We start from the raw sequence: 70,349 nt of genomic DNA, 5'->3' as shown, positions 1-70,349 counted from the left end.
AGAGGTTTCCTCTTTACCTTCTTGTTTCCAAAACTTCCTGTTTTGCTTCTGCTCCAGTTCCGTCCTGAACCTGCCTCCAGATCTTTGCTTGTAATTATGTGTGTGTTATATACTATGCAACTCACTATGCAACCAGTGCCTTTTTTTTTTTTTTTTTTTGTCTGACTGGGGTACAGTTTAATGCAGATGTTTTAGGGGCTTCACCTCATAGCCCACTGATTTAGGAGACATGTCTGTGCTACACTTATCAACTTTCTTAAAGTGTGAAGAACTTCATAGCAGTGTTATTAAGATTAAGAGGGGCGTTTTAACCTGCACACCGACCGTGCCTCTTTCTCTCTCTCTCTCTCTCTCTCTCTCAGTTCCCTGTACCCAAACCTGAGCCTACTTCAGGGCGTAATGGGCTTGAGGAAGCCTGTGAAATTCTACAAGCCCAGATGAATATGCAGCCACTTGATTCAGGGACCAGGCTATTTTCACAGTAATTTTCCTGATGATCTGCAGATAGTTCAGCAGTGTGTCTGTTTTAAAAATTAAATCGTGTCAATCTAGATTCAGAGTGAAAATCGAGATGTGACGAGTAAATTACAGGGCCAGTGGGGTGCTTGTGGAGTAAAAAAGGAGGCATGGTTATGAAAACAAAAGCCTCTTTACTTCTGATGCGAAACACAAAAATACAGTCACATTAAATCATAAGTTAATCACGAGCTAATGCAGTGCTCTGACAGATTACTTAGAGTGCCGATATCGTTACAAAAAAAGAAACAGTTCATATGAATCATCCTCAGATCTCTGATCATAAAACAAAGAACAATTAGTCTTTGTTGAGATACTGTCTACTTTGGAGTGTGGCTCAATCCTAAACCCCTTTGAATGACTTATCTTTGACCATGATCTTACATCTCGAATAAAAAATATTGCTCCAAAGAAGATTCTGCTGAATCGGCTCCAGAATGCATTGTGCCCTGTTGTGGACAAATACAAGTGCAAATGTGCTCTACAAAAAGCTGAACTACCCAACATTTGTTAAAAAAAAAAAAAAAAAGGAAAAATAGAAAAAAAAAAGGTACAATTTGAAGCTATGAGCATCGAAGACTATCTATCCAGAAGTGGCCATGCATATGAAGATTAATTCCTTAAACACAGTAAGGCCTATCGCTTCACATATTCTAATACCTCTTGTACATCACGTAATGACATCATCATCATCATCTTTGCTTTGTGTGTGTGATTTCAATTCGGTGATTCAGTTCTCACACTGCAATCACACCTTGATCTCAGTCCTCTCACTAGCCTACGGAATAAATAAGGCATGCAACCTCCATAACAACAAACCTTTCTGCAACACACTGGTGTGATGCCACATTCCAGATCATCTCTGTAAGTGTGCTAACATCCTCGCCGTTGGATATTTGCTGTCTAAGTAGGGAAGCAGATAGAGCAGCACTCTAGACAGATCTCCAGGCAGTCGGAGGATTGGCAGCAGTCCTCCAGGATGGCACAGTCCAGCACGGCGGTGCAGGGGTCCCCGGAGCAAAATGCCAGGTCTCCGCACGCCTCGCCACAACAGCACAGAGCGTCACATTCCATTCCACAGGCCAAACACTGAGCCAGGGCTGAGCACATGGGCACCAGCTCACAGAACAGACAGGCCAGGACACAGTGAGCACAGCAGTCTGTATACACACACACACACACACACACACACACACACACACACACACACATTTTACAACGATTTGTCTAAGACCAACATCAAGCATTTTGAGAACACAGAATCCAGAGATGACTGTAAAACCACATACTGTACATGGCTCATATCCTGGATCTTATTAGCTCTCCGTGATCTTATCATGATATTTGCTCTTTGAAACAGCATTAACGTTGAAATGCCAACTGTGGGTGTTTCAGATCATCCGAATGTTATTTAGAGTCAAATGGGCCACCAGGTAGGGATGTGCTATCTAATGGAAATGTCTACCAGGCAGCATGAGGCACACAGATAACGCCACAGGCCCAGTGTAGCTGACAGATAAGATCAGTGCTTGTTTACTGTTAACTCTACGGGTGACGCCTCTCTCTCTCTAGGCATGTGCTCTGCGGCAGTTTAACATTCCTAATATAAACACAGACTCTGCTTAACATATGGGTTGAGAGTTAACTAAAGCTACACTGTGTGGCCAAAAGTTTGTGGACACCTGACCATTATACCTATATGGTTAGCCTTACCCAAACTCTTGCCACGAATTTGGAAGCACACAATTGTATAGGACGTCTTTGTATGCTGTAGCGTTACTATTTCCCTTCACCGGAACTAAGGGGTCCGAACATGTTCCAGCATGACATTACCCCTGTGTAGAACGCGAGCTCCATGAAGACACAGTTTCCCAAGTGTGGTGTGGAAGAACTCGAGTGGCCTGCACAGAGCCCTGACCTCAACCACACTGAACAACTTTGGGATGAACTAGAATGCTGACTGGCCTCCTCGAATCCTAGTGACATCAGTGCGGGATCTCACTAAAGCTCTTGTAGCTGAATGAACACAAATCCCCACAGCCATAATCCAAAATCTAGTGGAAAGCCTTCACAAGAGTGGAGGATATTATAACAGCAAATGGGTAGAAAATCTGAAATGGGATGTTCAATGTTCAAGCACATATGGGTGTCAGGTGTCCACATACTTTTTGCCGTATAGTGTATCTGTTGTATGCTGAGCTCTTTGTATCTATATCAGGGTTCTCCAAATCTAGTACAGGAAGGAATCACACACATGAGGTTTGAATGATTAATCTCAATGTACTGTCCTTTTTCGTCTATTTCGTCTGTTCTTACGTTCATGATTTAATTAATCAGGTAAACGATCAATCCCTTCATTGTCTGAGCCAAACAAACTGACAGGGTGACTTCAGGGCAACTGCACTGCCCTGTTACCCTACAGGGCTCCATTTGTTTAGAAAATTCAAATAAAAAAATCACTCTGTGTTTGTATGGAATAGTTACCATCACCAGCGACTTCCTGGATCTGACTGGCACTTGTTTTCAAACTCTGGTGGCTTTTAGGGGTGGAGGGAGGACGCTTTTTGTGGGGTTTGTTATGCCCGTTGGCCTTGGGTATGTGTGCAGAATCAGGTGCCCTTTGACCTGTGGAGGCAGTGGGTGGTGTGCAGACAGGTGGAGATCCATTAGGCACAGTGTCTGTAGAAGAGAGGCCATTGAGAGGGCTGGGAGTCTCTGAAATAGACAAAAATTTTATTACAGACATGTCACTTCCCCCATGATGACCTACTCAGCTCATTTGCAGCGTCTCACTGACTCTATTTAGGCAAGCAAAATGATTGTGATATTCACATAAAGGCGTGATGTCTATTAACTGACTGACCTGTTAACCTTCAGCCAATTTCTAAAATAATCAATCAAACAGAAAAATTTTTTTTAATATACTGCAATTTTTAATATACAACAACCTTTAAAACTGCACATAAATTTGTTTTGGATAACGTGTAATGTCCATATAAAGAGAGATATTTAACGGAGGGCTGGCGTACATATAAAGAGATCATTTTGGAATCTGCAACAGGAATGAATTTATTCGGATTGACAAAAAAAAAAATCTCTACGTGTAAACACAGAAATTCAAATGAAACCTCAGAAGGTGCTTCCAAATTCGCTGATGGCTAACGGTAAAATGACAGCATGAAAGTGTTTACCTTTGTCAAGTTTGTGCACGATCACTGGCACATGGTTGGGAAGCAGTAAAGCATTCTCATTCGTGATTACGATGTCTGTTAAAGAGTCATTGCTTCCCCCGTAACCTATTCCATTGGCACGTGGAAGCTTTGCTGAAAGAGGATCTGGAAGTCAAAGTCAAAAAATAGGACCGAACAATTTTCTTTTTTTTTTTTTTTTGTGGTGCTGGAATGAATACACAGTGATGTGCTGTGCAACTAAATCTAACATATAAAATCTAACTAAATCCTAAATCTGTGCAACATTCAGATTTAGGAACTATTTGTAAATCGACCAATTGCATATGAGATTTTTTTAGTTAAAAAATAGTATAAGCTCTGAAATTAAATTCTTTTTTTTTATTGTCAATTTGCAACTATACCCCATAATGAAAAACAATAAACACATTTTTGCAAAGCTTTGTAAATGTATTTTTAAAAAATTTTTTTAAAAAAAAGAAATATTTACACTAGTTTACAGACCCATTATGCAATACCATTAGCAGTGATTACAATCTTTAGACTTTTTGGCTGTTAAGTTTTCTTGTATATGATCTCCCATTTCTCTCTGCAGAACTTCTTAAGCGGAATTGGCCAGGTGACAAGCAGTGTCTAGTTTCCTCCAGATGTAATGCTTGGCATTCAGGCCAATAAGTTCAGTCTTTCTTTCATCATACTATAGAATTTGGTTTATCATGGCCTGAGATTATCATGAGTTTATCATGGCCTAATGGCCAAAACACATGCAAGCAGTTATGCACATTTTAATGACTAGTGGCTTCCATCTGCTCACACACCATAAAGGCCAAATTGGTGGAGAGCTGTAGAGGTACACTACCAGTCAAATGTTTAGACACACTCATTCTTTATTTTTACTCCCCCCCCCACACACACATTTTAGAATAATAATAAAGTCATCAAAACTCTGGAGTAACACAAATGGAACTATGGGAATTATGTTGTGTGAAAAAAATCCAAAATAAATCTAAAAAATTTAATATTGTAGCATCTTCAAAGTAGACGCCCTTTTTGCCTAGAATTTCCAGAAATGTATTCTTGGCATTTTCTTTGAACGATTTCTTGAGGAATTTCCCTGCGATGCTTTTTAAACAGTATTAAAGGAGTTCACACCGATGCCAGACTCTTATCGGCTGCTTTTCAGAATATTTCCCTCTGAGTCATTGTCAGAATGACCTTCAAGTTCTTGCTCACCTCCCTGATTAAAGCCCTTCTTCCTCTATGTGCACAGTTAGACTTGGTTCCAGCTCTATAAAGAGTCTCTGTTGTTGCAAACTGTGCTATTTGAGACCATAAATTTAAAAAAACTAAAAAATAATTCGGTAGTCTTTCCCAAATCTGTGCCCCCTTGAATATACTGTCTGTTTTGGTTTTTTACTCTGCCATGCAATTTCAGCTCTGGCCTTCTGCTTTTTTTTTTTTTTTTTGATTATGGAGGGTTTTTTCTTTTTTGCATTGACAGATTACTGGAAAAAAAAATTGAAGTCTATAACACAAAAAGGAAGATAGTCAAAACCATTACTGACCTGGCTGTTGTGTGATGTCTTGTTCCGCCACTCTGCTCTCGGGCTGGATGAGATGGTTCCTGTGGGTTCGATCCTTTCCGCTGTGCTGCTGGACATCCATGGCCTCTGTCTCCTTATGACGCATCTAACAATAACGCTGATTACACAGTGAGAATCAGGTGAAGACGATGTAACGGGAATACACTGGGCTGCGATATGCAAAGATGCTTTTCCTAACAAACTGCCAAATGTGCAATAATGTGCTGATCTTGATCAATCTCAGATTCTCTGGTGAGTTGAAATGAATCACTGAATCACAAAATTAACACGCCTCCTTACTAACTACAGAAGCTTGTCCCGATTCAAAAATGCTACCAAGTTTCTTGCAATACTTTTTTCATTATTTAACCCAGGATATTCATAAATACAGTGGAAAACTGAAAAGGTCTCATTCTTGCACTTTACACAGGAATGGATGGATCCTGTATTGACTTTCAATTAACCTAGTACATATGAAAGGCTTTACCTATGGACAACATGACATTAGCATACTTATCTTCCTCAGACTTGTTTAAAAATAAAACTAGATAAATAGATTTTTTTTTTTTCGAATGGATTCTCTGACAGGCCAAATAGTCAAATTTTTGTGTGTGACTAATTTGAACCACTGAACAGGTACATACTTCAGTACATCTTTCATCTGTTTTAATTAGACTTCATTCTTACGCTTACTCTCCATATTTGCATTCATTTTTTTATTGTGACTTGATGTGCTTTCTATATTATTAAAAGTGAAATAGTAAAGACAGACTAAGACGTTACACTAAACAAAGGATTATGGCATATATTCATTCAGTGGAGCATTAGTATGCTCTAAAAGTTTATAATCACAGAGCCCTTTGGAGTTTTTGTATACAGAGACAAACCCAATCCAGTAATTTTGGCATGTTTTGTTATTATTCAAACCCAAACCCTATTCGTCATTTATAGCAACTCTACTTTGCCTAAAATAGTACAGCAACCAGAGACCAACTCATTCATAACAGAGTCTGGGATTCACAAGGAGGAAAATTTCCCATATTTATAACCCATATAAAACCAAGTCAAGTTACCTCACACACACATTTACGTCTTACTAGCCTTGTGAGGCCCTTACACTGGGAAAATTATTAGCCTCAGTGATCTTAAATTTCTCCCAATCTCCCAAATTTCTCAGTCTGGGGATTAATAAAGTATTATCTTAATTTATTTTAACCTCAGTAACCAAAAGAAAACCTTTCGGCTTTTTTAGATTTTTAAATAAAAAACTGTTGTTGTTGTTTTTGTGGGGACCAGCCAGATGTCCCCATAAGGTCAACACAGTCAGATATTCCCATTCTTATGGGGACATTTGGTCCCCACCAACATATAAAAACATGCCCACACACATACAGAGAGAGAGAGAGAGAGAGAGAGAGAGAGAGAGAGAGAGAGAGTCATGCTCTTTATATTTCATGTAAGATTTAAGACAAAACAAAACAAGTACCTCAAAAAGTTGGTTTTCAGTGCTTCTCCAGCTTTGGATCACTGTGTGTACACTAGCAAACGTAACATTTTAAGAGAACCGCCTGGAAGTCGTCACATTTTGCCAAACAAACAAACAAACAAACAAACAAAACAGTCCTGTTTCAGTTAACGTTTTTTTTGTTATTCTGACATGACTGTGATCAACTCCAAGAATTAAACAAATAGAATATTTATATGAATGTGGTATCATTTATATATATATATATATATATATATATATATATATATATATATATATATATATATGAGACAGTACTTCTTGACAGTAAGGACCTGATTCAAAAGTGAAAAGAAAAGAAAAGAAAGATAAATGCATAAAATGAAATATTTATCTTACCCTGTCTTGAACAGAGCCAGTCTTACACTCTTAAATCTTCCAATATTTAATTGAAAGTGACGGTTAAATTCGTTACTGTTTAAATTCCCACACGCTCGCGCAGCTCTGTGGGAGCGCGAGCTCTGTGTTGCCAGATTCGTGTGAAAGTCTCATCGTGTCATAAGATGTTGGATGTTGAAACCATTGCACAGATGGGCGTGGCAAAGCTAGGTTCTGCCCACACGAGAGAATAATATTGATGTCAGTCAACCTTGTTAGTGGGTTGGGCAATGATAATACCGATGTCTGTCGGAATTTTGGGAAATGATTTGTTGTGAAGGTATTACATTTGAGTTGCATGACTAAGGAATAAAGTGGATTAAAAAAAAACCCAGACAAATGATCAGCGGTGAGTTACATTTCAACTAAAAGCAATGCACCAGGAGGCACTGTTAAAGCAATGCACTTGCTCTTTATTGACAACTCACATTTACAGCACAAACACAAGATTGGTGGTTAGCCACAGAACTGGTTCAATAAAGGAAAACTTATTAAGATGGGGATTAACAAATCCCACTGGGCTTTTAGCGGGTCAGCGAATGCTACAAACACAAACAACGCATACAGTAAAGTACAGCCACACACACAAATAGCACAAGCATACACTAACAACAACAATACATTAGGTGTGTTTGTTATTTGTATTGAAATTTCACATCTTTTTATGCAACTGGATTTAAAAAAAAGTAGATGTGTGGGATCCTGTGAGATCCAACGAAAAAGTCACAGGAGCAGAAAGTTTTTATTTTCATGTAGGAGTGAGCAGGTAATCAGATATGAAGGTCTCAGGACAAAGAAAGTTCACGTCCTTTAACATAAGAGCACATTGGATGTGCTCATTCATTACCACATTCATTCACTTAAATGCTTTATTCCTGCCTGGATTGCTGTAGTTGACTAATTTGTTTATATTTTGTGGAAGTAGAAACGACTGAGCTTGTTAGAAAATATCATAGGCAGGTACCTCTAATAAGAAATAAAACGTGTAATAACAGTGTCTAATCTCACTTAATATAGCTGGTGGAAGATTGTTAGAGAGCTGGTTAGTATTTGAGGAAGAACAAAAAAAAAACACAAAATGGAACAAAAAGTAGTTATCAACATATATTAGAGGATGAAAGACGAGATGTTTAATATGCCGAAGTGCAGAGAATAAATTAAATCATTAAGGATACAAGAAAGTTGCGAACAATCTCTGAGGTTGTCACAGACAATGTCTGTTCCGCTTCCATCTCCTTTAGACGTTCATTTTAGAGAGCATCGATAGTCAGTCCCAAACATTCTAACTATGCTTCCGTGTTAGTCTTTACTTTTTTAATTTAGGGAAGGTTTATATATCAGTAGCTATACTTGACTTGACGATTACATTGTCAAAGGTGTTTAGTTTACCTCAGTTTAAGCAAACTCCTGAAAATGTAGCTATTACAGTCTACTATTACAATAACAATATAATCCTGAGCTTGGGTTACTGTCTGTGTGGGTTTCCCCGGGGTTCTCTGGTTTCGTCCCAATTCACAAATCTTGCTAAATTGCCTCTAATTGTAAATGAGTTTGTGCATGTGTGTGTGTGTGTGTGTGTGTGTGTGTGGTGCCCTGTGATGGAGTAGCATCCCATTCTGGGTGTATTCCAGCCTCGTTCCCAGTATTCCAGGGATAGGCTCCAGATTTACCGTGACCTTGACCAGGATAAAGCAGTTACTGAAGATGGATGAATGAATGAATATAATAGCAATACCTGAAAGAGGTTCCCAATTGTATATTTCTCACTGGTCTTCCATGTGAAAGAATCAAAAGACATAAAGTGTCTAGTTAACCACTGATTAAAATCCTGGTTGTTTAGTTGCTGTGATTTTATCAAATATATTTTCCTAATTTAACAACCAAGACAAGTATGTGGACACCTGACCATCACACACATATTGGGTTCTTCCCCATAAATAAACATTATTAAAAAGTTGGGGGAAAGTGCTGATGTGAATTTGCTCCTCTCCTCATGCACAAATTTATGCCTATGTGAGTCATGGAAAACCAGAACAAATATTGTACATCTGCCCCAGGCGCATTTTCTGCTCAGACCAACTAAAAGTAGTCCTACATTTTGAAAAACCACAAAATCTGGCAACACAAGGCCATCGCACGTGCTGAAGTTCGCGCGCTCTTCCTTCCTCTCCAGCTGAATCCACATCCACTCCAACACAAAGGCTTTTATTATTTTATTATTATTTTAGTTCGGCTATTTTGTTATCAGACTAAGTTAGTTTAAAAATAATAAGTTGATAAGAATAGAATGATATGATAAAAAAAATACTTTTTTAAATTATTTTTTTTTAAAATGATTACTAGCTGTTGGGTTATTTTAGAAAGGTTTAATAAACCAGATCTGTAAACTCAAATTCCAAATGTTTAATTTCCATGTCATTCAATATAATTATGTGATTTAGATTTAGATAAAATAATTTTATTTTTTTGCAAATTCATATTACAATAGGATATCATAACTTGTGGTGTTTATGACTCACAACTGCACGTGCGTTATACGTTGCTAGGTAACATATGACAATAGATTGTCGACTAGTTTAGGATTTCCTAATTTAAAATAAAAGATGCTGTTAAATATTACTGCTAAGATCTATAAGTTAGGAGTTTCTTATGTGATATAAATTAGTGAAAAATCCTATCTTGCACTTGTCACATCTTCATTTTTCACTTAACGTTTGTTTATTAAGAAATTCCTTTGATACAGCAACAGAAGTGCAGTTGCTATGGCAGCTAATGCTTTATAACCATAGGTGGCATGTTTACATGGATTTTTCCCCCCCTTTTGTAATATAAAAAATACATGTATTTCTATATTTATAAGCACATAAACACTTTAAATAAACTATAAACACTAAAATTTATTTGTGTCTACCCAAGAATATAGGCCTATTTAGGCATTCTGGTCTAGTGTGTGTGTGTTATTTTTGTGACGACATTTTTGTCTTTTTCTCTTTAAAAATAATCATAATTCGTTGGGACTTTGAGTGGAATTATAACGGTATGGAAATACTTTTCCTCAACAAAAGTTCAGTTAATCGCTAGCACTCGTTTTTACTACGCTGCTTCTTTTTTTTTTTTTTTTTTTTACGAGGATTCATCTGCGCATGCGCGTTAATCCCGACACCGGAAGTTGAACTCCTGAGTCTCCTGGAAGAGAAAATGTCTGGTGTGGTGTTCGTCTACAGCTTTAAAACCTGACTTTATCATGATTAGACACGTTTTCCTGACAGGTTCTCCAGGTAGTTTACTAATCGGTCTAATGTGTACGACACTTTATTTTTGCATTTGTTTAGAAACCCTTTTTAAACACGTTATAAACACTATTTCATGTCAAATAGCTGTCACATTTCATGTTGTTAGCCGCTATATTTGCATTGCATTGCATTGTTTCAGAGCTTTATGTATATATATTGTAGGTATTCTCATTTTAATTGAATAGTTTGTCACTTCCAGGACAACAGTTTAATTTTTTCGATGATTCACTGTGTACTAGGCTTGTGTTCATCCAATTAAATGCTCTCTAGAAAGCATATGCCCCTCCTCCAGGGGGCGTGTCGTACTCTACACTAACAGCTCCTTAAGAGCAAATATGGTTGACTTGTGTGTTTTTGCCTGTGCTTCTTCCTGCACGCTGTTCCCTTTCCCAGATATCCCTTGGTGGGAAACAATTGGTTGGAGGTTATTCATTTGGAAGTGAGTGGAATTTGTTCAGATCAAAATTTAAGCTTACCTCTCAGATGCGTCAGATGCCTCTCTGGATCTTTGTCACCGTTGTCAACCTCTGAAAACACACGCCATCTCGTCTAGGATTATCATTCTATCCATTAAAGTCGTGGCATGGGTGAAGATGGCAGAGAGAAATCTCTTCGATACGCCGTCACTCTTTCACGACTTCCTCTTTCAGTAGGAATTAGGTCAACATACAGAATCACATCACCGCTCTCGAGCCTTTCATGAGGAATTACCTTAGCTGCAAACTAATGTATTTATAAATGATGTTTTTTTTTTCTTCTGTTTTCCTGCTCAGGAGTGGGTAAAACCACACTAGTCCAGAAATTGCAGGAGGCGATAAGCTCAACAGGTGTGTGCATCCATGGCTTCTGCACGGAGGAGGTCAGAGAAAGTGGGAGAAGGGTGGGATTTGATGTAGTCACCGTAAACGGCCAGAGAGGAATCCTGGCCAGAGTCGGGTATCTATATTTTATCGCTTTCTAAACGATCCACCTGTGCAACCTGGTGTTAGACCTGTGTAACACTCTTCACTAGCTTCATCTCTCTTTCATTTTAGTACTACAGCTCCATCTGGCAGACGTGAGTATACTGTCGGCCAGTATGTTGTCGATCTGCCCTCGTTCGAGAGTCTTGCGCTGCCGCTTTTCCGAAACGTAAGTAAATGTTCACTTAAAAAAATAAAATAAACCCAACTTAATCTTAATCCCTAATCTCTTTCTCATACACCTTCAGAAATAAAGGTACCAAATCGTATGCCTCAGTTTTCTGTATTTCTTGAGAGCAGCTTTTTCAAACTCAGACTCAGTTCCATACGAATTACATTTTCGATGCTTTAAAGCTTGTTTACAGCAGCATAAATCACTCTTTAGGATGAGTACAGAGTTACAGTGTGGGTCAACTGGCAATAGAAATTGAAATAACTGTAACTACTGATCACAGATTTGTTACTACGCCATGTTGTACCACTCTGTTACTGACACACTGAGCAAAATAAATCTCCAGTGCTGCTATTCTCAGTCCAGCAGTCCAGTCCAGCATAGTTGCAAGCAAACTGGCTTACAAGACCCTGATGTGTTTGCATTTGTCTTTCCTGTGCATCCTGAACTGTTACGATACTGTAGGAAGAATTTCTTAAAACAAAAGGTCCTACTGCAAAACTCACTGTGGTAATCAGATGTGTCTGATAAACTCATCTTGTACTACTAAATCATTATTCCTCTTTTCCTCCCATAGATTAACATTCAGTGTTGCACTTGGCTCAGATGAACTTGAAGTCAAAATGCATCTTCTGTCTCGTTCACCTAGTCCTTCCTGCGTTGTTCCTCACAGGCGAGCGACGGAAGCAGGAAGGTGTTCGTTATAGATGAGATTGGGAAGATGGAGCTCTTCAGTCAGGCGTTTATCCGAGCGGTGAGACAGGCTCTGGACAGCATGGACTGCACCATCTTGGGAACAATCCCTCTTCCTAAAGGAAGACCCCTGGGCTTAGTGGAAGAGATCAGAGCAAGGAAGGATGTCAAGGTCTTTATGGTAAGCATATGCAAAAAATATTGCGGTTTTTGTCTACTTAAATGAATATTCCAGTGGGGTTTTTTTTTCCCTCCTCAAGCTGAGGAGGTTTCATTTCATTTCATTTCATTGTCCTGAAGAAAATATAGCAAACAAAATAACGTATTTATTCTAAACTCACTGATTTATGTTTAAGGGTAGTTAATGGTAGTCTTCAAACCTATTTCTTATTACTTTTAAGAGAAGTATAATTATTTGATGCTGAAATATTTTGTTTACTCACATATGCTACGCCGATCAGCCGTAACATTAAAACCACTGACTGGTGACGTGAATAACGTTGATTATCTCGTTACAATGGCACCTGTCTGGGGGTGGGATATATTAGGCAGCAAGTATACAGCCAGTTCTCGAAGTTGATGTGTCGGAAGCAGGAAAAATGGGCAAGAGTAAGGATATGAGGGACTTTGACAAGGGCAGAATTTTGATGGCTGGACAAATGGGTCAGAGCATCTTCAAAACGGCAGGTCTTGTAGGGAGTTCCCGGTATGCAGTGGTTAGTACCTACTAAAAGTGGTCCAAGGAAGGACAACCGGTTACTAGGCGACAGGGTCATGGGCACCCAAGGCACGTTGATCCATACGGGAAGAAGGCAAGCCGGCGGAGGAAGCGTGGTGGTCTGGGTAATATTCTGCTGGGAAACCTGCCTTTCATGTGGATGTTACTTTGACATGTACCACCTATCTAAACACTGCTGCAGACCAAACTCAGACCAGATACCACAGCACACCTTCAGAGGTCGTGTGGAGTTTATGCCTCGACGGGTCAGAGCTGTTTTGATGGCTCAAGGGGGACCTACAATATTATGCAGGTGGTTTTAATGTTATGGCTGACCGGTTTATAGTATTTTATATATCACTAATAAAATGAGCCTATTTTATTAATGAATTCAGTTGACTGATACTCTGCATTTTTGTCTTTTCTTAACCTTACAGGTTACAAAAGAGAACAGAAATGTCATTTTGGATGAAATTGTTGCTGCACTAAAGGAATGTCTAAAATAAAGATCTCTGAGAAGACAAGAGGAACAGTGGCAGAAAACCGGAGCCGAACCTGCAAGACAAACCAGATGCAAAAGTTTTGGTTCTCTGGGACAGTTTCAGTATCAGTGCTGAGAGGATTCTTTCTCTGTTTTTGTTTTTAAGATCTTTAATGTTTCTGTAACTAGACCCTTTGTGTTGGGGGACATCTTTCATGCTAATGAACGCTTTGGAAAAGCCTGAACGTTTCAGTGTGACGTTTAAACTCCAGCTTTTCGTTCAGGAATCACACTGAATATAATCCGAGCTGGTGATAGAGACAGCTATGAAAGAGAGCCGCTGTACTGCTTTTCATGAAACTTTTCTAGAAGTTCTTGCTGTAATGAGTTGCTTTATTCTGCAGACGTCTTCAGAAGATGAAGATAACTGATGTGAATGTGTTTTTTTTTTCTTTCTTCTTTTTAGAGAGGAGAGTTTAATTTTTATGTACGGTTGCAATCTGGTTAACAAATAAAACTGCCTGTACTTGGCAATAATAATACTTTAATCTCTCTTTAAGCCAATAATGTTAAATAATTATCCATTTTAAATTCCATCCATCAGGTTTTACAGTTGTAGCTCTCTGCTTGTTCACTGAATGTTCAGTGATGTTGGGGGAAACGATCTAAGCAAACAGCTTGATTTATTTATTTTTTTAGTAACAGGGAATAAACTGTCCTTTAAAACACTGACAGAATGATGAAAACATGAATTCAATTTCAATTATTTGATTGTTTTATTAGGATTTTTCAAATAGTGCAGACTGGCAGTCAGAATTGCTTTTTGGTTATGTTGATTAACTGTGAGCCAAGTTTCGTACACGTGTACAAAATTACTAATATTAGTAGTAGTAGTAGTAGTGGTGGTGGTGGTGTTTTATTTTTAAATAAGTGAAGCCAATCAGTTTAAAAAAAAAAAAAAGGTTAAAAGCCTTAAAGGGAACAGCATTGGACAGACATTAAAATTACTTTAGAAATAAAAATAATAATAATAATACAATAAAGACACTAGTAAAAAAAAAAGAAGAAACCCCTGACTCTATAATAATAATACCGCTTAATTCATAGAGCCTCCAGTAGGTGGCGGTATTGGCGCTGATGCGTCATCAAGTTACACCAAGGAAAACAGAAGAAGTGGAAGCGGAAGTAGAATTTTTTCGTAGCGATCTGTTACGTAAATACAATGGAATAAGGCCTTTGTGAATCATATAATCCATAACGTCTTTTATTATTATTATTTTATATATATATATATATATATATATATATATATATATATATATAATGTAGTATTGCAGTTTTAGCTTGTTTTAAACTTTTAGTTGCTCAGTGGTTTATTTAGGATTTTAAACCTTTACTAAAATAGAAATGGTGAGTAGAGGTTTTGTTGTTGACCCGATTTGCAGCCATCGTAATTTTAAAAACAATGAGCCCGACTACTGCAACAATATGAAGGATAATTAATATTCTACTATTCATTTTGCACGGTTTCACACCTGAGATATTATTTAATGTGTGTATGAACCCTAGGTAGCCAAGCTATGAGTATTTACGGTGTACAGTATGTGTAGAGGTTCGAATATAAAGTACTTACAGAGCAACAGAAAACAACAACAACAACAAATCAGTATCAAACTATATTAGCTCTCATCCAAAGTTTAATTGCAGTTGTTAGGTGCAACTTTTAATCCAGTTCTAATCACAGCTATGCAATGCATTTTTGTTGTTGTTGTTGTTTAATAATCCTTTCTGGATCTTCCTCTAACCCTTGTCCCTTGTCTTTGACTTTCCTTCCACCAGGATAGTGAGACTTCAGAGTTTGAGCTGCATTCAGGACCGGAGATGAGCACGAACCAGGGCAACGCTCCAGTTTACTGCATCTGTCGCAAACCAGACATCAACTGCTTCATGATGTAAGATGTAATGTTTAAACTAAACACAGCTTGTCTAATCTCGAAAATCCAGTGTATGGACTTGGACGAAGCGATCCTGACAGTTTCATCTTCAGCATAACGCTGATATCGGTGTTCGGTGTTTGGGCAAGCGATGAGGAAAGTGGCTGTAAAGTGACGTGACACATCACTCAATGGGTCCTCGGTTCATGTACACAATCTGTGTTTTGTCAGGCAACATAATCATCATTATTATTATTTTTTTTAAAATGTTAAATGTCAATGCCGTTTTGGTGGAGAAATGGGATATATGTAATTAATGCATTGTTATTACTGTTATTATTAGTGACGTTTGTTCAAACAGGATAAATCGAGTCAGTGGATCAGATTTGAAATCTGATCCAATAATAATCCACCGTTTCGGGCCAGTACCGATACTCGGCATCAGCTTGGTAGAGCCCTAGTAGCTAGTTAAGTAGTTGTTATGATGCTCATAATGCACTATTTTGTGATTCACTCTTTTATCATACAGCGGTTGTGACAACTGCAATGAGTGGTTTCATGGCGACTGCATTAATATATCCGAGAAGATGGCAAAATCCATTAGGGTGTGGTACTGTGAAAAATGTCGCAGTGAGTATCTGTTGGTGGAGCTCATTTCAGACTTTTGCATCTTGGCGTAACCGAAAGGAGCTTGCTTCTTCTTCTTCTTCATCATCTTGTTATTGAAAAAAAAGGTTGTTTTTACTTAGCTAGGTTTATCCTCTGTCCTAGGTAACGACGACTCTTTAGAGACCAAATTTCGTTCCAAGAAAAGCCGGGAGAGAGAGTCAGACGGAGACGACATGGACATGGACGGGCAGTTTGAGAACGACACGCCTGATTTTAAGAACGATCGCAGACGTGGGTCACGGGTAATGCGACGACGTCTCACACCGGCCGTAAAGATGACCTGATTATTATTGTTTTTTTAAAAAAAATAAAACTTTAATTTTTTCGCAGATTAAGCGCTCGGCGCGCATGTGCGGGGAGTGTGAGCCCTGCATGCGGACAGAGGACTGCGCTCTGTGTGACTTCTGTAAGGACATGAAGAAGTTTGGTGGGCCCAACAAGATCAGGCAGAAGTGCAGGCTCCGGCAGTGTGAAGTGCGCGCCCGGGTGAGTGTGTGTCTCAAGTTTTTAAACAAACACGCACATACATACACACCTCAGGTTGACCTTAGTCAGACCTCAAACTTGTGGGGATGTCTCTATGGTTAAATTCGAGCAAACAGTTAAAAAAAAAGAAACAAAGATCATATTGTATATGGAAGCAGTTTAATAAGATATCTCAAACTGTACTAGCTAAGTGTGATGTCCTGTCACACAGTCAGTGCGTTTACACGGACAACAATAATCCGATATGAACCTGATTAAGACGATACTCTGATTAAGAAACTAGCATGTAAATAGCGATTATTGATTACCTTGATCCGGCTAAAGTCATACTCGAAGTAAACACAAATGGAATTAAGACGTGTGGAGTATTCCCGTTTTAGTCTCATTATCGACGTGCGTTACAGACATCTACACACCTTAATCACACTATTAACATCGTGTGGGAGTTTTCACCGCATTGTGCGACAGGACACGATCACACACGGCAGCGCTCAACCGTTTGACGGCAAACGAGAGCACGGCTGCGTCCCAAACCGCGTACTTACCTACTATATAGTAGGAAAAATACATGTATCTCTGCTAATATATAATAGGTAAGTACGCGGTTTGGGACGCAGCCCACGGCTTCAAGCAGTCGTCTATTTGCACGTACAGCACGACAAATAATTAACTGCACTTGAAGCTTTCATAAAATTAAAAATAAAAACACCCAAAACTGTATACGGTCCCATAACGAAGACGAACTGTATGTCTACACGTGAAATTCTGGAGGGAACGTCGGACGGCGTGGCGCGGTGACGTAATGACGTGTGCTGTTAATCACTCTATGTTCTATAACATGTAAAACCTGAACATGAAAGGAGTATTCTAAAAGCGACTCATGTAAACACCTTAATCAGAATATTGTCTTATTCAGAATAAGGTCAATAATTAGATTCCTGCTGTCCGTGTAAACGTAGTCATTGATCAGGTTGGTTAATAGATATGTACTGTAATGAAATGGACATAAGCCTAATTATTTCTCCTAAAATGTCTGTGAGGCTCCTGCACCACATTCATAATGAAATCTTTAAATACAAATTTCTTCCTTTTTTCACTTTTTTAAAATTCCTTTTAAAATCTATGACTTTACTTGCTGAGACACAAAATTCAGTTTGAGGAGAGTGTATTCCCACCCCACCCCACCCCCAGAACTATATATAGTAGAAAATGTCAAAAGGGGCGTTCCCAGGCTGCGATACATTTTATGACGTTGTCATTTTCCCTCCAGCTTAAAGACCTCAATGGTGCCCTTGCTGTCTGTTCTTGTAGTTTGGGAAGATTTATCGTGTGTTGCATGTGCTTTAGAAAATGCTGCGTGTGAAGGAAGAGGAGTTCTCCATGTCTAAAGGCCAAGAGCGGTTCCAGTCCGACTACCCCCTGTCAGACGAGTACAGCGAGAACGAGCTGGAGCTCTACCAGCAGTACTGCGCCGGCAAATACGCAGACCAGGTACGTCACGTCCACACATCAACACCACACACTGATGTCTAGGCACTCCGGTGGTTTAAAAATAACTCCTGACTCACTGTTGCTGTCTCTACAGCGTACTCGCTGATTAGCGATGCTCTGCAAACTCCTGATACCTACAGCTATCGAGGACTTGTATATGATTTCACCTAGAAGTTGTACAGATTTAGGAAATACGTGTGAATACGTTTTCTCCATCAGGGCTGGAACAGTGATGAAGACGACGGTCCGTATCTTGATTCCACCTTGCGAAAGAGAGCCGTGAAGGTCAAGCATGTGAAGAGGAGAGAGAAGCGGTCTGAGAAAAAGGTTATTTCTCTGCACAATTATAATTACAAGTTGCAAAAAGCCTAGAAGGAACCTGCTGACTCACAGAATGCAAAAAAAATAACCCTTTAACACTCGTTTCCAGTACAAGAGCTAAAGCCTGTAAAAAAAAAAAATTTCAATCAGTTATTATATAAGGAATAAAACTTGGGACAAGCTGATATTATTTTTCATAATAACATCAAGTCCCAGAAGTTACAATTCTTTATTCATTAATGAACAACTCATTGCACTTTTTTATCTATTTATAGTTACATTTTAAGTTGTGGACCATCTGAAAGTTAGTTCCTGTTATCGCTTACATTATAGGAGCTATAAATACTTTATATTAAAATTATAATTAATCAACACCCTCTGACCAATCAGATTTGAGAATGAAGAAAAAAACGCTTTATGCTTTACATGCCAAATGTTGTTTTTTGTTGTTGTTGTTTTGTTTTTTAAAATCTTTTTCCTCGCTGTGTATTTCGTCAGAAAGAGGAGAATAAGCCCCGTAAACACAAACCGAAGCAGAAACACAGGGACAAAGTGAGGCACAGTGAGAGGACAGAAGCGCGAGACAGCGGTGAAGTCAGGCAGTGCCTCGGACCAGGCTGCGTCGAATCGGCGCGTCCCAACTCCAAGTACTGCTCCGATGACTGTGGCATGAAGCTCGCTGCCAAGTAAGACCTGAGTGTTGTGCTTCTTCCTTACAGTGTGCTGTAGATTTTAAACTCCTTATCATACATGTGCCTTTATAATACTGATATAACTAGCTGGTTTTTGTCCCCCCTCCATCAGCCGAATCTATGAGATCCTCCCTCAGCGTATCCAGCAGTGGCAGCAGAGCCCCTGCATCGCCGAAGAGCAGGGAAAGAAGCTTCTGGAACGCATCCGGCGCGAGCAGCAGTTAGCCCGGACACGGCTCACGGACATGGAGAAACGTTTTCATGAGTTAGAAGGCATCATCGCTAAGGCCAAGCAGCAGGTCGTCCAACACGACGAAGAGGTAAGATGGCGTCACTTCGGTTACCGTGATTACTGCATATATAGACCTATATTGACAACAGACACGCACATCTTGGTGATGGAGAAAGTTTTTTAATGGCATCAAACCGACTATAAATAACGAGAACATTTATAGTCAGTGGAAATAGATTTTTTTTTTTTTTTTTGCGTTATACTGCTCTGAGAGCCGACTCTCGCCCCCTGCAGGTGAACGAAGGAGATGACGACACAGACCTTCAAATTTTCTGCGTCTCCTGCAGTCACCCGGTCAACCCCAAGGTGGCGCTACGTCACATGGAGCGATGCTATTCCAAAGTGAGCTGAATCGCTCTATATGCGCATTATAATTCTGTGAATATCATAATACTCTGTTTCAAATATACTGACGCGATAATTTTTTTTAAAAACGTATTCCTCTTGTCTTGGAACAGTACGAGAGTCAGACATCATTTGGCTCCATGTATCCCACACGCATAGAGGGGTAAGTAAACGTAATGAGCTTTGTATAAAAATTTTTAAATCTACCCAATTTCATTTGTAGCCCAAATGTAGTCCATTAGCCAAGACATGTTTTCTATGTGGCTACTTTTGTTTGGACTGAAGCCTAATGTCAGTCATGTCTAAATCTTCACACACCTCAAAAGTAAATTGGCTCAGTAATATTATTTGTGTATGAATGTTTGTATAAAACATTTATCAGGTAAAAATCATTTTGGCATTCAAACCTTAAGCTTATAAGGAACTTGGACGTTGTTATGAAAATAAGTGCAGTAGGTTGCTGATGATTTAGTTGTACAGTTTGTACAGTTTGCACAGTGCTTGTGCATACAATCTGTATTTATTTATTTATTTATTTATTTATTTATTTATTAGCTACATTGACCATGGCGCTCCATTGCAAATATAAAGCACCAAATACGTCTTTGATTTAAAAAAAAAACACTGTTTACTCATCGCTTTTCCCCCCTCTAGTGCAACGAGGTTGTTCTGTGACGTGTACAATACTCAAAGCAAAACATATTGTAAAAGGCTTCAGGTCCTCTGTCCTGAGCACTCCCGAGATCCAAAGGTGGGATTTCACACACTCCTTCAGTAATTCATCCAAACTTATTTAGACTATTAATAAACCACTTATAAACCAGTTATAAACCAATCTTACCAACCCAGTGCGATTGTGGATCTGCTGTTTGTAGGTTCCAGCAGATGAGGTGTGCGGATGTCCTTTGGTGCGTGACGTCTTTGAGCCCACGGGCGAGTACTGCCGAGTATCGAAACGCAAGTGCAACAAACACTACTGCTGGGAGAAACTCCGCCGGGCCGAGGTGGACCTGGAGAGAGTGCGAGTGGTTAGTTGTATCTTTGTTTTGGATAATCCATAGTGCTTTGAATCAATAATAAGCGGCTTACTGTTCACACTAGTGTGTTCATACATGCTCTCTCTCTCTCTCTCTCTCTCTTCCAGTGGTACAAGTTGGACGAGTTGTTCGAACAGGAACGCAACGTCCGAATAGCGATGACGAATCGCGCCGGTCTCCTGGCTCTTATGCTACATCAGACAATTCAACATGACCCACATTCAACAGACCTGCGCGCCAACAAAGACAGATAGCCAGCACGGACTTTCTTTTATAAGGTCTCTGAACAAGAAGTAACAAGTGTGTTTCATTAAAATATACATTTAAATAACATATTAATACTGTTTATTGCTTTTTAAAGGGGAATCTGTAATAAAGATTCAGTAGAAGTTCAGTTTTGGGAGATGTTCGCAGTTATCAGTGCTCTATGCATTATATACAGTTGCTGTGTGTGTTACTTAATCAGTCATCATTATACTGTTCTACCAGTTTTAAATGTTAACATACTTATTAAAAACAGTTATTGATGTTTGTCTTTTTTGGAAGAAGAAAGAATCGCGTATCGTTGTGTGAACATGGCCGATACGTTTAAGTTCCTCGAAATAAACTTTTATTGTGTGGTGTTTGATTTCTTTGAGTTTTTTGAGAACTGTTATTCCTGTTGTAACACTTCACGTCAGTGTTGCGTATTTTTTTTTCTTTTCCATTTGATTGCCTTTGCCCTTCACATTAGAGGAGTGATGCTTTTTGCTGTTGAATGATGTTTAATCACTTTCACAGCTCGGTGATAACAGTGTAAATTGAAGCTGACAGCAATAGACAGTGCTCTTGATGGAAGGATTGACAGTGGGTGACTGATAAAATTATAATAATTAATTACAGTCTATTTTATGTGATTGAAATCATACAAGTTTTAATTAGTAAAATGTATGAAAAAAAAAAGAAAAGAAATATTCTGAATCACAATATTTATTGGGAAGGTTGACCAATGAGTGATTGGTCAAGAAATCAAGATACCCCCGTTGCTACCAATTTATTTCTCTTATATTGTTAAATGATCAACTCTGATGGGTCAGAAGGTATTGATTCATTTTCTGTAATAGTTCCAAGTGAAAGGTTTATATTAATGCGCTTGTTCGAATATGTTCTTGTTTCTATAGTAACAACTTTACACAGGTACTAGTGTATGGTGGCCTGTCAACATAAAAAGGTAAAGAAGCGTGTGTAATTGTTGATGATGGTGAAGTTTTTGGTAACAAGATACTTATTTAGCTTTTTTTCTAAGGAGTCTCCAGTATCACTGCTTTGTAACAGCCAGAGGTAAAGCTGTAACTTTAACTTTTCTGACATGGGAAAATCTTCAGGGCGGAGAGCTTGTCAGTTTGTCAGTCATCAGCGTTTTTCAGACACAAATCGGAAAAATAATCAGGCGACGATTGAAAGCTACACAGGCCTGTGTGAACACAGCTAATGTGTCGATCAATTTGTGTTTGTCCTTCTTCATTCCTTTTTAATATTTTACTACAATAACTAAGCCTGAATTAACTTTAACGGCTGTTGTCAATAAAACTGAGTTACATTTGTAAGGCGGGAAGATTATAGCAGCACCTGTCTTCATAAGCTTTTTATGTTAATATAAAAACTAAACTGTAAATTGTACAAATGTCAAGCCACATAGAAGTACACACACACACATATATATATATATATATATATATATATATATATATATATATATATATATATATATATATATATATACATACTACCGGTCAAAAGTTTGGAGACATTTGACAAATGTTTCTCATGATCTTTTGCCAAAAAATCTTTTGATCTGCAGGTGTATGATTAAACGTTTGAAATCGGTGTTGTGACAAAAATATTATTGCGCCGACATATTCATTTCTTTCATTAGAAAACTAAAATTTTATTTCCAAAAAAATATTTTTTAAATGGTGCAAAATATTCCAGAAAAGCAGCCAATAAGAGTCCGGCGTCGGTGTGAACTCCTTTAATACTGTTTAAAAAGCATCTCGGAGGAATTCCTCAAGAAATCGGTCGAGAAAACGCCAAGAATACATTTCTGGAAATTCTCAGCAAAAAGGGCGTCTACTTTGAAGATGCTAAAATATTAAATTATTTTGATTTATTTTGGATTTTTTCGCACAACATAATTCCCATCGTTCCATTTGTGTTACTCCAGAGTTTTGATGACTTTATAATCATTATTATTATAAGATGTGAGAAAAATTTTTTAAATAAAGAATGAGTGTGTCCAAACTTTTGACCAGTAGTGTGTGTATGTGTGTGTGTGAAGATGTACTTTTTGTCAAGCTGACACAGAGACAACTGATCATCTTTTTCCACTGTATGCACTCAAATATTTTCTGCCTACTTTTTCGAGAAACTATATTGTATTCGGAATGTTGTTGGAGGACAAAAGGGCTGAATTGTTCATTACTTTAATCCATAAATGTACGTGTATGAAGACGAACCCATATTTCTCCGTATTTAAAAGAAATTTTGATAGTAGTTGTCTTCCATCAAAAATGTATGAGGCCTGCAGAAAACACCCCTATTTGTACCTTTTGTGTGTGTGTGTGTGTGTGTGTGTGTGTGTGTATGATATATATATATATATATATATATATATATATATATATATATATATATGTGTGTGTGTGTGTGTTTAAAATATTGGTGTGCCCTACTGTACTGCTTTATTTATTTGCATTTATTGTTGCCATTATAAATGTTGGCTATATTTTAGTTTGGGGGGGCTGCAACAGACAGAAAGGTTCTTCAGGAAATGACGTCATTGCTTGCTCGTATACAGCAACTTGTAACCTAATCCTATTGTTGGTGGGAATCGTTAATTTAGAAACCTTTCCTCTTAAAGTCGCTTTTTATTTTGGGTCCAAATTAGCCTATTGTTTATTATTAGTCAAGTAACTTTATATATATTTTTTCTTTACACATGCTAGACCTTTTTGTTTTAATGCTTGAGCAGTATTAATGTAAAATGTTCTGAGGTGCCATTAGCGATTATTGAAGTCTTTATGTTTACATTGTGAAGGTCCGCCATTACAGCGACACCGAGCCGCAGACACCTTGTCCTCACGCGTTCATTTATTATTTATATCCCCCCCTTACAAAGCAAAAAAAAAACCATCGCCTACCATAATTAGTGTACAAGTCGCGAATGAGCTTTGTTTGCGTGTTACCGTAATGACGCAATTACACGCGGCTGCCAATTTCCAAAAATAGAGCTCTAATCCACAAAGCTCCGGTGGAGGAGGAACGAAGACAAAATGTCGGAATCAAACACAGCAGGAGGGTGTATATACACCTCTCTATAACACAAACTAATGTCCAAGGCCTGGACTGGATTTTCAAGTGAGCAGAGGGAAAACACAAATGTTTGTAGCAACTCTCAAAAATACCTATACCTCTTGATCTATAGTTTTCAGATTGAAACAGATTTATCACGCGTACTAGAATCTGCACGAACTAGTACTAAACTGTACCGTTCCTTGTCATAGGTCGTTGGGGTGGTGCCCTCAAGAGCGTGATGAACATCTTAGTGAGGTCCATGCTGCAGAAATGTCTCCCCCTTCATATTTAATACAGACCTACCGCAATATTTATTACCCACTTCTAATCTCTGTTGTGTTATACTTCCATTTTTTTTTTTTTTTAGATAAACTGGCCTGACTCAAGTTGATTCATTTGATTGTTGAATATTTTCTAATGGTTTTTCAACATATCTATATAGACTACGCTCTGCCGCTGCATTATCAGGACGTACTGTAGCCGTTTCCCTATTTAACAGCCGGAGATCTGACCCTTAATGTGTATCTTTCACCTGGAAATATGGATATGTTGTACCGTTAAAGACGAGTTATTGTACATAAATGGATCATAATTACTCTTCGTTGTAAAGCTTTGAAGGAACATTACATGCAGCTTTTACAGGTAAAAGATTGGAAAGGTTTGCCTCAGGGTAGTAAACTGTTGTTGGTTTAATTAATATTAGGTTGATCAATTTGTCTCGAGCACAAAGGCTACAAACAAATGCCATTACTGTTTTACAATTGTGCAACAATAACCCAAAAAAAAGCCTAGACCACCTCTTAAAATCTGTATTGAGGTTCTTCAAACAACAACATTGGATGTTTAACTGTTCTAACTCTGAAAACGGGTTCTACTTGAAACTATTTCTGAAAGGGAATGATTCAAAGGGGGATGTTGTGGAATTCTATATAGAGCTTTTAAAGTCCAGAGGTACAGTCTGGAGCACAATTTATTATTCTAGACTCTAGAGGGAACCTTTTTATTATTATTATTATTATTATTATTTTAAATAAGTAGTATTTCATAAAGTCAGCAGTTTGGGGGAAAAACAAATATCTGAGGAAGAAGTTTGATTTTGGAAACGCTTTGGATATGAAGCAAGCGATTGTTAGTTTTTTTGGTATCCACTGTTAAACACAACTGTACTTGTACAATTTAATCTCGTTTAATGTCATGTTTAGGCTAATCTGTGTATCTAACATCAAATTATGTATGACCTGGTCGTTTAGAGTCGAACTTTAATGTCTAGAAAATGAGTGGTTGGTATGGTTTATGGAAACTAATTTAAAATGTTTAGCCTAGTCTATCATTGATATGTAAGTGTTACAATGACTTATTTCGCATTGCTGCTGAATTCTCAAATCTGATTGGTCAAAAGATAATGTCCAAGGTTGACCTGGATAATAATCCACTACAGGGTGGTGTGATATAGTTCAGCTTGAAGTTGATTTTTTCTCAGTAACAGTATGTCACAAATTTGATTTCTCTTCTACCATGCTAACAATTTATTTATTTTTTTTTATTAATGAATGACAGGTTGTACTTTTTATACATTTATAGTTACATTTAATGTTGTGGAACATCCGCGAATCAAGTTATGTCTTTATCTCTGTAATCTCTTACGTTTTAGCAGCTATAAACTCTCATTCCTTCACTGACTTCACATCAAATGCATAAACTCTTCGGTCCTGAAGACTTTCCTATGTGGGAAAACGCTATGCTGTGTTTGACTTGCCTTGTAAGTGATCATTTATGGGTTGGAATGACGCCATTTTCCACCCCGGGGCCTGTTCAACTTGCAAAAAAAACAAAAACATGGACGGCCTAGCCAGCTAACTGTTACTTCCTCAATCAGCGCACTGTATAATCAGTCAGTACGTTTACATGGACAACAATATTCCGATATCAACCCAATTAAGATGATACTCTGATTAAACTACTATTAAACTAGCATGTAAACAGGGATTTTTTATGACCTTAATCCGATTAAAGTCATACTCGAAGTAAACACAAATCGAATTAAGACGTGTGGAGTATTTCTATTTTAGTCGCGTTATCGACGTGCATTACAGACATGTACGCACCTTCATCACACTATTAACGTCGTGTGGAAGTTTTCACCGCATTTTGCGACAGGACACGTACACAAACGGCGGCGCTCAACCGTTTGACGGCAAACAAGAGAGCACGGCTGCGTCCCAAACCGCGTACTTACCTACTATATAGTAGGAGAAATACATGTATCTGAGCTACTATATAGTAGGTAAGTACGCGGTTTGGGACGCAGCCCACGGCTTCAAGCAGTCGTCTATTTGCACGTACAGCACGACAAATAATTAACCGCACTTGAAGCTTTCATAAAATTAAAAATAAAAACACCCAAAACTGTATACGGTCCCATAACGAAGACGAACTCTATGTCTATACGTGAAATTCTGGGGGGAACGTCGGACGGCGTGGCGTGGGGGCGTAATGACGTGTGCCGTTAATCCATCTATGTTCTATAACATGTAAAACCTGAACATGAAAGGAGTATTCTAAAAGCGACTCATGTAAACACCTTAATCACAATACTGTCTTATTCAGAATAAGATCAATAATTACATTACTGCCCTCCATGTAAACGTAGTCATTGTTATGAATTTAACGAGTGCATGTCTATGTTGTATGCTGTACTGATCTAACCGATCTAGCGGGGTGTTTTCTTTGGCTTTTACAGGCTGGAGGTTGGGAATGAAGTTCCAAATGAGTCGGTTACAAAGCGATCGTTACGAATCGCTGACAACGGAGACTCCTTCCAAACACGCCGAGCGTAATAAATAAACGTCTTTAAATGCCGTATCAACGATTATTTTTCTTTGTTAAATAACAGCACTTTTTTTTGTTTTGTTTTTTTCGATCCGTTTATTATTAGATTACGTCTTGCAAGTCCTCAGGTGTTACTATCGAAACGATAAAATATACGATAAACCTATCGTTTGAATCAACTAGTCAGAATTGCTGTTGTAGAAAATTAAACCAACACCTTCTGACCAATCAGAATGAACAATTCAACAGCCTCCTATTTTTTGTTTGTAAGTTATTAGGTGTCTGCTACATTGTTATACGATTGCATATTAAGTGTGTATAATGTTTCTAGTTGCAAACTAAGCCAGCAGTGAAGCGGTGCAATCATGCATGAAGCGTTAAGAACCAAAGATCAACGTTAACGTCATCAACAATCGATCGATCGATGTTTTGGTGTGGTTTTTTTTTTTTTCTGTTCAACGTTGTGTTGCATGAAAGTAGTCGTCGGACTTCCCCCGGTAGCTCGCACATGCTCAGTAGCGTGCGCAAAGTATCGCTAATCGAAGGAGAGACTCTGAACGGTCGGCAACGGCGGCGCGAGCTCGACGTGTTGTTTGGTAAGAGTCCATGTCCTCCTTCCTCCTCCCCCTCGCGCTATGTATTTTTTTTCCCATCGTTTCGCGACACCGAGCGATTGTGTTTGCATGGCTTTTGTTTCGCGTGCGTGTGTTTTTAAACGCGCAGCAAATAAAAATAAGAAAAAGAACGCACGCGAGCTCGAGACGGATACAGCTTTAACGAGCGCGAGACGTCGATATCGGAGAGCGATGCTTGCTTTTTTTTTTTTTTTTTCCGTGCACGCGGGGCTTGAGAAAAGAGCAGGGAGAGTTGGGATTGCAAAACGGGGGTGGGGGGGGGAGCTTCACTCCCAATGCACAACAGCGATTTCCTGTTCAACTTTGGTGCTGATGCATGGAACAAAACAGCGAGTTTTGTTGTCACTTTGTCACTCATGTTTAGATTTTAATATCAAAACAACAACAACAACAAATGCATAGCGCGTGACTCGGATTCATTGCATTTGCTTCAGAAATGTTTGCACTGAACGCTTTTTTTTTTTTTTTTTTTAAAAACAAGTCCCGAGGGTCGCCCTAGCTAGCTGACTAGAAAGTGCACAAGCTATTTCATACAATCTTTATAATTAACCTCTAATGCATTTTGCTTTTGCTTTGCTTTGTTTCGTTTTGACTCTTTTATTCCAGTGTTGCTTCCAATGAACCAAAGAGTATTTCAGTGCACAAATCTGAAATCTGAAACTTCACAACGCCTGTCTTGTTGACCCACTTAGATTAGCTAGCAAATCGCCTAGCTAAATCTAGCTGTTTACATTCCACACAAGTAGGTATAATTTACACTTCCCTACAGCAGTTTTCATCACCAGAAATCCCCCCCTCCCCCCTCCCAAAAAAAAAAAAAAAAGAGAAAAAGATGATGTTTATTGTCATGGCATCATCAAGCCATTTACACTGTATACATGTTTGTATTTTATTCATTTCCTTACAGCAAATGTGAGGGGGGCAGAAAAAAAAATTTAGTGAAGAGGATATCTTTCGTGGCATTATAATAGTGCCGTGATCTAAAACAACACACGATATTTAAAATTCATTTGATATGCCAAGAATGGAAAATGAACCGATTTATTGAATGTGCACGCACTTGTGTATTTGAGTGACTTCTGTGTATGCTTTGTAAAATAATTTACAGTTGTAGTAAAAATGAATTTCGTTTTTGCAGCTGTAATAGATGATAAAACATGGATAAAACGTAATATTTCTGAACTGTGTCGTCAAACGTTTTACTAACGCAAACGCGACGTCACACTCCTAGTCAGAAATAACGTGACGCTAGACTTTAACTGTTTGGATTTGTCACACGAGCTGTTACTATAGAAACGCTGACATATTGTAATGTAATTTTCCTGACTTAAAAAAGGAAACGGAAATGAAACGCGTTTTTGTTTGTGCAGCGATATATATATTTCCGAGTGAATTGTTTTGTATGAAATAACGTGACGCTAGACCGTGGTTTAGCCGTTTGGATTTGATTCGATGGTGAAAATCGATGTGCCATTTAAAAACAAACAAACAAACAAACAAAAAAAAATCCATATCTTATTAGTCATCGATTATGCGAAGAGTCCGTCGTTCAAGTCCCTTGAACGAGATGTTACTATAGAAACGTAGCGACAAGAGCATGACATTTTTTGTGACGTAAAAGAAAAACACAAATCGAACGCATTTTGTTTCTAATATGAAATAAACTGACGCTAGGTTTAACCATTGGGATTGGATTGGATTGGATTGGTTCTTTACGAGGTTATTGGTTTACATCCGCGTGTGGCTTCTTCGGTTACGAATCGTCCGCAAAATGACTTTGGACACGGACTAACGTTGTATGTAAACAGAATCTGTTTTGTGTTTATGTGCCGAGAAAGTAAACCAAAACGAAGACCAATTTCATTGGCTTGTCAAAGAGTTTATGTTTTGATATGCCTGCAGTGATGATGTGTATTGCTTCTGTTCGCTATTCAGTTCAGGGGTCGTCTAGTTTGATATTTGGACCTTGTAGCAGTCACATGGGGAAAGTGCATAGCGTGGTACAAAACTTACTGCCGTTGTTGTTGTTCTGTCTATTACATAAATGAGGCAATTTGCAGCATTCTACAGCTGCAAAATATACACCAAATATGGAATCATTTTATATCACCTATCACATTACAGTCCATATTGCAGTGCCATAGCTATATATATATATATATATATATATATATATATAGTGATGGCAACATTGAATAGTTGAAACCCATTTTGTTAAAGATAAATATTCTGATTATTATTATGAAACGATTTTGATTTATAAGGAAACATTTAGATATTTGACAGTACCGTTGAATCTGTTATGATGTGATAGTACGATTTGATTCAGTAGCCTCTGAACGATATGACCAACTTTTATTCAGGATCTGGAGCAGACCTACGGCTAATTCGCGAATGATGACGACGTAGAGAAGACTATTTTTAAATGTTTCAGAGTAATGGGCAAATCAGCCTGCTAGCCTATTTATACATCATTTTAAAAAATATGAATTATTATTATTATTATTTATTTTTTTACACCATCGCTTGTTTTTTCCCCGGATAAGAATCGTTTCATGAATGTTGCATCGATTAATTTCACTCGTTGCCTTTTAAATCGGTCCGTCGATCCAAATCGTCGGATCGTTACGCCGTTAATTATCGTTTTTTTTGTGTTTGTTAAATGCGTGAAAACCTCGACAGAATCTCACCAGGAGCTCTGCGATTGGTCAGCACAGTTTACACATGGCTTTGCGTATTGTAGCCTGTGCTGTGTTCTCACTACCGTACTGATCAATAATACTATAACATCAAAGGTTTCCAAACAATATATCGTGCAGTCCTTATTTTCATAAAGCAAGGATATGGCATATGGCACGGCCTTGTGATTGAGATCATATAGACCATATGTACGTTGAATTGCTTGTGGCGAAATTTGGGTAAATTGCTAAGCACGTAATGTGCAGAATATCCAAAACGCAAACAACACCAGAGCATATGATTCAAAATAGAACAAAATAAATACAATAAGACGATCCACTGTTGATGTCTGGTTAATAATAATAATAATAATAATAATAATAATACTTCCTAAGGTACGTACTGCACACGTAGGTTTCGTGATAATATATGTGGTAGCTATATTTATTCCTAAAAACTAGACCAGAATAATAAGAATAATATATGCTGTGCAGATCTGCTCTATAATCTGTAGTATTATATTATTTGATCCATATGTATAAATGTTGCTATTAGTTAAGCCGTGCAGAAGATATAATGGTGCAAAGTCGCTGAAGACCCTCGTCTGCAGAATGAAATACGTCAATACCTGCCGTTCAGGTCCTGCGTTATGTGTCAGTCGTTCGATTAAACCTCCAGCAGGTCCCGTTATGAATTGAATTGTAATAATGCTGTTAACGCAGATAAAAGTTGTATTAGTGAAAAGACAGGCGGTTGTTATGATTGCTGTTGTAAATGTAAATTGGGTTGCATGTATAAAGAGTAAATAGCTTGTAGCATGTAAGTATTATACGTTGGATAATCTGCTGTTAACCTGTACAAGTGGATTCTTAAATAGTGTCTGCTGTAATATTTTTCAAATTCGGCCTTTTTTTTTTTTTTGTGGCTGTATGGGCTTAATGCACGTATTTGGGGCAGTACGGTCTCAGATACAGTCGATGTCATGATGCTAATTTTGTACGTTACTCCTCATTGGGTGATTCTGAAATCTGGCTGTGTCCTTAATCATCTACTGATTAGGCTAGGGTTTTATATGAACAAGGCTAATTGTTTCCTCATAACAAGAGGAATAGATTTGTATAATCTTTAATCTATATTTAACAGATTGCTTTAATAAACCCTGGGCATGTAGTGTGTGTTTGTCATGGCTGGCTTTTTACATTTGCCATAGTAATGGCGCTGCGGCTGCGTTGCAGATATCGAGATGTTGGCCGCTTTTATTGGCCTCTCTGCACGTCTCTGCTCGGCTCACTGGGATACCGTCGCCGTGGCAACCGCTCTTTTTTTTTTTTTTGGTGTGTTTTTTTTTTTTTTTTTATTTTCCCCTCCTCCCCCTCGCTTCTCTAAATATTCTCCGTCACATTGCAGTCGAGCGTGTTGTGCTAGCCTCAGGCCGTGCAAAGGGACCTCTTTAGAATGAGGGCTTTCTTTTTATTGCTGCTGCCTTTCTAGCCTAGATGTGAATGTTAGGCCTAGCTATTAATTAGGCTTGCTTTGCAGGTGATTAAGAATACCAGTGAACAGCTATTGGTAACATAGTATTTTTTTTTAATAGGTTGAAGGGTTTTTAGACACATTTCCTCACATCTGATTCATTTTGTCAACAACAAAATAAAATCCGTACTAGAAGAAAATGTGGCAGCTTCAGTAGGTTCTGCCGTTTCTACTACACCAATACAGAGGAAGGAAAAGAGGCCTTAAAACCCTAGCAGAAATCCTCTGAACTGGGCAATTTAGTTAATAATTAAGCATCATTCCATATAAGTGCATTAATTTATCATCTCAGGGTCTGCCAAGTCAACTGGCATAATATTATGGTTTGAATGTAGTGAAGGAATAGAGTGCACATTGATATAAAAATAGATTATTGATGTACTTAAACTGCTTCATTTTTTCCCCCCGTGCAGCAATTCAAAATGCAGCCTGCATCTACGTATGTTGCGGTCTGAAGCCGTCACACGGTAAAACGATGTGACTCCGTCTGGCATTCAGTCTTCCTGCTATGAGCCGAGATCCGTCGGCGTGAGAGCGTGAGATTAATGGAAGGTGTGACGGAAGAGTTGAGGGAACAGTCGGAGAAAGGGCAGGATGAGATAGGACCCACTTTAGTAAACGATACGCTCCCGGTCGGGAAGGACGATCCGTCCGTCCCTACGGTCATGGATCCGGGCGAGGACGAGACGGAGCCGCCTCCCGATTGGCTGGAGCCGTTGGAGGACTGTGACGACGAGGGTGATGAAGGTGTGGAGATTGACAGGAGCAGCAAGCGAAGAAGCAGAAGGGGCAATAATACCTCGTACGTGCTTTTTTTAATTCATTCTTTTACCTGTTCTTTGTGTGTGTGTGTGTGTGTGTGTCGTTTTTTTTTTTTTTTTTTTAAATATAGTGTATTACATATCTTAAATATGTTATTGATATCATAAATAGCTTTTTTTTTTTTTTTTTTAATCTCTTAAAAAAAAATGTTCAAATCATTGTAACTGAAGTGCAGATCTGCAAGCTGAGTACACACTAAAGGTCATGCAAAGCATAATGTCAGCTCCCACCGTTTACTCGTGACAGGAGGAGACGAGGGAGGCCGTCGGTGTCTTCGAACAGCGTCTGGGTGGATTGTCCTGACCTGGGAAGTGGCTGGAAACGAAAAGTAATCTTCTGGCGTGCGGGAAAAAGTGCTACGTACTACATGAGGTAGAGTGACTCTAATTGGCCTGTTGGCCTGACTCCAACTCTTATTGGCCTGTTGGGCTAACGACACAGTCCCTCCAGGATGGAGCGATTTTTCCAATTGCAGAAATGAGCGCGAAATCCGAGCAAACTCCGTGACATTCGGAGGAGCTTGCGAATCGGGCCGAGACACGTCATGTGAAGTCGTCACAACGCGCGTTCCATTAAAGCCCTCTTTGATGTCCAGCTAAAAGGTCTCATTTACCAACTAACAATTTCGTGCAGTTGTGATTTCGGCAATTCAATGTTTTCTGCCAAAAAAAAAAAAAAAGCAAAAAAAACTCCTCAAGTTGGATCGCAAATTTTGAGGAAAAAACCCCACAGCAAAATCAAGTATTTTCAGCTGCGACAATCACGAAAAACTCCACGAAATCCTGTACGGACTGAAGACAGTATGCGCATCATACACATACCTTTTCCTCCTATTAGCCCCTGCCGCAACTTCTAATATTATGATGATGATATCCATCCATCCATCTTCTATACCGCTTAATCCTTTTCAGGGTCACGGGGAAACCCGGAGCCTATCCCAGGGAGCATCGGGCACAAGGCGGGGTACACCCTGGACAGGGTGCCAGTTTTAAATGATACATTTAGCCTAATTAGAACACACCTATTTGTTATTAACTAGTAGTTAGCATACATTCTATAAGATACAGTCACTTCTACCACAGCACTGTTGAATTCCCAAATCTCTTTGGTCAGTAGGTGTTCATTAATGTCCTTAAAACGGCAGCTCTGGAACTAGTGCGACTGCCAGGCGAATCAGACGTCGAGCTGTCCTAGTCTTTTCTACACTAACAGCTCATTCACAGGGACTTGTACGGTGGACGCTCCATATAAGCTAAGCTTGACGCAAACGTTAAAAAACCTGGCTTGTTATCGAATCAGAAACTATTTAACGTGGAAGGAGTCGCCATTGTCGATGTTTTGTAACAGTCAGAGACAAAGCGTCTTCAGGACGGCGGAGTTTACGCTTTGTGGCCCAACAAGCTGCATATTTTTTTTGTCTTATTACCTTTAAGAGGGAGAACAAAAGGAGAGGCTGGTGAGGGAACGACTGTTTATAGCTGCCATAACGTGAGTGATAACAGGAACGAACCTATTTCTCAGACATTAAGCGTTAAACTTTGATGTGTCATTGCTTTATAACTAAACATTGTAACTTAGAAAGTGAATTACGATTTAAGATTTCAGCATCCAGTGTTTTGTCATTTGAGATTACGTACTTACAGACAGAATTATTTTTTGTAAATAAGGGGAAATGATTAGGATCAGGACAGCTAAGGGGGGGGGGGGGGGAAGTACTACGGAAATACTGTATATAAAAAAACAACAACACTATTTTAGAATCAGTCTAAACATTAAGTAAAATAGAAATACCAGCAAAGTGACATGTAGTTATTCTCCTCCAAACAGATAGGACTTAGATGATGCGTCTGACGTTTTCGAGTGACTTCTTCAAGAAAACCTCTTGTCTCTCGTTCCTTTGCAGTCCCAAAGGTATCCGCTTTAGGAGTAAAGTCCAACTTGCCAAACATCTCAAAGCTGACCTGGCTCTCTTTGACTATAAAGAAGGAAAGTTTGTGGATGCTATTATCCCAAGAAAGGTAAACAGTATACATTTTTAAAAAGAAATATCCCATATATTTAAAATTATTATTATTATTATTATTATTATTATTATTATTATTATTATTTTATGTCACCCAAGGTGCATCTGTAAAATCAGCATTAGTTTCTGAAGTGTCTATGAATACATTTCCAGCTTATTAATTTACCGGAACGTTTTTGTTCCTCCCCGATAGTCGGTACTTTTATGAAGTTATTACTGAAGGTGCATTTCCACCACAGGAACCTTTTCAGAAACTCAGGGTTGATGTTTAGCTTTTCCAACAAAATCCTAAATATAGAACTCGTAAGGATTTTTCCTTTTGTTTCTTCATAGTAAGGATTTGTGTAGAACGCTATAGCAGAGTGTTTCCCTGTCAGAGCGGGTGTGTAGGACTCTTCAAAGAACCCTTTTTCTCCCCTAAATGTGTGTTCCAGTTCCTACGTTTACAGGAGCGGTAAGTTATAAACTTAGCTGCGCTTTTTTTTTTTTAATCATGCAGTTTGAGTCACTTCGTTATTCCACGTAATAGCCGCGGCCCCTGCGTTACAGCAGAAAGGAAAACAGGAACTCATCCAGGAACCTTTCTAGTTCTTCTTTGAAGATATTTCCACGGCTTAAAGAGGATCCTGTAGAGAGATTTAAGATAAGACAAAGAGAATGTAGTGAATGCGTCTTTGTGTAAATGTATATTTATTTGGTCCTGGTTTGGGCCCACTCTAGACCCTGTGCCATTCTCAGCTTTTTACTGTCTGTGCTTTCTCCAGCGCCGAAAAGTCCGTGTGAAAGAAGAAACCAGACGCTCCAGTCTTTCTTCCTCCAGAGCCACTACTCCAGACCTGGACAAAGCTCGCACCTTGGAAAACCTAGCCACGCCTCCTCAGAACGGGCCTCTCAGTCCTCAGAGACCCCAACTCATCCCTATAACTCCGTCCACCTCTCCAACTCTAAAGACCTCCTACAGAAGCCCTCCAGAGCTTACTCGCGTCTCCCCCACCATTCTCCAGCAGCCCAGCCCTTCGCCCTCGCTCAAACTGGATGATCTCTCAGTTCAAAACAACTCGGTATCTCAGTCCTGGCTCCAGTCCTCTCTGGCCCCTGTCAGCCCCACCAAAACCCCTGAGAGTGACTTCCCCACGTACCCAAATGGCCAGAGTGCCGCGAAAGACTCCCCGTACCTCCACCCACACCCTCAGACACAGCTGGCTCTGGACCCTGAAGGAGGAATGCAGGATCATGGCCTCCCTCCTCTCGAGTGAGTATAAACTGCAGCACGCTTTGCTCGCCATGACAAAATGCCAACATGATGCCGATGTTTGGTAGAAATTCCCAAAGAGCTAGTGTGTACCTTCTCAAGACTTTAGGTTTGCTGCTGTTTGTTGACTCGTAGCATTTGCAAGGGATTAATGCTGTAAGAGATTGAAAGAAAATTCAAGAATTTGCCTTTGTGTCACAATTATTTAATTATATACTCCTACTATTACTACTACTAATAATAATAATAACTCAGGAGCTCAGTATGCGGTGCCGAAGCTAAACCGCTCAGAATGTTTCAACATTTTCAGACATTTGAGTGTCGTTTATCAATCATTATTTATTATTATAATTATTAATAAACTGTTATTCATTGCTCAGGGCTACATGCTAACGTGGCTACATACTTTCGTATCAGGAATATTCCGATTCAGAACTATGATAATAAGCAGTAGGGTAGACGAGGATGGAGGGAGGGATCGGCGGATGCCGATCGAGGCAATACAGGAGGAAAGATGAAAGGATAGTAAGCAGGCTAAAGAGGAGGATAGATGGAGGGATGGTGAGTGGGCTGATGGGGGGGGAAAAATGGGTGAAAGGAAGGACGCTGAGCAGACTGATCGAGTTGGGAAGTGGGAGGGAGGGAAGGTGAACCGGGCTCCAAAGGAGGAGGACAGAAAAATGGACGGATAGTGAGCAGGGCAATAGACATGGATGGATGGATGGATGGATGGAGGGAAGCAAGAGAAGTAGGCAGGAAGTGGAGAATGGATGGATGTAGAGCAGGCTTTTTGAGGAGGAAGAAGGAAGGGATGGTGAACAGTTCAGTAGAGGATAAGGGGTCAGTAGGACGCAGTTTTATTTTTGGAAACCCTTTCCATATGATCAGCAAACCAGTTTGTTTTAGCAAAGTGTTGTAGTAAATTTATTGTTTGTTTTTCTTTGCGTGAAACTTGACTATATCTTCTTTTTTTTCCTTTTTTTTTTATTTATTACAGAGGCTGTGCAAACTGTGGCTGTAAATACACTGGGATGGGTAGTGGGAAGCATCTGCTGTGTCCCAAATGCAGACGTGTGTGAATATTTTCTGGCGTGTTTTTGTTTTTTTTTGTTTTTTGTTTTTTTTTACTTTTCATGATTTCAATACATAAGAGTGAATAAACCCATTTTATTTTGTGTTGTTTTTTTTTTTCCAGCAAGGAGAAATCAACATCCTCATATTGTCTTCAGGAAGGTAAATGTTTTATACGTTTACTCGAACCTTCCTTTTCTGTCTCTGTGGATTTTCTGGTCTTGTTGTGGGATTGTTCTGTTGAGAGCGGGGGAGAACTTGACTCGTGTTGTGGTGAAAAAAGATGAACTGGATTCAAATGTATGCAAATTAGAAGCGACAGCCACATGGGAAGATGTCCTTTGTCCCTCGGGTCTAGTGAGGGGCCTGGCACGGTTTAATAGTCCATAGACATGCAGAATAGGACTGTCCGAAATGTCTGTTTGCTAAAACTATGATGATTAATAATGTAGACCTGTGCATTGTTTGGAACTCATCAGAGAAGTTATTTTTCTTCCACTGTTTTGTAAAATTGTTTGGTCTCGTGCATCTTCGCCGAGCTTCTACACCTACTGAAAGTTTCAAGCTTTCTTCAATGGTTTATTCCCAGCCCGGGAAAATATGCATGGCGTCCCCGGAGCCGAGCAGTCGTAATCCAAGATGCTGTTGTCTGACTGAAAATGAAGCTCTGCGTGGATAGTTCCCTCTGCCATGCGCCATTCGAACCGTGCGGCCACGTGGGGACAGGTGTGCTGTTACTAACGCGCGTTTTCGACACGGAGAATGAATGGGGGAAATAAAACCCGGGTGTCGCAGCACGTGCGCGTATCACGTATCCTCTCGTATGTCTTGGGGAGCAATAATGTGGAATTTTGGACTTCCCAAAAAAAGTGCTTTGTGTCGATGAGTCTGTCTGTCCTTGCTATGATGTTTTAATGTTTTGTTTTTGTTAAATATGATGTGTTTTTTCTCAAGGTGGGACAAGATAGGTGGATTCTGGGAAACACCAAAAACGACAATTCCCTTGTAAGTATACTTCACTGTGAAAACGGATAGTTCATTTAACTCAAAAAATTTGCGGAAACTAATTACCTCAAAACTTTGAAGTTGATGAATCAATTTCTTTAAGCCAAATGCACTTAAATGTAACAAGTTTGAGTTCAATTTTTTGGTTATAATCCGTTTTTTTGGTATAAATCCGGTTTTACAGTGTTGGAAGTGTTGTTGTTTCTAGTGTTTTAAAAATAAAGAAAGACAAAGATCTGGTTGTTGTCATGGGAATCTGAGAAACGAGAGAGTTTGTTTGTTTGTTTTCTTTTCCAGAAAAAGAAGATACCTCAGTTAGGGAAGAGACGCCATCCTTCTGTGAGTACAAAAGCAAAGCATCAGCTCCAGTTTCACACCGCGTTAAGTCTTATTCTGGCAGAAGACAAAGGTTCACTTTTGCTGGTGGGTTATGAATGTTTTGTGTGACTTGCAGCGGTCTCTCAGATTGATGGCTCAACAGGAAAAAGAAAAGGAAGTGATTAAGAAGGTGAGATTTTTTTTGTTGCTTTAGACCCAGTTAAACAGACAAAGCTGATATTAAGTACTTAATATAAAGCGTGCTCTGATAGGATAACAATAGACTGTGGTACTGTAATTGTTGCATCATACTACAGAAAAATGCATAATAAAAGGCAATATGTTCATTTAGGAAGTGCAGCAGGACAGTGACGACGACGACGACGGGCCCGATGCTGGACCCGATGATGATGATGATGTGAGTCTTTTGTTACACTACCGCCACCTGTCGTAGTATTTTTTTTCACAGTCTATTATGTTGTCCCCTTCCTCTCTCTCCATTCTTCTTTCCGGTTAGTACGGTCCAAGGAAACGCAAACGGCGAATGTGCGGTCAGTGTAAAGCTTGCCTTCGTAACGAGAACTGCGGAAAATGCGATTTTTGCCTGGACAAGACCAGATACGGTGGCCCGAACAAGCTGAGGCAGAAATGTCGGTTTCGTCAGTGTCAGGTTCGGTCCCGCCTTCAGGTAAACGCCGCTTTATAATTATAACCGGCTGCGTCCGTTCAGGACCTACGTGCAGCATTTATTTAATGGAGATTTATATAGTCATGAATTTAGTCACGCTGAGTAAAACGCTAGCGTGTTCCTGTGTCCGTCTCCGTTGATTCCTTAATTACAACGCCGAATTGTTTAGCTCTCGAACGTCTGATCTCTATCTCGAGGGCATATCTGTTTTTCATTCTCAGACAGGGTCACTTAAATACGCCAGATCTGTCGGCTTGGCGGACTCGGGACAAGGTGAGCCGAGCCCCCGGAAGCACGGCAGACGCTGGGGGAGGCGTAAAATGAAGCGTCGCTCGAGAAGCAACACGTACTGTACGGACGATGAAAACGATGACGAGGGCAAACACGGAGGAGGCAGGCGTTCGGTCAGGAAAGGACGAAAGGGCAGGCCGAGGAAATATGTGCGGCGTCTTAAACGTGTGAAGGATGAGGAAGAGGATAAGGTGTCGGATCCAGAGATCGAGGACGGAGGACCAGGCGATCTGGAGCAGGTGAGCAAAACGTGTTAGACCAGTTGACCTGGGAGCAGCTATAATTTGTGGCACAGAGGTTTCTGTTTGATTCTGTACTTGACTCTGTAGAAGGATCATGGGAAAATGACAGATGGGATTGTCGTTGCACTTTCTCTTTCTTTCACTGGCTACTAAAGGCTTAAATCAGTGGTTCACAACTGGTCTTGCCTCAGAACCCGCATTTGTCCTTTAACTTATCACAGAACGCTGGGACGTGACACAAAAAGTTTTTAAAACCGAATCGTACACGAATGAATCCAAAACATCGCAAAACGCCGATGTAGTCGACTAGAGGCAGCAATAATACGGTGATGTTTCCAAATCAGTATACGCCCGCCCGGAATTTAAATCACATTATACCACAGCGGTGTTGAATTCTCAAATCTGATTAATCAGAAAGCGTCGATTCATTTTCTATAACAGCAGCTCTGCCAGTGCTGCAAGGTTTAGATTAATGCATTCGTTCTAATATCTTAATGATAATGAGTCTTCATTTGTCACATTTACGTTTACATGTATTCATTTAGCGGACGCTTTTATCCAAAGCGACTTACAAATGAGGAAATACACGCAAAGCGATATATCAAGCGGAGAACAATACAAGTAGTGCTACCGTACAAGATCTTTAACTGAGTTCCAGAAGAGGCGAAATGCGCAGAGTCGAGGCGTAAGAGCCAGAGTAAGGTGTTTTTTAAAAAAATTTTTTTTTTTTTGTTAGGGGTTAGTTAACAGCTTTAGCTGTTTTTTGAAGATGGTGAGTCTGCGGTCCGGATTGAGGTTGGAAGTTCATTCCACCGCTGAGGGAGAGTTAGTGTGAAGGTTCTGGAAAGAGACATTGAGCCACGCTGAGTAGGCGCTACTCAGTAAGCGTCGGTCGTTAATCGATCGCAGATCGCGTGAGGGAACGTAAGCCTTCAGGAGAGTGTTGAGGTAGGAGGGTGCTGTTCCAGACAAGGCCTTGAATTTGATACGGGCGGCGACAGGAAGCCAGTGGAGGGAGGTGAAGGGGGGTGTGACTCGGGTTCTTTTGGGCTGGTTGAACACGAGGCGTGCTGCTGCATTCTGAATCATCTGAAGGGGTTCGATGGAGCTGGCCGGGAGGCCCGAGATGAGTCGTTACAGCATATACTGCATATATTCTTTCCTTCGCATACGCCAGCGTCCGTATTTTGTCCGTTTAAGACTTTGAGGTTTTGCAATTTTGTTTCTCGGAAATACGACAAGCTGGATTTTTTTCCCCTGTCTTCTTAACTTCAAGCGAGAGAGGGGGGGAAAAAAAAAGAGAGAGGACATGACTGTTTATAATACTGCTATAACTTACATCTTACGTGATAATACATGCGTAACGTTTTTCATGGACGTTCCACAGCATTCAGAGTAACTAGAAATGGATAAAAAGTAAATAAATAAGAAACTGTCCGTGATACCAAGCCGCTGTGGTATAAGAGGAATACGACACTTTAGGACGTGGTGCTATTGGAAAATAACGAGCTTCTTGTTGGTAACGTGGAAATATCACACCACCTTCTTGATTATTTTCCTATAACAACATTGTGTTTTATTCCTTACATAATATTTTTTTTTAAAAACAACGTAATTTACGTTAAGCTTAATTTACAGATCGCTTCTTATTAAGTCCCAGTGTTGTGTTCGGAACTAGTAGGAAAGCTGGGCACGTTTTGTTTCTGACCTTCGGACATCACGTTGGTGTTTGTTATTAACTCGCCCAACACAGCACACCGTGCCCCTCTGTAAGAAGAAAACGTGTTTAATACGTGTTCGTTCACATAACGTTTCTGTCTCAAGGTCACAGTGAGAAAAGATTCCAAGCTCATGTCATTTGTACGTTCGACCTGTGTGTCGGTATTCAACGGTGAAGCTGTATCAGATGGCTTCCGAAATTAAAGTGCGCCGTGAAAAGTTGTGCAAACGGATAAAAACATGACGAGTTCATTCCACCCGTTTGGAACCACTGGCTTAGATGGTGAACTGCTTATGCTCACGCTTGCTCCTGTTCTGACAGGACCCATTTGTGGTGTGTGATGATGGCAGCAGTGGTTTTTACGAGTCTGAAGAGTTCTTCTCAAACAACTACATTCAGGTTAGACACACCTGCTGATCGATTTAGAGCAGGGCTCAGCAGTTAAGATCTCGCAGTGGGCCGTTTGTATTTACCGCAACGGGGTTTCGTGGGTTGATCGGGCCTGCTTCACATAGCCTGCCGTTTTACACTGAACATGCAGAACATATTTGAATATATATTACGCATTCGCAAAAACAGGTATTAAAATCTATAATCCTGGTATGGTTTTGTAATTTAACCATAACCTTCAACTTGTTCACTTTTGGAGTTCACCATATGTCCAGTAGATGGCAGCATACTATTAGGCTAGTCCACACTCCCAACTCACTACTGACAAATTTCTGTATATATCGCCGTCATACCACATCATGCCATCGGCCGCTCTATGAATGATGGTCCCCAATACATCCGGAGCTCTTTCTCCGTCGTGTTACGCTGTGAACTTGAAATGAGTTTTGCACGCAACATTTCATCGGTACAGGAAGCCTGGGATGTGAATCACCTGACCTGCATGTAAAAACGAAAGCTTCCTGTCTCCTGGACGAAGTCTTCTTTAGAACCAGTTAATAAATGTATGGCAAATACTATCATATAGTAATGTTGTTTTATGGATGTTAGAGTTAGAGGGTGGCTGACGTGGGAAAAATATAATATCGCAATGCCGTATTTTAGCATGGCTGCAGTTACCGAGGTTAATATACAAACGGAACATATTAGCACCCGATATAAAATTTCAAATGAAAATAATATGACAAAGAATTGTCTTTAAAAAAAAAAAAAAAATGGTTTAAATTGAAGCAAAGTGAAAAGTTACAACCAGTCAGTTTGCTATGCTGATTCGTTTGATGTTGTCGAAGTCTTAATGATACCAGTGATGCGCTTAGGAAAGTGCCTTATGACCTAATTTATTCAGCGATAGTATTACATCATGACGTATCCCAACTCCTAACGGATCTCCGTAAACTATTTTGTCTTTGTGTTTCCGGTTTAGAATGGTGCTGACCTTGACGTTCTCAGGAGCACTGGACATCAGCCAGTGGAGGTGGAATACACTGAGCTTCCTCAGGGCCCAGTAAGTTCCCTGTCTTGAGATCACTCTGACGCTTAGCGGTCTCGAAGATATGTTCTTCGTAGAACTGACACATTCTTCGTAGAACTGCTCCTGCGTTTCCGGTTCTGTTACCTACAAAAAAAAAGTATTGAAAAGGATTAAAATAGAAGTATTTTACAGTCGACGTCTACAAGAGCTCTCGAAGATGAACGTCCATGACGTTCATCTTATATGCAAGGATATTTGCAAAGCCACTTCTAGCAAGCTGAACAAAGGTTTCAAACTGTATGCCGTATGCTTCGTTTTATGTATGTGTGTATATGTATATATGCAAATATGCAAACAGCTACGTGTTAGGGAATTACCTATTTTACATACACTACCGGTCAAAAGTTTGTGGACACTCGACTGAAATGTTTCTCACGACCTTAAAAAGCTTTTGATCTGAAGCTGTGTGATTTAAATGTTTGAAATCGGTGTCGTAGACCAAAATATCATCGTACAAACATATTCATTTCTTTCATTAGAAAACGAACATTATGTTTACCGAAAACAATAATTTTTTTTAAACGGACGACTCGGAGTGAAATATTCCAGAAAAGCAGCCGATAAGAGTCCGGCGTCGGTGTGAACTCCTTTAATACTGTTTAAAAAGCATCACAGGGAAATTCCTCAAGAAATCGCTCGAGAAAACGCCAAGAATACATTTCTGGAAATTCTAGGCGAAAAGGGGAGTCTACATTGAAGATGCTAAAACGTTCAATTATTTTGATTTCTTTTGGATTTTTTTTATCGCAACGTAATTCCCATAGTTCCATTTGTGTTACTCCAGAGTTTTGATGACTTTATTATTATTATTATTATTATTGTTATTATTATTATTATTATTATTATTATTCTAAAATGTGGGGAAAAATTCAAAATAAATAAAGAATGAATGTGTTTAAACTTTTGACTGGTAGTGTACAGCTACAGAAAATACGTTATACAAATATAGGCATAATGCATAATAGAGAAACCTGAAGGACGTCTCACTGTAAATAATTTTGGGAACTCCCTCCCAATTCAATGCTACGGTTATTTTGTGTAGATTCAAAAAATTTGTCTGTGTCTCTGTAGCAATTGGTGTACACCTTACCAGGGCTTCCTGATGGCTCTCAGCTGCTGAGCTCAGTCCTGCCTAACGGTGTTCCACTTCAGCTGAGTGCTGTGCCAGGCACACACGTGCCCCTGATGCTGGAAGATGTGCCGGGCAAAGCTGCCCCTCAGCAACACTCGGAGGTCCTGACCAGCAACGGCACGTCCCTGCAGCTCAGTGATTTTCTGAGGAATCATGGATTGGAGCTAGTCGAGGTGGATACAACCATCCCACATATCCTTCCAGCTCTTCCTAGCCATGAACCAGAGCGCCAGGGTGAACCGGCGACTCTGGATGCATCGCCTGAGGTGAGGCACAGCTCGCTAATCTTTCATTAGGATTCCATACACGGTATCTAAACGCAGCGTGCAAGTACATGCCTCCAAGAGGGAGAGATGGGAATTTATAGGAAGTTAGCTGGAGTTTCACGTACCATCTTTCTTCCAAACTGCGGTTATTTCTTAACTCTATTGGTATTACGGTATATACACTAGGCTTGGACTAGCCAATAGCTATGATAACATTCAGCCTTATAATTAATAATAATAATAATAATCTGACTACTATCTTAACCAGAAGAAAACTGTATTTATTCAGCCTAATTGAGATAAACTGATCGAGACAGGTCCCAATTAAATTTCCGAATAATATGCTTAACAATCCGTTAAATGGAAGAATTGTTGCTAAGTAAACCGAAATACATGGAGTATGATTTGCTAAGATGTGAAACAACGTTAGCTTTTGAAAGCTTCTGCAGGTTATACGCATATGCACATAGCCCCTGTATTTTTATTTTGTTATTTTGTTTTCGCACCATGGCCTCGGATACACGTCGATAGAAATACACTGCATGACCAACTCAAGCCCGACATTTTGTTCACACAGATCTACAGCCTTCCGGACTCTACTGAGAGTTCCTCGGTCCGGGACTCGGGACTGCTGGAGCTGCTGACTTCTCTACGCCGCACCATTCTCCCTGCTCACTGGGTGGGGGTGATGGCTAATGGGCCAATCCTGCAGCTCTTCCAGTGTTCCAAGCTCTCGCCCATGGCTGACACGGTGCTGCAGATCGAGCCGGGCTTCCTCTACCAGATCAGCGTGCAGAACCAGCCGCTGCTCCCGACGCACGCCTTGTACGAACGCCATCCGGCCCGCCTTACGTCCGTCAGCCAAGTAGTGACCCTGCTGCTCGACCTGGAGGAGCTGAACGTGTGTCAGGGCTACCAGAGCTTTGAGGCGAACTCGCAGCGTGAGCCACTGCTCTGTGCGCGTGCCGCGTTGTGCCAGCTGCTCGTCCCGCAGGATGAGGACTGCTGCGATAAATGCCAGGAGTGCAACCCTGTCATAACGAGCTAGTGCACGAAGCTCGGTGAAAGTCTGTGATCAAACAGGGGAGATCTGAAAGTCGTTACACTTCACTGGTTTATTGTTAAGTGTGTAAAGTCAATACGATCATCCTACGTTAGAACCTTACCAATGCAGGGGGTTTGTGTTGATGTGTAAACGTTGCCGAAAATCCAGGTAGTAAACCTATTTTAAAGGACGACTCGGATGTTTTCCAACCTAATCTCTATACAAAGAAATCTGTAGCGTATGCGTGATTCCCACAGGCCAAATTTTCGACACGATTCCCTGTATTGAGAGAAAGAACAGAACAGAGAACCTGGTGACTATATGACTATATAATGTGAAATTTAAAACAACTACGTTTAGTCTCAACAAATAAGTCATGAAAATGATGAGACAGACATGAGAGATTGTTAAGTCTATAAATAATCAGGTGGAAACTGAGGCAATATTTAAGTTCACATTTACTACTGTCAGAGCTGCTGTTATAAAAAAAAAAAAAATTCATCAACACCTTCTGACCAATCACACGATTGTTTATTGATGCCTTCAGCAACTGCCCTTCGTTAGACTCCCATCATAACTGAGTTTCAAGTATTTCAAGTACCGAAATTCTTCTTTCGGTACGCGAGGATGTGTTGTATCGTATTGTCCTAGTGATCACACACACGCAGTACAGATCCGCTAGCCGGTGATTATCTTGGAAAATTCTGGAGTGTGCTTTAAGTTTCGTGCTCGTTTTGAAAGTTCTCCTGGCACTGACGGCTCCGGCGGGATAGATGATATTCATCTCAGCGTAGTCAAGCTTGCAAGCCTGATCAAGCAAAGGAATATTCCTGGTGAGATTTGAGATTTCCTAGTCAGTTCCCCAGGACACTTCCTGGATGTTTTAGAGAGATTAAAAACAACAACAACAACGTTTTTTTTTTTTTATTTATTGATTCGTACTGTGACTTTGTACAATGGTGCTCTAAGGGCTTGGTTTGATTTGACGTCTTCTTCAAAAAGAAATGACTCTGGAGCCGCGCCCTATTGTTCTAATGGTGCTTTTTCCCTGTCGGCGTACAGTAGCTCTCTGTAGCAAAACATCTTTAGCGAGCCTGCGACACTCATCCATGGCCAACCCTGCAGCGCTCAAGCGTTCTTCGTCCAGGCGGCTGTCTGTTCCGTTGTTCTCGGTTTGCAGTGTGGAGAGACTAAGGGAAGTCATTGACCTTTAACTACCTCTCAGTGATTCCTTGGGCCATCGCTGGTATCCATAACTGTTTAGCGTTGCTTTTTCTCATCTTTGCGTTTTTTCTTTGCAAGGTCATCAAGCTTTGACTTTTAGTTTAGTAATGATATACTTTTACCTGATTTAACTACTCTAGGATGTTTGGAGTGCTGCTGTCTGTGTTTTTTTTTGTGTATTTGTGTGTTTTTTGTTTTGTTTTTTTGTTTTTTTTTTTTACTGTTAAATCCCAGAAAAAAAAGCTACAACAATTTTATTAAACAAATTTTTATTTAGAATGAACCTTAAAACCGTACAAACCTTATGGTATATATCATCTTCCTTTTCTACAGCGTAATTCTTCAGTATCACAACACTGTAATGATAGTATTAGCACAGAAAACAAGTGTCCCCCGTCCCCACATTGCTATCTGACATGAGCTGTGTCTCAAATCACGTACTTGTGTACTATTCTAGACAACCTTTGAGTAATCGAAACTGTCTAGAAGGCTCACCGAGGAAAAATACCAACAAATGTCTTGGAGTTAAAAGAAAACGTGGATAATTTGGTTTTCCCAAATAAATGGATAATTGGAACGTTTGGATAATTTGGAACGTTTTCCCAAATTAATTGTGGAGCGATTGAGGCTTTCCCCCATCATACACCATGGAAATAAAACAGAAGGGCCTTGTAGGAGATTCTGTTTTATTAATATTTTCCTGACAGTTGCCAAAATCTGGCGAGAACTTCACCGAATATTACAGAAAGTGTTCAGATTTTAAAACCGCTGATTCGACCTTTATGTATTAGGTCATGGTATGTAATCAGAGGCACAGCTATGGTCAAACCACTCAGTGATTCATGTTAAATCAAACGTACTGTAATATAACACAAAGAATAGAAGGGGTGACAAATCGAAGAGGTGGGGACGGTGACTCTATTAAACTTTGGAGGGCATTTATTTATTTTGCTGGCATGATTTGGCTCAACTCGTCCCTTGAGCGTGAATGGTAACTGCAAATACAGAGTTTTTAAAAGTTTTTTTTTTTTTTACAGATCACTTTTATCCTATTATGAAACATTTCTATCTTAATGGGAGTGCTCTCTTCCAGGATAACGTCGCCCCCATACACTGACCACAAGGGCTCACTGAATGGTCTAATGAGGCTGAAAATGATGTAAATCATATACTACGCCCTTCACAATCACAAGATTGTAAGTCTGAGACTTTGGAGCAACGAGCTCTCCGTCAGCATAATCAAAACACCAACTGAGGGGATTTTTTTTTGGAAGAACGGTGTTCCTGTTGAATCTATGCTAAACCACATTAAAGCTTTGGTGGCTTGTGGTGGCCCAACAGCTTTTTTTTTTCCTTTAATTTGTCTCCTGTCTGTAAATGAAATATTTGGTCATCGAGTTCTTCACACTCGGATTCTTCAGACCGTGTCTTCTCTAATGTTGGTCTACCAAAAACTTTCTGTCTGTGCTAATAAAAACAACCCAAAACGATGATGATCGATGTTAACCAAAAGCTCTACTGAAGCTGGGACAGGAGATTGTTTTCTAGCTAGCGATTAACATGTGTTTGCTGATGATGCTATTTTTACACTTGAGTACACCATGTCGAACATTGGTTTTGCTCTCCCAATGCCACTTTTCCTTGACAGGTACCCAAAAGTTCTCTAAGGCTGCTTTCACACTTGCCATTTTTCCCCCCCTCATACAACAGAACACTTTTAAAATAATAATAATAAAAAAAAAAGCACTGCCAAAGGCACTTTTTTGTCACAGTGGAGCTTCCAAATTTCTCAGCGCAGAGTGATGTCAAACGTGTTTCTTTTCTCTTTTTTTTTTGCCTCCCAGTTATTCGCCATGCATGCGAGACAAAGAAGCGTGAAGAACAACGTGCTGGTGGGGGAAAAATCAGCCTGGTTAGTGAGCAAATGTTAGGACATGCGAAATAGAAAATGATCATTCAGATAATCAGCACAAAAGTGCTCCCAGTCTGGTGACCCATCGCCAAGTGTGAAAGCGCCCTTAAGCATCAATACAACACTTCAGGTTGGTGTCTTGCACTACTGAATGAAAAACATTACACGTTCGTGTCAATAAGCTGCTCGTGCTACATGGTGTCTCCTTGTATTCGCATTGCTGATGCTTTTGAAATGAATAAGCGTAGTCCCAAGGTGAAGCGTTCTAGTCCTGGAGAATGGCAGCACACAGGGCAGTTGTTGTGTTTTCCCTGCTATTTTAGGACTACAGATGTGTCTCATCAGTGCTGTTGAAAATGTGACTGAAGTGTGATACCATGTAAATGAACGGACTCATGGACCAAAGTTACAGTTTGGTGAATTCCCTGTGCTAACACACCTGATCCACCAAAAAGGCCAACACTGGCCTAAGATGGTTTGGATGTTTGTTGGTACCTTTATCCCTTGTGCATTTATGAATGACAGAACAAGTCAGAAATGTGCATTATTATTATTATTATTATTATTTTTTTTTTTTAAGTTTTTGCCCCTCATAAAACACTGAATGGTTGCTTTCTTATGTCATCCCCATGACTTTTTCCTTCATTTTATTATTATGTAAACAAAAACGTGAACAAGTTAATGCAGTCACCATTCCTTTAAAATATTTTGCAGAATTTGGTGTGTCCCTTTTCTCCTTTTTTGTATAGTCACTGGCATGACAGTTGAAAAAGAAGGTAATACTGAAATATTTTTATTAAAATATTTAAAGACTCTGAAAAGGTTGCAGAGCTCAACAATTTATTATGAACACACTGTAGCTGTAGCATAATACTGGGTTGGGGTCCTGCTTTACCGCCAGTTTTTAAAACATGATTTCTATGAGTGGTTAAAAGATTTATTAAATCCTCTTATTTGTTTAAATCTGTTGTTTTGTTTTGTAACTTTATTATCGTGCATTAATATTTAAGCTTTCATGCATGTAACTACATTCGATTTGATTGTTACTTTAACTGTTCGAATGGCGTCTATTAGGAAAGCACACGAACCTTAGTTTAAATGAAATGTCGGTTCTTATGTCGTCTATGGAATAGCAAATGGAAATGATATTACTGTAGTAATGACAGCTGATGTACACAGTCACTGGTGGGGCCAGGACAAAATTGTATGCAAAACATACACTTCAGTTGGTTATGAGTAAGCACTCTGCCCTAAAAAATAGATTTAAAAATATATATGTACTCAGAGAGACAAGGTTTTCTCACATATTCTCCGAATAGGTTAACTTATGTTTGCCAGCTAGCATTAACAGTAATGATTTATGAATAGGACTTTAAATCCTCTCAGAAATCTTGTTAGGTGAACTCAGGTTAGCTTGATGACTAGTGCTAGTTGCAAATTTTAAAACATGACTTCACAAATGTTCTCAGAAATTCTGAGTTTAGCTCATGTCTTATATTTTTTTAAAACTTTATACAGATTCATGAGTAGGACTAATAATTCTGTCAGACATCCTGTCAGGGGTGCTCATTTTACCTCACTGGCAAGCTCTAGTATTGAATTTTATAAACATTTGTGAATATGACTAAAAATCCTGTCAGATTGCCTCATGTTAGCTTGCTGGTTAGCACTTATAGTTAATTTTATAAACATCTATGAATATGATTAAAAACTCCTGTCAGATATCCCCTCAGGTTACCTCAGCATAGCTTATGGGCTAGCACAAGTAGTGAATTTTATGTTTTGTGAATATGACTTTGAAAATCCTGTCAGAAATCCTGTCAGGTTATGTTAGCTTACTGGCTAAGAGACATAGACATTCATGAAAACAGCTTTTAAAATCAGTCTAGAACCAGATAGCACACATACAGTATGTTGGCATGACCTTTGCAATTTACACCCCAGCAGCATCATAAGCCTCTCATTTGCTAATTGGAAAGTTGTTTTTAATGGCAACTGAAGACAGTCAGCAATTAATTTATTATTCAAACTTGTGTACAACTATATATATATATATATATATATATATATATATATATATATATATATATATATATATAAGGAAAATTGCATTAATGTCAAAACCAATGTTTTAAGATATTTTGGATGTACTAATTGGATTGTGTGTGTGTGTGTGTGCGTGTGCGTGCTATCTGGAGTAATTCTGGACGGTTAACTTATGTTAGCTAGCTGGTTATGGTAAATATATAACAGCAATTAGATTATGAACATTTATACATATATTTCAGAAATCTTGTTAAGTTTATGTAGGCTAGGATTAGCAATGAAGACTACAAACATTTATGAATAGAACTTTAAAATCCTCTCTAGAATAGTGTCGTGTTAGCTCACATTAGCTAGCGGTAAGTATTATGTAATATTAACAGAACTGACATAAAAAAAAAACAACAACTCAGAAATCTTGTCAAGTTAGTGAAAGGTAGCTTGCTAGCTTGCATTACTAGTGATTTTGAACATATTAATACTAGTATAAAATCCTCACAGGTTAGCTCATCTTAGCTTCCTGGCTAGAGCTAGAGCTTTTGAACTTTTATGACTATAACTCAGACGCCTTTAATAATTTGTGGAAATACAGGTACATATATGAATATGGAAAGCTGAAATAGCAGAACAGGTTTGAGACGAGGATACTCCAGCAATGTGATGTTCTTAAATGACTAGTCAGTGATTTGGGATTTTGGTGGAAGTTAGCTAAAACTCACAGTATAAAGAAATACATCCCATTCCTTCAGTGTTCTGAGTGCTAGTGTATGAGGGGAGGCTTTCTGAATTGACTGACAATGTAACTGACATGCAAGTAAAGACGCCTCCTTTGTAATGATTGGTTTCGCTGTTGGTGGTCCACATTATTAGGTGCTTAGTGGTTAGCACGTTTGCCTCACACCTCCACTGTTGGGGGTCTGATTCCTACCGCTGCCCTGTGTGTCCAGAGTTTGCATGTTCTCCCCATGCTACGGGGGTTTCCTCCGGGTACTCCAGTTTCCTCCCCCAGTCCAAAGACATGCATGGTAGGCTAATTGGTATGTCTAAAGTGTCTGAATGGGTGTGTGAGTGTGTATGTGATTGTGTGCCCTGCGATGGACTGGCACCCCGTCCAGGGTGTACCCCGCCTCGTGCCCGATGCTCCCTGGGATAGGCTCCAGGTTCCCCGTGACCCTGAAGGATAAGCGGTATAGAAAATGGATGGATGTCCTCCCTCATGAATGACATATAACTTTCAATCATCAATATTTTGTTAAATTCCTCTGCAATATCCTTCAAATTAAAGACAGCAATAAACATGTAAAAGTTCATGAATACTTGATCACCTAGAAACTGAATTTTGAGAAAAACATTTTAAAGTGTTGTGTGACTTGATACGTTTCTACTCTAGCTGATGGGGGTTTATATAAAGGTTTATAAAGGAAACTTACATGTATATCACAGTGACACATAAACAAGCTTATCAGAGATATGCTGTGTGATATGACGCGTAGTGAAGTGGGCGGAGCTTAAAGCCTTCATCAAATTAATAGCTAAGTTTAAGATAATGCAGTGCTTATGAGTGGACACAAACAGCCAAATAAACACATTCATGTTGAGTTTTGATATTCGTATTGCTACAGTTTAAGACAAGACCTGGAAGAAGTTGGGGGAAAAAATATAAATCTGAAGAACCCCCAAACCGAGCAGTTAATAGCCTGTTTAATTAGTGACGTCACAAGGTCGTAGCAGCCTATTTTTGTCACGCGCGGCTCAAAAACATCTTCACGCGCTTCTGTGCGTGTGTGTAAGTAAGTAAAACGCATCGCTTGGTGCACGTGACCAGGTTGACAGGGAGAGAGGGAGGGAGTGTTTGGGAGGGTTGTCCTGGTTAAATCCACAGCGCTTACTGTTGTGTAAACACGGGGCGAAAGAGAGGGATGCTGCATGAACGGAGGATGTGAGGTTAACGAAGGCTGCAGCAGAGAGAGAGAGAGAGAGAGAGAGAGAGAGAGCGCGAGACCGAAGCGCGAGATGCCGGAGCAGCGCGTGCGGGTGGAAGCGTCCAGCTCAGCATCCACTGAGGTAACAGCCTTGATCAATGAAGAACGGGTGGAAAGCCACAATTAAATAACTCGATTTCACATAGACTTAAATGGCGCAAGGATTACCTAGCGTTTGTGCGCGTGTGTTTTGGAAACGCCGGGGCGCGCGCGCCACATGGTTAGCATGACACGGGTTGCATCTCAAATGCCTCCCAATCTGACATATAGTGCACTACCTAGGGAGTATAGACTATTATTTTACACCCTATATAGTGCACTTAGAACGGGATTAGAGCGCCATTTAGGATTCAGCTCTCCATAGAACCGCTTCATTATGAGCAGTTAATTGCGATGTGCAGAAATTGTGGTGCATGGAAAAGAAAAAAAAAACCCCATTCAAACGCGTTTATTTTCCTGTCTCTCAGTGCATGCTGTTTATTTCTAAGCCCGGGTTAAGGGGAAATATAAACAGGTAGATAAGGATTGTTTTTTTCCCTTCTTTCTGTATTCTGACAGGTTTCCCTCAGCACAGCAGTCACAGATCATGTAAAGAACATGTGAAGATGCTTTGGGCATCATCTCAGGAATCTGATATTTCATCTCTGAAAGCGCATTAAGAAGCATAGAAGACACCGGGACTGTGCACGCCCAGGTTTGTTTACACTTTATCTTCACACCGAAGCCAACGTTTACGGATGCTCAGATGCTGCTTTGTGGAGGAAAAACTGTATGTCTTGCACAGATGGGTGGTTCGGGACTCGTTTCTGTCTTAACGACTCTTTTAGGTGAGTCGATCAGGCGAATCGATTCGCGAGCACGAACGCGTATTTGTCAGCTTCATGCAAAAACAAACTTGAGCCTGATCAAGCCTAAGCGTGTTCGTCGTGTTGGTTTGGCAATGTGCATCTTAATATTAGGCTTAAATTGGCAAAATTTGACTTTTTTTTTATTTATTGAATTATTTTTTTTATAAGATGCCACGCCCTATCTGAATTTAGTCTCCCCAAACCTCTTGATAACGCACTACATAGTATCTCAGAATAACACACTATACCCCACATGACTATAGTTTGTGCTCTGCATTGACCTACTAATCAGTACAGTGATATTCCATGCCAATGTTTACTCGTTCTATTTAAAACACTGTCTATTTAATTAACAGTAACTAACTTAATTATATAGATGAATTAATAATGGCATAATTGCAATAACTACATATTTGAAGAATTGCCTAGGGTTGCTTCTCTAGATATTACGAATAGACTACATGGCATTTTTTACAGTATCTACGTTAATTGTTGGACGTACACTGCAGTTCCTCCTGTATGAATCCTGTATGAGTAACAACTCAATATTATGTGCGAATGCAATACAGTTAAGCTGTACTGTACATTCCTTCTAGAAAGAAAAAATAAAATCTAAATTACAAATGAATACACACTTAATGACAATTCATTTAAGTCTATGATGCTACACACTATTTTGACTCTTTATTGTTTTGACTCTTTATTGTTTTGACTCTTTATCCCATCCATGTTAGAGTTACTGGAGTACATTTAGCCATTTGCCTTCTTTAAAGGTGCAGCGAAGGTGGAATGCGAAATCGAGAAATCGGACGTATGAACAAACGAATTAGTTTATCGCAGCAAGTCTGTTATAAGATTAGTCAGGACACTGTTGGGTTTCTGTGTGTAGAGTATCGTGATTCTGTGTTCAGCTGCTGGTGAACAGGGCGATGGGGATATCACGTGTCTACTTTCATACGAGCTATTAACCACTACTGAGGAGTGTGACGTGACGGCTAAATTCAATGCTGAACACGGGCACCCCCAAAAACAGGTGCAAATTATTATTTGGCTTCTGGTAGAAAGAGTTACAAGCAGAACTTAAAATTCAATATTCGTATGCATTAGATTTTGCTAGGTTTTTTTTTCTCCTCTTCTTCTTCATTTCAAGCATTTTTCTGACCCTGAATTGAAAGAAGCAAGTGTTCTCAGCTTTGTAGAGCATCTCATTTGCTCTTAAAAGCAATCATCACCTACGTGTTTTCACTGGGTGTTTCAAATAGATTATGACAGGCAGAGGACACAAAACAGGACGCCAGATTGCTATTTAGCTAAAAAGCTGAAAGATGCAACAAGTAGTAAAACTAGAGTAAATATACAGTAGGTACTGCATTGGAGTGAAGGAGAGCCATAAGAGCAAAAGAGAAAGAACTGAACGTGTAATTGAAGAGACTTTGTGTGACCTTGTGGGATCAGTCCATCCATCCATCCATCCATCCATCCATCCATCTTCTATACCGCTTTATCCTTTTCAGGGTCACGGGGAACCTGGAGCCTATCCCAGGGAGCATCGGGCACAAGGCGGGGTACACCCTGGACAGGGTGCCAATCCATCGCAGGGCACAATCACACACACATTAACACACCCATTCATACAATATGGACACTTTAGACACGCCAATCAGCCTACCGTGCATGTCTTTGGACTGGGGGAGGAAACCGGTTCAAATTTACAAACGGCTTCTTTAATATGATCCCTGGCTTTAGTTCAAGATGTATTGTAAGTAAGGAATAAAACACAAGGGGGTTTGCTGTTCTAGGAAAATAATCAACAATGAGGTGGTGTGAAAGCTGAGTTAAGACCCCGAAGTAGATTATCCACCTATTACAGCATGTCCTGTAATGTTTATTCCTCTTAGATTACAGCAATTTGTCCACACTGACAGTTTTTTATTTATTAAAGAACATCATTTAAAAAAAAAAAAAATACATCTATTTGAATTATGATATTATCACTGATGTTATAGCAGCTATAAACATTTGTTCCCTCGGCCAGCCTCTGTTTTTTTTTTTTCTTTCTCTTGAAGCTAATAAAACCAAAAAATGAAATGCCGCTTGTCTCAGAAACTGCTAAGTGCAAAGTCTTCTATTCTGAAGTCTTTCCCGTGGCGAACGTTATTAATACAGGAACGCTAACGTATGAGAACAAGCACGTTAATGCAAACCTGTGATTTGCCTTCTAGTTGGAGCTACAGTCAGAGCTGCTGTTATAGAAAATTAATCAACACTCTTTGACCAATCACAATTGAGAATTCAACTGTGCTGTGGTGTGTGTATATGTATATGTATATATATATATATATATAAAATAAAAAAACCTTGCGTGTTTTAATTGAACCAGATAGCTAGTACTACCTATTACAACACAGTATAGAGCTTTTCAGTGTTATTTTTCGAAAGAGTTGCTTTGGCCAAAACACACAAAATGGTGTGTTAAATGTTTACTCCGTCACTCTGTTATTTCTGGCAGGGTGCTAGCACTCGCAGAAAATCATTCGTAATTAGTTGTCAGCCACACCTAGTACTTTGCGCAGTCCTAAAAATGCATTTTGCATTGATTTCTGCGAAAATCGAAAGGGTTCACATTTCAAGGACGTCTAGACTGTCGTCTCCCGCACTGTTTATTCGTTCTTTTGTGAGACTTGAAAATCTTGCTTTTAGCTGAACTTACTTTCTTAGCTTGAGAATATGACAGTGTTTTCTCCGTCATTTTCTTCCCCTCTCTCTCTTTCTCTCTCTCTCTCTCTCTCTCTCTCGCTTTCAGTCTCAATCCTTCCTCTGTCTTTTACTTAACTCTCTCCAAGGTGTCTCTAACATTGTTTTGTAAATGCACCGATATCATTAGAAGACCCGCAGTGCATTAAAGCCTTTCTCAGAATACTCGAGGCGCATTGCCCTGTTTGCTCATTACCGTTTAGAGTGTAATCACGTAATCACGTTGTTCTAGAGAGCGAGAAGAGAAAGGATAGAGAAATTGGTTCCTCTGCAGTTCTCCTAGTAAGAACTGGGTCAGACTACTTCGGAGGTGAAAAGTGCCCCCGACTATAATTCTTCTTAAAGAGGATGTCGCACACCAACCCGGCTTTGGCTTTTCTTAGCGCAGAGAACACATGGCTGAAAGACTCCTGATTTGTGGAGGGTGAGGAACACGATGGGGATCTCTAATGTATCCGCACGGCCCGTTTTCAGAGTCTTGTCCGATTCTTTAATTCTGTTTTTTTTTCTAAATTTTATTTATTTATTTATTTTTTTTATAGATGTGATGCAGTCACTGTGCTATATGATGATGACGATGATGATGAACAGATTTGAGTGGGAGTGCGTAGACTGTATGTATGTGTATACACTCCGAATGTAGTGCAGATGCTGGTTAGATATGAAGCGGTTAGATATGAGGCTTGTAGGACAAACACAATACAACATGAGATGCTGCGCAATGCATTTACAACATCCATTCAATCATTCATGCTTAGTATACTGCTCAGGGTTGGGGCGGTTTAAATGAGGCTACTGAGGTTGCGGAACCGTCAGAGCCAGAATTAACGCACCATGCTGGCGGTGCTGCCATTTCTACATCTGTTTTTATTTTTTGTGTGTGTGTGTGTGTGTGTGTTTTCTAGTGGTTCTGGAGGCATCGTAGTAGCGTTCATCCATCCATCCATCCATTTTCCATACCGCTTATCCTACACAGGGTCGCAGGAAGCCTGGAAAATATCCCAGGAAACTCGGGGCACAGGGCGGGGACACCCTGGACCGGGTGCCAACCCATCGCAGGGCACAATCACACACACATTCACACACAGCCTACAAGTCTTTTGGGAGAAAATGCAAACACTGTGCTCACAGGGCAGAGGTGGAATTAAAACCCCCAACACCAGAGACGCGAGGCAACAGTACTCGCTAACTACTAAGCCACCACGAGTAGGGTTTATATTTAATTAAAGACTTGGACCCCAAACACTTTGTGTTTAAATCTGAATACAGATAAGGATATTTGGAGCTAAACAGATAAAGATACATATAGCGGCATTGCGTTACACCCCTAGTACACTGTATATTTATAGAGGTCTTACTTTTTTGAGTAAGTGGAGATGAGACGAAATAACAAGAAGAAGAATAATACTAATGGCTCAGAGCGTCCAGGAACGTTTACTAAAATAATCTGTTCATTGCGGTTCGTTCCGCTATACTGCAATATAATGTCGCCTCTGCAATGTAATACCGTAAAAATAAGGTCATGATATGCAAATGAACCGTCTAATACATCACACCGACGAATCGCAGATGTAGCGGGATACCGTCCTGATGGATCGAGGCGCATTCCCGTGATAAAATTCTCCATTAAACCGTGCCACCTAGGTAAGTGAAACGTGTTTTGTCACGTTAAATAAACACTATGATATTTCACCCTTATTATGCAGCCCGAGATCGAACGCGAGCTTGTTAGGAGTTCCAGCGACTCCAGGAACGAGGACTGCAGTGGGAAATGGGGCCACTTTATTAGACCACTTGGGAATGGACAGAGAGAATAGAAGAGGAGGAGGAGGAGGAGAAGGAGGTGGAGGAGGAAGAGAAGAGCAGAAGGACTTCGAGGGAGATGGAGGGGGGGAAAAGGAAGAAAAAGGAAGGATGGATGGGGCGAATGAGGGAGGGGTGTGAGGCGAACACGGGTGTGAAAGAGTGAGTGTGTAGGGGTTGGGTATAATTAGGGCAGCCTTTTTGCCTCTGATTTCTAATTAGACATTCAGAGCAGCTCATCCTCTGCCGCTGGAGGCTCAGTGAATATTTTACACCGAGTCTAAATCAAAGTCCTCTCTATCTCTTTCTCTCCTCTGCTGAATGGGGCAGGATGTTCAGCAGGCGAATCTGGGTTGCTATGAGCATAATGTAGTCTCCGCTCGGTTCTCTGGGAGGGAAGGTGTGCGAGAGCGAAGACGCAGAGTGTGGAAACGTGCTGGTTTCGAGCTTTAACGACACAGCTCTACGTTGCAAATACACGGCGGCGGGTTTGTAATCTAGCTTCGTGCGTCGAGTTTAATACACGTGTAAGAATTTCACAACAGCAACGACGTTGAGGGATTTTCGAGAAACTGCTTTAGACACACAACGAAGCAGGAAGAGCTATGGAGACGCATGAGTTGGGCTCAGTGAACGAACCTCTTAACGCTTTTTAAGGCGTGATCTTCCTGAGTCTTCAAAGAGTGTAAAGATTCAACAATTTGTGCGTCAGGCCGAATGAAGTCAGATACTGTACATCCATTTCTTTCTCACTCTCTGTCTCTCTCTCTCTCTCTCTCGTTTTTTTTTTTTTGGAAGAATGTAGAAACATTATCCAGAGAGTGCACTTCGGTACCTGATCTGCACTTCCTGTGCCGGTACTTGATTTCTGTGCTTACATTTCTAAATACTTCTATATACTTCCTGTATATAATTCCTGGCAGCACCGGATCCGTAGTGCGTGTATAAACATTTGACGGCGCGTCTGAATTGACACGGGGATTAGTATTTTGTATCGCGAGTTGTGAAGTCAATTATTGATCTGTGATTTTATTTTTCAGGAAAGCAAGTAAGTAAAGATACAAGCAAACAAAGTTAAGAATAAAACACTGGGGGGGGGGGGGATTCCGTTACAGGAAAATAATCAACGATTGAGTGGCGAGACTGGGGTTACTGTTACCACCCTGACGTTGATTGAATTTCGAAAGTTGAGTGGGTTTTTTTAAAATTGTATTTCTCTCATAATTTATTAAAGAATGACGAAACAACAACAACAACAAAATCTAAGTTCATGTTATATAGAAACTGCAAACCGCAACACCATCCACCCTGAAGACTTTCCCATGTTGGAAAGCTTGACGTTCGAGCTTCACTCTGAGGCGGTCAAAGTGCTGACACTGGAGACTCCTTCCATGTTTTTAAAAATCAGTCCATGTAGATATTCTTTACTTAGTAAACAAATTAGCAAATATCTGTGATGTAAGTCGAATAAAACACTTTGGACGGTAGCGCTGATTATTTTCCTATAACGGCACACCCTGTTTTATGTTTCGTCATGTTTTAGTCCTTGCATATTATACATAATGCAGATTGTTATCCTCACATTTATGCGCCTTTATACGACTATACATCTTCATACGGTGCACCTGGAAGAGAACCAGACTTCCAGTCTAAAGCTGCAGCAGTGCTTTTGTCGCCTGCATGAGAGAATGAGTATATTGTACTTTTTGGAAGGAGGCCAAAGTGGATTAACATTGCCCTGCTGTATTAACTAAGCCCTGCGGCGCTGTCTTTACCCAGAGGTCTGTGCACGACGGGCACGGTTCTTGTGAGGAAGAGACCGTGCGGCCCACTTTGTCCACTTTTAATATTAGGTGTGTGGACAGCATGCAGCAGGAGCTGCAGAAGCACAGTATCCAAACACTTGGGTATCCAAACGCTTAGGCTTAGTGGTTAAGAAGGGAAAGAACACCTAAACCCCTTGAAGGTTATGAACACAAATATTTCACATACCTTACAAAAACCAATATTTGGGATTCTGTGTGCTTGCGCGTGGAAAAGGGTCCTGTAATTCGAACCAGGCTCGGAGAATCGGGCAATATGAAAACAGAATTTTAGGAAATCTCGTAAATATTGTGATTTCCAACGACTGGATATATTTTCCCTGCTCAGCATCAATAAATGTCGCATATTACATGCTTGGAAATGATGACCTTGCATTTCAAAATGGTAATGGGATTAAAGTCACGTGAATGTTTCGACCAAATATATCGGGAGCCCCATTGCTGTCTTCCTTTAGAAACACTGAAGGATAGTTTGGCGAGAAATAAAATGTACACGTATTTTTGATCAGATTAGAGTCTTGCATTTGCTTGAGGCTGAGACGGCTAATAAGTAATAAAGGACGAAGGTCTATCTCGCTGAAAATCTCACTTTTCTTCCCTTATAAATGTCCAATTTGTTAAATCTTTGCTTCAGATGACTCCTTCAAGCTATGTAAACTCCCAGGGACAATTCGGGTTAATACGCTTAAATAAGAATCCACATCGGGTTCGACTTTTCACTACAAGTCCGGCTTTACACTTTCCATTACTAGCGTAAACCCCAACCAGAAATAGCGTACAATTGATTCTCGTTGACCGAGACGTCGCCATACGTTCCAGCGCGCAAAGTTCTGTCCGTGTTTATACACTACGGTCATACGGAGGCAAACGTGTGATTTGTATATTTAAAGACTTGATCCAGACTTCTAAAACTCGTTCGCTACGTAGTCCTCGTAGCTCGAGGACAAATCTAAAAACCACGACACCAGATGTTATCAAATAAACACGCGTTATCCAACATGCAGCAAATCAGCTGGCGGATCCTGACGCTTTCCATCCATCACCACTGCACACATCTGGAACTGAAGCTTTTACATGCATCTTATTCTGCTTCATGTCACTTCTATAAATGTGATGTGTAGTTCCACTGAGTTAGGTAATATATTTCATGGCTTAGAAAACCATAGCACAAGCAGAGTTGCGTAACATTATTACCGGGCATATGACACCCGAGCTTACCAGAGAAAAGAGATTTATGTAATATTTTAAGTATGAAACCGAATAAATAGCATGCACTTGAAGGACTACTGTGCTGAATCTTTCATAACATTAAACGCAACGTAGCAACTGGAAATCGATAAGTGGGGCAAAGTGACAGTTTTGAGAGGCTCTGGAGAAGTTACAGGATATACTAAATACTAAAAATACTTAAATGTTGTATCTGATGAGCATGACGGTTGTATTGAAATGACATCAGCATTGTACTTCATTTTAACCCGAGAGTAGCGGACAGAACATGATGTGTAATCATGATGCATTAAAACGTAAATAAAGATGACCTAATTTTCTCAGAATTGGTTCATTCGCCAGTTCCCTCCTACTAGATAGCTCTCCTCACACTTCTGAGGTTGGAGGTTCGAATCCTGCCTCGTGTGTGTGGAGTTTGCAGGCTCTCCCCGTGCTTTGGGGGTTTCCTCCAGGTGCTCTGGTTTCCTCTCCCAGTCCAAAGACGTGCGTTGTAGGCTGATTGGCATTTCCAGATTCTCCGTAGTGTGTGAATGTGTGTGCGATTGTGCCCTGCGATGGGTTGGCACCCCGTCCAGGGTGTCCCCCGCCTCGTGCCCCAAGTTCTGTAGATTAGGCTCCGAGATCCCTCGCGACCCTGTGTAGGATAAGCGGTATAGAACATGAATAGATGGATGGATGGATGGATAGATCGGTCTTCTCATCACATGACAGCTGGGAGGGGTAGGGCTAGCATGTGACATGTGATTCACCCTATCTTTTCAAAATGCTGCTCATGCTGTATCACAGGGCAAATTAAAAGAAACTGATAATTGCCATCTTCCACAGTATTTGAGCTCACAGACACCCATGATGGACTAGTGTCGCTCTGATTGATAGTGGAGAGAGTAAAGCTATCCATCCCACCCAGAGAGCAGACGGAATTTGGCTCTCCTGGACTCCCGGCCATGGATAGCTGTGATTTCGTGATTTCCCGACAACAGCGCAAATGCTTTTCTGTTGCGCAGGGTTAGCAACCTTTAACGAGTTCTACTGTTTGTTCCTAAGGGGAAATCCCTGAAGGTTCAAGGAAGAACCTTGCAACTGAGGAGTTCCTTTGCTGAATAACATTACAATAGAACCCCTTTAGGACTTTAGGATATTTGGACTGACTGGGGGGAGAGGCCCTGAGGACTGCTTCAAGATACGCTGCCTTAAGCAACCAAAGAACCGAAGAACTTTTGAGGAATCCAGTGGACAGTCTGCAAGCTTTTGTTGCCAAGTTGTGCAACATCACATATTTAAAAAAAAAAGGAAAAAAAAAGGAAAAAGAGCTGATGTGGCAGTGGAATGAAATATAATGGATCAGATCAGAAAATATTTAAAATCTGATACCTATCCAAAGTCTATAGAAACGGATCATCTTTGAAGATTTCTGAACCGAACAAATGTTAACCTTACAGTGCTTACAGTACTTAATATTCACTGAGGCATGGTTTAGCTCATACATATGTAGAATTCTGAATGGATTAAACTAAACTATTAGGATTCTTCTCAGTTTCCAATAAACCAGTCCCTGTGGAGTAATTCTGTGCTTGAAGGGCACGTAAAGGGACGGATCATGTTCATGGTAGTTGCATATGAAGGGTGGAGCGCTGTGGCGTCTTCAAAGAGTTCTGCTGACTGCGGCAAATTAAAGAGACCGCTCGGACAGTGGCAGGCCGAAGTGTGACCAATGGCAGAAATATGTGTGTGAAAACAAGGCCCAGGGGATTTAGAGAAGAGGACCAATCCGCGGTCCGGGGGGAACTTTCGGGAAAAATATGAGCGAAGCAGCTCTGCGCTGTTTAAACACTCGCTTTGCTGTTTTCATTGTTTCATTGTTGTTTCTGAATGAGATTGGCCATCGAACACGTAGACGAGAGCTTGACCTCGTCGCATCAGTTCAAACATCTGGGTCTGTGTCAATCACCCAGATGCCATGGCGATGACTTGACCCCGCCCCCCTACTGCCAGCGCCCTAGGGGTGAAAGGTTATTGGCTGTGCAGTCGGAACTGCCAGGCTGCGATATGCCACTATTTTTAGTAGGGGATTTTCAGCGTTGTTGCCATGCAGCGGTTGGCTTTCGCCTGTCGAGTGTCTTCTTTTTTTTTTTTTTCCCCCTCCCATCCTCTCTGTCTCTCTCTCTCTCTCTCTCTCTCTCTCTCTATCACTCACTCTCTTACGGTATTTTGCTCTTTCTTACTGTGCTGTTTGACTCTGTGTTGAACTGTGACAGATCTGAGTTTCACTCGAGCAGAAAAATATAGGCCAGACTGTACGGCAAATCACATAGCAACATGGAGTGAGGGGGGGGGGGGGAGAAACCTAGAGAAAAAGGGAGAAAGAGGGAAAGAGAGGAGAGGAAAACAAATATAAATAGAGCAGATTGTGAGAGAAAACAGAGGAAGGAAATCCATTACTCCAGCATATGGATGGTGCAGAGGTTAATGCACTGGCTGTCAGTTTTCTAAAGGAGTTGCGTACGCAGTGTAGAGCAAGTGCTTGGTGTAGGTTACTGGGTGTGTCTGTAGCTGCGTTAGAAAAGACCCACAAAAGCAGTGGTTACAAGGATATACCGGCTTGCAGAGGAAGAACGAGAGAGCGCAAGGAAACGGAGAGAAAGGAGCTCGGTTAGACGAACGGTTAAAAAAAAATAATGAAGGGCTAGTGTGTGGTTGGCATTCACAAACTGCACTAGAGAGAAACTCGAGAGATTGTTGGTCATGAGCTGCTAAATTAAAAATAACTGAGCTCCCACAGTCTAAATTTAATTAACCTGTTCAGCAGTACTCAATTCAAAACTAATTAGATTTCACGGATCCTAAATATAGCCCGGCTGCTTTCACCGATTTCTGACTTTCCACGCTAGTAAATCAGTCTCTGTAGATTTCTACTCCATAGCAATACATTTTGACAGCAATAACTTTAAGTTGAAGAGTAATTACACCTCAGACATTTTTGGTTAAAAACTGAAACGAATCGCTTTGTACGTACACGTCGTAGCGGTCTTGCGGAAAATTACACGACAACCCGTCAAAATCTGTTGAAATAATGGAAAACCCGTATGTGGTTCCACTTCTGCGGAGCCTCTTCTGTAGTGAAATCTGCTATGTGTCATGGCACCCAAATACCGAAACGTCACATTATGCAAATCAGATACATTACCGCCCTCTGACGACGACAAGCTCCGCCTTTCAGTTTAGTGCAGTATAGTTTGACTGGCGTTTCATGTTCTACGAACGATTTCTTACAATCAAATGGTAAATGGTCTGCACTTATATAGCGCTTTTATCCAAAGCACTTTACGCTGGTTCTCATTCACCGATTCACACACACACACGCACACCAATGCTTGCAGAGCTGCCACGCAAGGTGCTAACTTGCCATCGGTACAGCTTGGGGTTCAGTGTCTTGCCCAAGGACACTTCGGTATGTGGAGTCGCGTGGGCCGGGAATCGAACCACCAACCCTACGATTAGTGGACAACCCGCTCTACCACCTGACAAGCTGACGTGTATCAGGACACAGTGTGACCTGTAGCGTGATCTATAAACACGAGCAAAACGTCAGTGTTGAACACTATAACGTAATGGGGCGGCCATCTTGGAAAACTTTTTCCTGTGAATTTTTTTTCTTTCCCTAACGCAGTTTCCCAACATCAGTCTAGAAAGGTGCAATTGTAAAAGAAAGCTGGATGTTATGTATTTACAGAAAGGAATTTAGACAAGTTAAACTTCCATTATTCATTTCCTTTATTAGCCATATAGAGCCGGTATTTAAATTTAAACAAGCAAACAGACCAACAAAATGGCTGTTGTTGTGGCACAGGATAAATTTAAAAGTGGGTACTGTTATCATCAAACTTATCAACATTTTAATCACATAGCATTTGATTATTGATATGTTAGAAGGTTATGATTTAAAAGGCAGGCAGCAAGCGTGTCATCTCTGCTGAGCTTCTATGGTCTCATTGGTGTCCAGGAGGAACTTACAGAGATAATAATGAGATATACGGTATATTTTTAGATTTTTTCTCCCACTGGGTTTATTTTAGTAACTACTTCTAATGGAGATTAATTTGGGCAGCTGACCAGGTTTCTAAAGAAGCTTCTTTCTCCCAGAGAAGATAGTCACGTGTTGTTCCACATCACGTCCACGGCATCCAGCGTCTCTTTCAGATTTCTCTAACACAAAGTGAAATCTGAAGAGGCATGTGACCTGGCCTTGAACTCGTTCTGGCACACAGCGTTGTCTCTCAAAGCATGGATTCGGACGAGGCGGCGCATCTACACTGACGCGAGTGCCCGTGTTTCTCTTTGTTTGTGCCGAGAAAACGGGCTAACATCTGCACATCTGTCTGCTGCCTGTATTGTCTTTGCTAATGTAGCTAACAGAAACGCTGAGGTTTTTCGGCTCGTGTACAGGAGACAGCGTTTCAGCGTGAACGATGTTGGATATTTAATGTCAGTAGATGCGGTGTTTACAATCTTCTTGTCTTTGTTATCATGAATAGAGATCGAAGTATGGGGTTAATGTTATCCTCCACCCTTCATGGTTAAATGACTAGAAAGTACATTCACAATACATTATGGTCTTTCTTTCCTCGGATTCGGGGAAGATGTCAGGAGGTTCTGGCAGAAGCGCGAAGGCAGGTGTTGATCTATTTTTAAAGGTTGTTGGGAAAGTGTTCACACTTTTGTGAAAAAGTGCTGCGCCCTGATGGTGTAGTGCATATTGTCTACCAAAGAGGGCGCTCTTGCATTTCAAACCCCAACCTCCACTTCAGCTAAACCTGATTTAACCCTGTGGTTAGAGGACAGTAAAGACTTTGTGGAGAATTTCACATTACACAGTCCAAAACCCAGGACTAGGATAAGTGTGTGTGTGTATGTGTGTCCAGAAATCCAGCTCTGACAGCCATAATGTTAAATTCAAATCTTTCCCACGTATAAAGTGATTTAATGTCTATAATTCTTGATGGAAAGTTACAGACTTTAGAGAACAAAGACAAATGTGAGACAACAGTAAAGTGCACAGTGTAACAAAAGAGACTAAGATTAAGTTGTACAATACATTACTATATATATATATATATATATATATATATATATATATATATATATATATATATATATATATATATATATATACACACACACACACAAAATACATACAACATATACATTAAAATGAACTGAAGTTTACATACATAACGGGCATATGAGTATATCCAAATATTAAATTTGTTACATTCTGTATGTTAATAGCACATAAGTTTCATGATGAGGGGCATGGTGGCTTCGGGGGTTTCCTCCGGGTACTCCGGTTTCCTCCCCCAGTCCAAAGATATGCCTTGTAGGCTGATTGGCGTTTCCAAATTGTCCGTCGTGTGTGAATGTGTGTGTGATTGTGCCCTGCCATGGGTACACCCCTAGGGTGTCCCCCATCGTGTGCCCCGATTTGCCTGGGATAGGCTCCAGGGTCCGCGGTGACCCTGTGTAGGATAAGCGGTATGGAAAATGTATGGCTAGATGGATGAATGGAAGTTTCATAATGTGTCCACCTACAGTATGTCGCACCCGTAGAGGAAGACATAAGCTCTTTTCCTTACATGGACAATGGAGCTTGGGACAATAGGATGTATATAATGAGTCTGTGTGTTCAGACAACTCCAATTATCATAGTCACACACCATGGCCTTAAGATTAATATCCATATGGAGTCCAAAACTAGAATATTCAAAGACTTGAGGCGGAACGCTGGTGCAGTCAGTATCATTACTGCCTCAAATCTCCAGGGTACGCGGTACAATCCTGAGCTCATGTTACTGTCTGTGTACTGCTGTCTGGGTTCCTCTAGGTTCTCTGGTTTCCTTCCACCTACCAAAACCATGCTGGTGGGTTGATTGGCAACTCTAATTGCCAATTAGAGGGGAAGGGGGGGGTAGTTGGGGGGTGGGTGCATGGAGCCCTGAGTACCAACCAGTGTGTGTTCACACTTCATGTCAAGTGTTCCTGGGATAGGCTCCAGATCTACTGTGGCCCTAACCAGGATACTGACTGGAGATGAATGAACAAAGACTTGAACCTGAAATTACAAACTAAACAACGAAAGTTTAAAAAAAAAAAGAAAAGAAAAAAAAAAAGAAGAAAGCAAGAAACTTGGAAATTTGAAGTTGCGTAATGCACATGTAACCATGGCTTACACGTGTACTTAAAAAAAAAAAAAAAAAAAACCCCAGCTCTAAACAAAGCTACAATACAAGAAATGTTGTATATACAGTGATTAATGGGTGAGTAACAAAGAAAACAAAACTAATAACTAAAAACAGGTGGTGATCAGTGGTGATCAGAGGGCGTGGTCAGGAGAACCATGGAGTAAATCTACTTTGCAGCTGAACAAGTGTTGTGGCGTAGTTCATTCTGAAGTGGTGAAGCTTACGCAAGGGACTTTGAAGGGGAAACGCCCATGGCTGCCATATGTTGGATCATTATAAATGGGGAATATTGAAAAATAGTTCAATGAGAAATATTTCAAAGCGCCCTTTAAAACTGGCTTTATTAAAGGCCTCGACTGTTGGACACTCTGTTCATAAGAGTTTCCGCCGAGTTTCCTGTTATTAGCGTACTCTCGGTGCGGGGAAAATGGTGGTAAAACTGGCAAGTTTAGCTATAAATGTAGATCAAATTGAAGTATGGAACATATTACCTAATAAATGCAGGAACATATAAGTTATAGGAATAAGGCATGTATACGTTCTGGTGTAGGTTCTATGTTTTTATTGACTATTACCTCGGGTAAAAGTCCATAGCTGGCTTGAGTTTGCAAAAAAAAGATCATTTGTGTATTATTATTATTTGTTTGGTCACCTGCTAATTCCCACCCACCATCCACCATCCCCTATCAAATGACCGCTACTAACCAGGGTAGGTGAAGTCTAGCATGTGTTTCTTCCAAGATAAGTGAAGGCAGCCTTTGATTGACGTGGAAGAGTGAGTATCCCTCCCATCCAGACAGTACGGCGTGTCTTTTGCGCCACTGGAGAGCCAGCATCTGTGTATTGTTTTCAATTGCGATAGCCGTGCACGCTCGTCTTTACATATAAGTGTCAGTTACGGTTCCACGGTGGAACACGGGCTTTGCCTTGAAGTGCACTCTACAAGCCCTTCGGACTTCTCACTCCGGGAGGCATAACTTTCGCAGCCAGTTTCCCATTAGTCATTTTGTTGCTTTAATCTTTCAATGTAATCTCACATTTCCTTCTTACTGGAAAGCAGGAAGTCAGGTGGTTCAGTTTGGTCCTCGGGGACGCTCTACCAGTCCACAATTTGTTGTCTTCCATTTCTGAACACACCTGAGCCAGCATCTACAGCTCATGATTACCCAGACCGGGCTGTCTCTGAGGACTGAACTGAAAAATCTCCAGAGCGGGTCATATTCTGTTGAGTATTAGCTAATTAGGTGTCCATCAGCTGCTTCATCACAATACAGTGATATATTTTGGGATATTTTGCGGATTGCTGTAACTACTGTATGCAGGCTGGTTTGTGCTGGTGATAATGTCTGCATCCTGTTTTCTTTCCTCCAGTAATGACCTCTCGTCTCGCTGTCCTTTCTTGAGACGAATGCTCCACACTGCATTGCTCCACACTGTCCTCACTTTGAGTTCACTTTTCTTTTGGGCTGTCCTGCATTCCTTTTTTTTTTTTTTTTTTTTTTTTGAGTTTTTGGAAGCAGAAAACATTTGATCGAATCCCTGGCAAAACATTTCTAACCACTGATTTATTTTTTTTCTCTTTGTAATACGTAACAGCTTGACTAGCTCACGTTTCACAGTTTGGGCTTGGAATCACATACCGATGACATTTTCACGTAAAAGAAGTCCTTATAGTATGTCAGCCATATGCTTGTGATGCTATGCTCAGAGTGGGTAGAAAGACATGAAGGCTGGTCATGATAATATCTAAAAGGTGTGGCATAATAAGAATGATGTGGGGCAAACTATTACACACACAAACACTTAAAGGCAGATAGACAGCTAGCTGTATTCGAGAGTTCTCATTTTTTTTAAAGCCTATAATGCAGTCCTGGGTTGTGTTTGTCTCGGCATATCAAGCCCCTTAGCTGTAACAAGCTGTGACATTTCTTGTGTAAGTTTTATTTATTTATTCTTTGGTATAATTTGTACCTTGATTGTTCACGTCCATTGTATCATATGCACTTCCTCAATCGCTGCTGAAGATATGTTACGGATGTGTCTGAAAATATCAGCCCAAATGGAGCGTTGTCCCTGAAACTATCACTGATAGGTTGTATGAAGCTACAGTCTGGCCTAGAAAGAAATCAGCCCCAGCCTCGCTTCTTAATACTGTATATTTACTTATGAGCATTTGTTGCTGTTGCGCTATTTTCCACAAAATAATCTGACTTAAAACATTTCCGAAACATTAGCAATTATGCTAATATATCATCTCAAACCTGCTAGCCCGTTTGTACGAGCCGCCTGTGGAAGAAGGTATGGAAAATTGGATCTAAAAACTTAATAAATATGCGATATTAAAGATATAACACCTGAGCAAAAATGCCTTGCTTGGAAAACACAGGAAACACAACCAAATGAATTTAGGAACAGACTCCAGGCATTAGATCTAGCAGTGGGTAATAGTTAAGAACCCTCCTGCGTTTTTTACCGTCATCTGCGTGAGTTATGGCGGCTCTCTTGGCCTTCTCGTGTCTCCTGCACGTACACACCTGGTTTAACTCGTAAACGTCTTGGTAACTATCCGAAGAGTGGAATAAAATGCGACGGAGCCAGAAAGGAAACCATGCACCCGAGCCCAAGCACTGGGTCCGCAGGACCTCATCTACAAAAGCCCTGCTTTATAGGGCACGCCAGCATGACATATTGAGCCGTACTTCTGGCTGACCTCTTAGGCTGCGTTAAGGTCAGTTTTGTTGTTCTGCTCAGAATGTTTTAAATCAGAACGATGATTTGGCAAACGGATCCTGCGTCTCTGGTCGGGAGCCAGCGGTAGACAAATAAGCGAACGGTCTGGAGCATCGGCGCTGTCTTGTGGCCTCCTTATCATCGCTCTGTACTGGTAGAAAGAGTAAAATATTCATATTCTTATAGGGACATGTTTGCTGTCGTATAGTGGCTGCCTCTGATCTTCGCAACCAAACGACACTGATTTAAAGTAGGTCCCACCTCCATTTTGTACTGTATGAAGAGATTTATCGAGGTCTGCAGTGGCCTCCATGGTGTGTGCACATTATTGATATATATTTTATGATGGCAGCTCCAAAGAGGAAAGAAGCATTTATCAAGCACTGAAACCGTAGGGAGGTTAGAACAGAAAGAAATAGCTTCTCATGGTGTACCTGTGAGTCATCGAGTTTCATTATATTACAACGTCAGTTCATTTACTTATTTCTTTTTAATTTGTCATTTATTCATTTGCTAATAAAAGTTGACCATACATCCGTTACAAGCCTGATCTGATGCGTGTTTATCAGAAGCTAGCGATAGGTAGCTTCTGTGATGGGAGTTTTAAACACTATATGTGTTGTACGT

The 70,349-nt window shown here is 40.2% G+C and overlaps 4 protein-coding genes across 7 annotated transcripts; 3 read left to right on the top strand and 1 right to left on the bottom strand.

The window, feature by feature from the left end:
• Window positions 1–630: 630 nt before the first annotated feature.
• Window positions 631–7,623, bottom strand: zgc:113363 (uncharacterized protein LOC791449 homolog). Of its 3 annotated transcripts, none has more exons than XM_053625703.1 (6): window positions 7,152–7,623; window positions 6,774–6,855; window positions 5,270–5,405; window positions 3,708–3,839; window positions 3,001–3,231; window positions 631–1,676 (listed from the first exon to the last, which is right to left on the bottom strand). In XM_053625703.1, exons 3-6 carry the CDS (start codon window positions 5,391–5,393, stop codon window positions 1,420–1,422), a joined length of 744 nt encoding a protein of 247 aa, XP_053481678.1. In that variant the 5' UTR covers window positions 5,394–5,405; window positions 6,774–6,855; window positions 7,152–7,623; the 3' UTR covers window positions 631–1,419. The 3 variants fall into 3 exon arrangements, with proteins under 3 accessions (XP_053481678.1, XP_053481677.1, XP_053481676.1); XM_053625702.1 differs by having other exon boundaries at window positions 3,708–3,851; window positions 5,270–5,393; XM_053625701.1 differs by having other exon boundaries at window positions 3,708–3,851; window positions 7,152–7,622.
• Window positions 7,624–10,003: 2,380 nt separating this feature from the next.
• On the top strand, window positions 10,004–14,240 carry ntpcr (nucleoside-triphosphatase, cancer-related). The gene is made up of 5 exons (XM_053625700.1): window positions 10,004–10,468; window positions 11,257–11,419; window positions 11,518–11,614; window positions 12,291–12,491; window positions 13,466–14,240. Exons 1-5 carry the CDS (start codon window positions 10,435–10,437, stop codon window positions 13,532–13,534), a joined length of 564 nt encoding a protein of 187 aa, XP_053481675.1. The 5' UTR covers window positions 10,004–10,434; the 3' UTR covers window positions 13,535–14,240.
• A 590-nt stretch (window positions 14,241–14,830) lies between these two features.
• Window positions 14,831–21,404, top strand: cxxc1a (CXXC finger protein 1a). Its single transcript, XM_053625699.1, has 14 exons — window positions 14,831–14,919; window positions 15,349–15,461; window positions 15,973–16,073; window positions 16,215–16,354; window positions 16,443–16,598; window positions 17,946–18,089; window positions 18,309–18,416; window positions 18,909–19,096; window positions 19,215–19,422; window positions 19,629–19,736; window positions 19,853–19,902; window positions 20,394–20,490; window positions 20,615–20,767; window positions 20,884–21,404. The coding sequence occupies exons 1-14, from the start codon at window positions 14,917–14,919 to the stop codon at window positions 21,028–21,030; spliced, it is 1,716 nt and encodes a 571-aa protein (XP_053481674.1). The 5' UTR covers window positions 14,831–14,916; the 3' UTR covers window positions 21,031–21,404.
• A 4,692-nt stretch (window positions 21,405–26,096) lies between these two features.
• Window positions 26,097–45,217, top strand: mbd1a (methyl-CpG binding domain protein 1a). Of its 2 annotated transcripts, XM_053625697.1 has the most exons (17): window positions 26,097–27,534; window positions 32,199–32,587; window positions 32,854–32,979; window positions 34,511–34,625; window positions 35,395–35,882; window positions 36,880–36,953; window positions 37,078–37,115; window positions 37,908–37,958; window positions 38,256–38,297; window positions 38,413–38,466; window positions 38,629–38,694; window positions 38,794–38,964; window positions 39,186–39,494; window positions 41,539–41,616; window positions 42,590–42,670; window positions 43,769–44,095; window positions 44,673–45,217. In XM_053625697.1, exons 2-17 carry the CDS (start codon window positions 32,331–32,333, stop codon window positions 45,141–45,143), a joined length of 2,748 nt encoding a protein of 915 aa, XP_053481672.1. In that variant the 5' UTR covers window positions 26,097–27,534; window positions 32,199–32,330; the 3' UTR covers window positions 45,144–45,217. The 2 variants fall into 2 exon arrangements, with proteins under 2 accessions (XP_053481672.1, XP_053481673.1); XM_053625698.1 differs by lacking the exon at window positions 41,539–41,616 and having other exon boundaries at window positions 26,098–27,534.
• Window positions 45,218–70,349: the final 25,132 nt, after the last annotated feature.

Source organism: Ictalurus furcatus, chromosome 5, assembly GCF_023375685.1.
Source record: "Ictalurus furcatus strain D&B chromosome 5, Billie_1.0, whole genome shotgun sequence".
NCBI classification, from domain to species: Eukaryota; Metazoa; Chordata; class Actinopteri; order Siluriformes; family Ictaluridae; genus Ictalurus; species Ictalurus furcatus.
This window is presented reverse-complemented; position numbering and strand designations above follow the sequence as displayed.

Coding starts and splice junctions, on each gene's coding strand:
- cxxc1a (XM_053625699.1), top strand. Junction 20,491..20,614: donor AGCACTCCCGAGATCCAAAG/GTGGGATTTCAC, acceptor TGCTGTTTGTAG/GTTCCAGCAGATGAGGTGTG. Junction 20,768..20,883: donor ACCTGGAGAGAGTGCGAGTG/GTTAGTTGTATC, acceptor TCTCTCTTCCAG/TGGTACAAGTTGGACGAGTT.
- ntpcr (XM_053625700.1), top strand. CDS start 10,435: ATGATTAGACACGTTTTCCTGACAGGTTCTCCAG. Junction 11,420..11,517: donor GGAATCCTGGCCAGAGTCGG/GTATCTATATTT, acceptor CTTTCATTTTAG/TACTACAGCTCCATCTGGCA. Junction 12,492..13,465: donor AGGATGTCAAGGTCTTTATG/GTAAGCATATGC, acceptor TTAACCTTACAG/GTTACAAAAGAGAACAGAAA.
- mbd1a (XM_053625697.1), top strand. CDS start 32,331: ATGGAAGGTGTGACGGAAGAGTTGAGGGAACAGTCGGAGAAAGGGCAG. Junction 32,588..32,853: donor AGAAGGGGCAATAATACCTC/GTACGTGCTTTT, acceptor TACTCGTGACAG/GAGGAGACGAGGGAGGCCGT. Junction 39,495..41,538: donor GACCAGGCGATCTGGAGCAG/GTGAGCAAAACG, acceptor CTGTTCTGACAG/GACCCATTTGTGGTGTGTGA.
- zgc:113363 (XM_053625702.1), bottom strand. CDS start 5,393: ATGCGTCATAAGGAGACAGAGGCCATGGATGTCCAGCAGCACAGCGGA. Junction 3,232..3,707: donor CGTGCACAAACTTGACAAAG/GTAAACACTTTC, acceptor TGTCTATTTCAG/AGACTCCCAGCCCTCTCAAT. Junction 1,677..3,000: donor CCAGGAAGTCGCTGGTGATG/GTAACTATTCCA, acceptor GTGTGTATACAG/ACTGCTGTGCTCACTGTGTC.